The sequence below is a fragment of the Cibotium barometz genome, chromosome 48 (genome assembly GCF_041138505.1).
Source record: "Cibotium barometz isolate CiBa-2024 chromosome 48, ASM4113850v1, whole genome shotgun sequence".
In the NCBI taxonomy this organism is placed as follows: Eukaryota; Viridiplantae; Streptophyta; class Polypodiopsida; order Cyatheales; family Cibotiaceae; genus Cibotium; species Cibotium barometz.
In genome coordinates, this window is record NC_141093.1 from 33,930,279 (window position 1) to 34,002,367 (window position 72,089).

The 72,089-nt window shown below is 43.0% G+C and overlaps 1 protein-coding gene across 1 annotated transcript; it reads right to left on the reverse strand.

The window, feature by feature from the left end:
* Positions 1-7,257: 7,257 nt before the first annotated feature.
* LOC147611104 (putative sucrose-phosphate synthase 2) lies at positions 7,258-35,496 on the reverse strand. Its single transcript, XM_086785766.1, has 13 exons — positions 35,053-35,496; positions 34,812-34,901; positions 33,941-34,176; positions 33,658-33,721; positions 32,866-33,558; positions 32,336-32,461; positions 32,071-32,202; positions 31,515-31,691; positions 29,878-29,931; positions 29,727-29,789; positions 28,465-29,394; positions 8,057-8,184; positions 7,258-7,815 (listed from the first exon to the last, which is right to left on the reverse strand). The coding sequence occupies exons 1-13, from the start codon at positions 35,242-35,244 to the stop codon at positions 7,545-7,547; spliced, it is 3,156 nt and encodes a 1,051-aa protein (XP_086641892.1). The 5' UTR covers positions 35,245-35,496; the 3' UTR covers positions 7,258-7,544.
* Positions 35,497-72,089: the final 36,593 nt, after the last annotated feature.

A 72,089-nucleotide genomic window follows, 5' to 3' on the forward strand; every position in this document is an offset into this window, starting at 1 on the left:
ATCTATTCTTGTATATGCACTATGAGGAGTTTCTAATACTTTTTGAGTAGTTGATTCATGGATTACTTCATCTTAGGGATTATATAAGCTGTTTATATATACTAGTTAAGTAAACAAAAATTATTTGACATCTCTTGTTAAGGGAGGTGATGCTATGTTAAGGTTCTTCTCAAAGGTACAAGTAAGAGGTAAATGCAATCCCAAAATAGTGAAACATTTTTAGATCTAATGTATGCTTGATCTCATGAGGCATACCTAGGAAGGTAAAGAGGTCAAAAATGAATGATGTAGTGATCTTCAGTTGCCAGTGATTATGCTAAGGTTTTCTTTAAGTACCAATGATAAGATAATGAAAATTTACAAATTTAAATTCCTTATGATTCACTTTTGAATGCTTAGGGTTAATCTACATAAGAGTTGGACACAATTTAATCATCTTAAATGCTTAGGGTTAACCTAAGTTAGAGTTGGACACGATTTAAATGGTCCAATTAGTTATAGGTTAAATCTTGGTTAAATCTTGGGTGAAGCTCTATAAGCATATGCCTTTTCCCATAAGGTATGTCATGTGAAAGTCGACAACAAGAGACCAATCATGCTTAAGGATTGAATAGTTGGAAGTGTAAGTTGATTAACTCCTCAAATGGTAAGAATAAGGGCATAATAAAGCTTAAGAATAATTATCTTTGGGTATTCTATTGACATTAGAAAAATGTTTTTTTAACTAAATGCGATCAGTAAGCTTGTGTCTAAGTGAGATTAAGGCATGTATAATAATTTATGCAGAACTAAAGTTAATACCTTCAAGTGGTAAGATCCCACTTCCAAGATAGTAATTTTTCTTTAACCATATGTTGGTTTAATTTTATGGTCTTACTTATTTATTTGGATAAAGATGTCTTAAACCAAATGAATGCTTCAAATGGATAAACATGGTAACCCTGAATTTCTTCCATGATTAAGATTTGGAGATGTCATCTTTACTTCATCTCTCTTTGCATTTCAAGAATCTTGCTTTTAATGTTTAAAAACATGAACCATAAGTCATTAATAATTATTTGGGTGCTCAACTGAGTGTTGATCAATGAAATGCTTTCTTCTTGTCATTTTCCCTTGTGGTCAACAAGGTAAAGATAAATTTTATCTTACTAAACTAAGTTGAATGTTGAGATGTTGTTGCCTTATAGTATCATGTCTAAAGAAGGTGTAGTACATGAAATGAAATCTCAAAGAGGAAAAATAGATGATTGAGATGTCCCAATGAATGGTTTCAATCATGTCCCAATGAATGGTTTCAATCACATAATTGTTATTCTTTAACAAAGCTAGTTGAGACCCAAATGGAGTGTGATGTTATCTAGAAGTTCTCAAATGATAAATTAATGCTAAATTTGGTAGGTTGTTTCTCAAGTGTGATGAGTCGGTCTCAAGTGTGCCAACTTAATCAACCACTTGTACAAATGCCTCTAAGGTCTCTTTGGAATATGGAAATCTTGTAAATTTAAACCATGAGCTAGCTAGTTCCTAGGTAACAATATAATATGAGTGTAGAGTATCAATATCCATCACTCCCCCTCACCACCGAATGTGAGAACTACCTTTGTGACAACCCAATGCTGAGATGATGAATATGCCACTCCATGTGGTCCCTATTAAGAGCCTTTGTGAAGTCTAAACAATTCTCTATTCTCAAAAACCATCTCAATCTCTTGTTGAACATGCATACAATGTGATAAGGTATCTCATTGTGTTTTGTGTGAGCATGAACAAACATGAAACTATGGCTGTCACATTGCAACATTGTAGGCTACTTCTACACCACTCCCATATCCTATGGAATCCTCCTCAGCCATAATGCCACACATGATGTAAAGCATATAACTTTCTACTTAGCCTCTATTGATGAGAGTGCAGGTACTAATCCAAGAAATGCATCCCAAACCAAGATAAAAACAATACCCTATTATGTAACTGCCTGTGTGTCAAAGTCCATTTCCCACAACTTGAGTCACAAAAGCCACCACTGAGGGCATAGGTGATTCCGTACTCTAATGAGTGCCTTCGATGGATCGCAACACCTGCATACCTAGTTTTCAATCATTCTCTTTAGGCTTGTTGGATAACTTTCTCAAAACACCAACAACAAATCTGATGTTTGGTCTAATACCCAAGCACAAAGGAAAAGAGTCAATGGTAGCAAAGCTAGTTTAAAGATCTTGCTACAACCTTTATGATGACCCAACAATGGAGGGTTAGTGTGGGAAGAGATAACACTACCAACAACATATGTACCCTAGACATGAGTTGGTTTGGTGTCCGATTCTCTAGATCACACCAACATAGAATGTCCAAATATGAGACTATGGTAAGGAGTCTCTAATGTTCACATTACATGAGAGTCAATTTCCTTGATACAACTTATTGCTATAAGAATTAGCAAAGTGAGATGCCTTTCCTACTCATGTAGGATAACCCCTTTGCCACCACTAATGGCAAGGTCCATGATCACAAATGCACCTAAAAAACAAGCAATCCTAAGAGTACCAAACATGACCGTTAACACCATGATTACTACAACAAAAAAAGTACGACAAATGAGAAAACCTAAGGGACCTTACCCCACCACCAATACTACCCCCCTCAACCACCTCTTCCAAAGGTCACACCAATTGATGTTGATAGATATTCCCAAAGGAGAGGAGAAGGGTGAAATGCAAGAAATTAAGAGCCCTTGATAAAAGCTCACCACCCATTCAAGTCTTGAGCCATTACATCACCGATAGTGATAACATTTACAAATTTGTAGGACCTAGAGGACCTACAAATCGAAGGAGACCCTACGTACATTGCTCAAGATTGGCTCCTATCTTAAATACCAACTTCACAATATTGAAGAGAAGAACTAGAAGAAGAATTAGTTCTCTGTGTGTGGTCAGGGAAGATCTACAGAGGAAGTTACATATTTTGACACGATCGTATCTCAAAGTTCCTGGGTGTGATGACCTGAGAGTTCTACTCTCAAAAGAGCTTTTGAACACTCCGTACACTATTTTAGGTTTAAACAAGATCACACATGCTCCTAGAGACATAGAGACATAGAAGGTATACCCCAACATATGGAAGGAGTTGAAAGGATTCAATGGATATGAAGGTAAGAGTAGGCATGGAGGAACAACCACCACTATGGACTCCTCATGTGAGTATAAGGCTATTGAACCTACTCAAAGTTCTTGGGTGTGACAACCTGCAAGTTCTACTCTCAAAAGTGCATATGCACACTCCATACACTATATTAGGTCTAAACAAGAGCACACATGCTCCTAGAAACATAGAAACATAGAAGGTCTAGCCCAACATATGGAAGGACTTGAAAGGATTCAATGGATGGGAAGGTAAGAGTAGTCATGGAGGAACAACCACCACTATGGACTCCTCATGTGAGTCTAAGGCTATTGAGCCTACTCAAGAAGTCAATAAATGAAAGACTATCTTTAAAGTACCTATGAACAAAACCAAAAAGTTAAATTGAACAAACTAGGTCACTACTAAGGATCTTCAAAATCCAAGTAATTGAGGGGACCAAGCAATGCCCTTGACGACTGAGCGTACATGGACCAAGTGGGTCTATTATTTCTTGAATGATAAACAAGTTGCAAAATAATACTTTAGGTTGACATCTTGAAGTTTTCTTCTCTCCAAAAGAAACATGTCCACACCACACAATACTCCAAATTTAGTACACATGTCAAACGTACACACACACACATACATGCATATAAACTTATATATATTCAAAACTATACTCACTAAATATGTAATCATGTATTCAACACATATAACACATGTATTGAGAATTAAGTAGAATATAACACACGTATATAATATATGTGTATAGAGAATTAAGTAAAATATAACACATGTATATAATATATGTGTATTGAGAATTAAGTCAAATATAACTATGCATGTACATATTTAAATATATTTAATATGTGTATTAAGAATTAAGTCAAATATAACTATCCATATACATATTTAAACATCTTTAATCAATAAAATTTATAGTGTATTGAGAATTAAGTCAAATATAACTATCTATGTACATATTTTAATATATTTTATGAATAAAATTTCTAGTGTTACATATATGTATCATTCAAATATATGCAAATATGTCTAGATATGCATTTATAGAACGTAATTGTACATGTATTAGAGTGTGAATACAATACATGAATGCATTCTTAAAATTAAAACCAGAGAGAGTACTATGATCCCATGGATTGACCCCAATTCCTTAAAGATTTGAGAGAGTACTGTGATTTCATGTTAGAGAAGTTGCATTTCAAGCAAGCACAAGAGTCAGTCCAACAAAGGGCCTAACAAAGGATCTAAGGTAAAAACTAGGACTAGTACTAAAACAAATGGTCAAGTATAAAGCTTGAGCAAACCTTTAAACCTATTTTTAAACGAGTTAAGGAACCTCAAGTAAAACCCCAATCCCAACCTAATCTAGTAACCCCTTAAAAAGAAACCATAACAGAAGAGATGCTTCATGTGGAAAAGACCTATGAGCTCATCAATTGTGATAGATGTCAAAAGAATTAGGAGGCGGATAAGATGTGTTTCCATGGGGGAAGCATAGCTTTTTTTTTAGGAATAGGAAAGAACCTATGAGCTTATTTTTTTAAGGGATAGGAAAGACCATAGCCACCATGAAAATTTTCAAATCCTTATGTAGGATTATGTAAGCTTTATATATGCTACTTAAGTAAACAAAATTTATTTGACATATCTTGTTAAGGGAGGTGATGCTATGTTAAGGTTCTTCTCAAAGGTACAAGTAAGAGGTGAATGCAATCCCAAAATAGTTAAACAATTTTAGATCTAATGCATACTTGATCTTATGAGACATACCTAGGAAGGTAAAGAGGTCAAAAATGAATGATGTAGTGATCTTTAGCTGCCTGCTCTCAATCCAGACTTCGTCCTGCCTGCAAGAAGTCAAAGCGATAGGGACCCCTCTTCAGAAGAATCTTGAGAAGATGATACCAAGTAAACACACTTGGTTTAGTACAAAAACATGCCCAAGGTGGGAGTTTTAGATAAGTGGACATATTCTATTTAAACAAATCCACAAAGACCCTGGAAACATATGGGTTTCAATATAGATTGATGTTGGGTCGGAAAGGATGGTCCTGGTGTCAGTGTATGCTTCAAGTCTCGGTTGTTCCACACCGAGCTTATGGGTTTTCTTTATTCAATTTGATGACCCTCCTATGGTATTGCCGGGTGAGTTCAACATGGTGGGAGTCTCCCATGGATAGATAGATAAGATAAATTTGTCAGAGGCCGAGAAAAGAAACAGTAGCTCAACTACAAAGGCCTCCACTCGCTTCAAGACATGGCCTTCGACCCCGAGTTTACCTTGGGAACAATAGGGCGGGGGAGCCTCATCACAGAAGCAAGATTAGACAGATGCTACATGTCCTCAGCCCTTAGTAATTTGCCATGATGGACATGGACAGGCACATCATGTTGGATCTGGACAGGCAGCATCCGACCAGCAGCTTTGGTTTATAGGCCCCTCCCCTTCCTGTTTCTATCATCAAGTATTCTACAAGGTCTTCTCCTCTTCAAGTAATCTTCAAGGCTATTGGAAATGTGGGGAGAATATTTGCAACCAGCATTTGCACAGGACCGACCCAGTTACTGCAACTCGAGTTGAGACTAGCAAAGATTGATCAACCATTTGTACTACATAAGAATTAGTAGTTGTACATATTTTTTGCATTGATAAAAGTTATCAATGGATTACTTGTGAATGATTGTGTGTGTTGGCAAGTCTCCCCTTGTTCATCTATCTCTATTCTCACGTTTATTGCACTAGTAGTCTTAAATTGCTGATGTGTAAAGATCTGGTCTAACCATGACGATACAGTAAAGCTCTAGCTTTTCTTAGCCTTTTCTTTTGTCAAAGATGTCAAAGATACTCATTTAACTTCCAGCCTCTCCTCCATGATCCAGACGAATGTTGAGCACAGTAAGGGGTTGCTTTGTCACAACAAACATGTCCGTGCTCTGAGAGGAGCGCTGAGAGGTATCGTATGAGGTGGATACAACACAACAGATAGCCCTTAATGGTGGCCTTGCTCTTCAAGACAATGTCTTCCAATCCCTTGGTGTTTGGCTCCACAAGCATCTCCATTTTGTGCAACCAAGAACAGGTCTTGTTGCCAACCCTAACAATCCACCCTCTCAGCTCTTGCTTTTGGGCCTCATCGCTATCCTTGATGCTCGGGCACTGGAAATCGCTAAGCCTGCTGGCCAATATCATCTCCACCACCCTTTAGGGTATCCCAAAAACAGAGCTATTAGCTTTTTAATCAAGCAGGCCCCCAAAAGAGTGTATGACAAATAGCTAACATTAAAGAGTGTATTACATGGTTTCTGCCTCCTCTACTGTAATAACAACAGAAGGTTGTGAAGGGTTTTCAAGATCCTTGAGAACAGAGTGGGTGGACCTCCATCTACGTTGACTGCTTTATCTTGTAAGCTAGTTTCACCTTCCCCCAATTCATGCTGACCAGTTCCTAGAGAGGAAAGTGGTGATTTTAAGAAGTTGCTCCATCCTTACAGTAAATCAATCCAAAGCTTTAGCTGAACAGGCAATAGTGGCATCTTACCCCCACAGCAAATCCCTGGAATTTATAAGTAAAACAGTGTACCTTGGGAGCTTCTCTAAGGATGTGCCTAAAAAGATTCTCTAAGCTTACAATATCTCTCACAAGTACAAGCACACCTTGTCTTCATGTTTGATGAGTGTGCACGCAGAATGAAAACTTTCAATAACACCGATGGCCTTAAATCTATGTGGTCTAAATTGCAGAGAGAAAAGTATGATTCTATCTCCAGATCCGAGAACTGATGCGCATGAGGAGCTCCTCTAAAAGCTTACAAGAGCACTTCGCGCTTCTGTCTTAATACTTCATGATTGTGCATGCAGAACGAAATCTTTCATTGGAATCAATGCTCTTCTCATTTCATAGTGGACAAAATTGTCTAGTAAAACATGTTCCTTAATCTCCACATCCACCTCTCAACAGGCAGGAGAGAGAGAGAGAGAGAGAGAGAGAGAAGATTGATGTTTACTATGTACACAATATCTGTAAATGGATAGAAGACAAACAGAAAAAAAAAAAGCCTCTAGCGTAAAAGAGTTGTTGCTTGAACAACGTTCACCAGAACCAGGAGAAGTTTGGAGACAAAAGAGCTTTAGTTCGACTATTATTTGTATAAAAAAAGGCAGATTCTGCAATCATTTGAGAGTATGTGCACAAACCCAAGGTACTTTGTTACATTCAAAAAGCCAAGGACAAAAAGGCGCAAATCTAATATCCAAAGCTCATAATTTACATTGCACGGCTTGCCGCCCAGGAGATAGCTTTACAAAACCTGATTCACGGCTGGTTCACAGCTTTTACCATCTCTGTACAGTACACTCCAGCTTGAAAAGAGTGGACACCCTTGCATACAGTGAGAAGCTAGTTTATCTGCTTCAATACTTTCACTATCTCTTCTGAGGTGTACGTGCTCTCTGTGCACACAATACGGGGACTATCTGATGGCACCACATCCTCTCTCTGATAACTGCCACTGCTTCGAAGAACATTCTCAGAACCACCTTTGACACTTCCCTTCAATATCACAGTTTTGTGTGTACCAGAGAGCAACCCTTCATAATCCGTATCACCACTTTCTCCAACAAAGACCAGCATGTTTGCAACATCAATTCCCCATCGTACGAACAAATACCTATAGAATTGAGCCAGAGAAGGGTTTCAAAATAAAGACCTGCAGGCATTGTGCTAAAAACCACCTTCAATAACCTCAACGAACATTGAATACAGAACACTCTATGGGCAGGATTTGGCCATCCCACACAGACGGACTGGATGGTCCCTGGCTGACCAGGAGCCGACAAGCAGGGGATGGACCCCTGCATTGTTCTGTTTCCAACCAAGTTTTGCACTAACACAGGTGAAACTGTACTCACCTTAGAGCTTGTGATCGAGACGCCAATAGAGGAATTATGTGTAGTTTTGATGATTTTTGGCAATAAATAACATGGCATCTCAGACCTTGAATTCTAAACCGCTTGCGGAACTCATCCACCTTTAAACACTGAAAACATACACAAAAGCAATAACCTTGGCTCAGTCACTCAGCAGAAAAGAACTCAAAGCAAACACTCACTAGACCTCTTTTTTTCCTCTTAGTGTGTGTGTGTGTGTGTGTGTGTGTGTGACGAACCAGAATGCTGGAAATAGGACTGAGCCCTACATCTTCGGAAAAGAAGCCCAATAGATAAACCACTACACCAGATATCCACACATATGCACACACATGCAAACACCACCACCCCCATTCCCCCTACACACGGAGATGAGCCTTTTAATGACATAGCCAAGCCAGCCAACCAAGTGTGACATTTTCATGATGTTGCCCCATGATCAATCATCAACCTGCATCCGTAGCAATCACACAAGCATACCTGTTTGACCTTTCCAAAAGATGCCTTACACAACCAGGTGAGACTATAGTTGAGATAAGAATCTTAACAACACCAGTCAAAACTTACCTGTGCAACCGTCCCTTGAATTTATTTGGTCCAACCAATACATGCAGAGTACAAAGTCAAACTTTCACTTACCCCGAATAAGTATCTTCTTTAAACTATCAACTGTCCAACCATCCCTTGCACTTCTTTGGTCCAACCAATACATGCAAAGTATTAGTCAAACTTTAACTTAAGCTGAATAAGCATCTTGTTTAAACTATCATTGACTCATCAACGAGTCACTAATGTCACATGAGTGATGCAGCAAAAAGTCTTAAACATATGATTAACGCTAAGAACATGAGATTAATGCTAATCAAAACCGAGCAAAACACAATAGAGAAAAAAAGATAAGACGTAATCTATTATATATTGCAAAACATGAATATGTACAAAGATGAATTTGGATCTTGACTTAGATCCATCTTATGCATACCTATATACTGATGCATACAAAGATGACTTACTGATTCACAGCTTCTATGGTGAGCTCCAAATTCTCGGGTTTGGGAGTTGAGGATTACCTTCTAGCCAGTTGTGTCAACACGTATGTGCAAGAATGAGATGCCTATTAATGACCCTTGACCTGCCTTTATATAGGGTATATAGGGAATTGAAAGCAAGTCGTATTCAAGTCAGCTAGGACTTTTATGACCCCAAAAAGTTAGCAAAAAGGCCCATTATTGTGTCCAACTTGTGTCCCAACTATTGGGACATGTCTTGGGCACCTCTGTGCACCTATTGGGCTGCCAAAACAGGCCATACTCTACCACGTACTTTGCCTAGAAGACGGCTGCAAGTAGGAAGCATGTCCACATGGCTACAGCAACTTTCATGTGTCTAATGAGTAACATATACCATGAATATCTTGATGATTTCATTCTAGATTTCTCAAATGACATGTTTGTATAATCTTAAATCCAGGAATGAACAAGAGCATGAAATCCATCTTCGGGAGACTCCAAAGAAGCTTTATGCAAAGATCTCCAAGTGCTTCTTTGCCGAGGGCCAAAATCATTTGCCATGGTACGTGTGATACACCAAAGATGGAATGCACATGGATCTTGACAAGGTCAAAGCTATTCTTGAATGACCAATCCCTAGATGTGTGTCAAAGACTCAGATGTAAGAAGCTTTCTTGGCTTAGCCCAATATGAGAGAAGACTTCTCTAAGCTAGCTCCTCTTACAGACTCCAGATTGGAAAAGTTTTAAAAGGCATCTGAGTTCATCAAAGAGAAGACAACGGAGAACTATATTTCTAAAGATTTTGACAATGGCTAAGCCATTTATGGTCACTTCGGTGTGCTTCACCCCCCTGTATGAGGTAGTTCCCTCCGAGAGCGGCCGGCCATGGAGGGGACTACCCTCCTCAGTGTTTTCCCTCTTTTAGAGGTTTTGCGCATGTATTTCAGCCTGTTGGCTGGTTTTTAATATAACTAATAGAAGGATCTTTTCTCAGGGGAAAAAAGCCTCGTATGCCTTACCTTCTGCTTGTTGTTCCTGTTGTTGTGTAGCTCTAATACCAACTGTCAGAGATTCTCGTGAAAAAATCCTTCCAAGATCACCTAAACACACAACAAGCACAAGATTAACAAGCAAGCTCACCACCAACCATGAATCCCATACAACACAGGATCTTCCCTGGCATAGAAGCTAAGGCTCTGTCCATGCAAACCACACCAGTCAACCTTGGCAATCCATACCACCAAGGCTTGCCCTAAGGGATCATCGGTAAACCATCTACATCGAGAACGGACAATCAAGAGTGGATTGCATCCATGGTCCAACTTGTCATAGCAGCTATAAAACGCGTTTTTTATAAAAAAATACTCGACGGGACGTTTTTTTGGATAAAAAACGTCTTTTTGAAAAAAAACGTGAGGTTTTTTTCTTAAATTAAAAAATTTGCCAGGCTAACGTTTAACGTTATGCCTGGGCCTTTTTGGGATCTGCGTGCGCTTTGTTGCTTCCCGAACCTGCACACCCAAGTTCCAACCTCACACGGTACGGTACTCTCTCTCTCTCTCTCTCTCTCTCTCTCTCTCTCTCTCACATCTCTGCTCGTTCGCCCCTGCTCGCCGCTCCCCCTCTCCCCCTTCGTTCGCTTCCTCGCTGTGCTGGTCGCCCCCCCTTTCCCCCTCTCTCCCTTTGTTCGCCTCCTCGCTGTGCTGGTCGGCCGCCTTTCCCCACCCACCCTTGCTCAGGCCCCCAAGGAAGCAACATAACTCTCTCTCTCTCTCTCTCTCTCTCTCTCTCTCTCTCTCTCTCTCGACCAAATGTAAACTAGTGTTTTTTATTTTTAAAAAAACGGCGTTTTTTATTTTGGCCCCGCGAAAAAGACGTATAATACGCGTATTATACTTTGCCGTATTATACGTCCCGTCCCGTACCTGGCTGCTATGCAACTTGTCACATGACAATACAATACAACAACCCACTCATCACAAAGCCTTGACTTATATAGCTTTTTTCAATTAAAGCTATAATATGGGATTATAAACTTATAAGCCTTAGACCTTATAAGTAGCCCACTTTTCTTAGTCCTTGGACGACTCCCTAGCTCCCAAATTCGGTCAACTTACCCAACAATTAGCATTAGGTACATAAGAGATGGATCGCATATTCAGAAACTATGGGAAAGTTCACAAGTACTTTCTTTGATGGTATTTTGGTGTTCTCCAAGGATGATGAAGCACACAAGAAATACTTATCCATGATCTACGTGACTACGTCAATGGCAAGAAGAGTGAATTCTTTTTGCCAAATTTTCACTATTTGGCGCGTATCATATCCGAGGATGATGTGTACATGATTGTCATGTGCACAGTGTGTATCTACCGTGTGCTACACGCACACAAGACTAGCTTCGAGGTTTGGGGAAGCTTGGAGCTAGGCAGGCAGATTGGCGAGCTGAGTTAGGGATAGACTAACGGGCGGGCACCCAAGTATGGACGGGCGGGTGCCCAAGTGTGGACGCCCGATGACCGGCCAAGAACCTATAAAAGGGTGGCCAAGGTAATCATTAGTCATATAGAGTCTCGCGAGACTTGTGAGAGCTCTATGGTCTTGGAGACTAGATCTAGTGCAGACGTGCACCTGCTTTACGCAGTCGAGGCCGGCAGCAATCTCAAGGCCCGCGAGGGTAGCTTCGTGGCGGTATGGGACGTCGCGAGGAGGAGATTGGTCGGTACGTCAACCTAGTTAGCTCAGCTCGTGGCTTGGTGGGGACAGCCAAGACTGTGGGCTTGCCCGCGGCTGTCATGGTTGGGAGGTGAGTCAGGCCTGCACCCCCTTCTTGTTTGTTTGTTTGCAGGTTTCGAGTCTCGTACCAGGAACGATCACGAGGAGATCAGGTGGGGATTTGACAATGATACCGCAACTTTTCAGCATTTATTGTTCAAAGGACCCGGCCGACCAGTAGTCAGCCAGGTCACTTCGTGTTCTAATGTAATGTGCGGAAGCTTCGGAGAAGGATCGGTACTTCAAAACTCAGAAAACAGCACTCTTTTCGCGACGGAATTAACGCACAACTGAAAGACGATGTGCAGAAAAATAGAGAGAGAAGGGGGAGATGGAGAAGGACACAGTATTGGGTCCCAATTACCCTCTGTAGGGCCCCCACCACGGATGGTGTATTTGCTTTATTAGAATGATGTAAATCTGAAACAAATACAAAGTACTTGACCTTTTCTTGGCTGGAAAACCTGCCCTTGACCTTCAGTCCTTCACCCCTTAGCTTTAGCAATGTTCTTGGCTGTCCTGGCCCTTGGTTGCTTGGAGCTCTTGGTGAATTGTGAGATGAGATAATGGGATTATGGGCTGGGCTTTTATACCCTTCATAGCATCCAGTCGGCTGGTTTTATGAAGTCCCACGACTGAGATATAATAAATAAATGAGTTCACACTTTAATAAAGTGTTTCTCACTGGTTTAGCCCCTGTCCAGCCTGCGCATGACCTTGGGACAGCCTCCTGGCTGCTGGGCAGGCTGCGCATAGGTGTGGGGACTGCCCCTACACCTGGCTGTCAACTGTCTAAGGCTTTTACCCTCTGTCGGCTGCCTGTCCAGAGGCTCTGGAGCTGGCCGACTGCCCCTCCAGCCCTTGCCTTGGCTGGTGGGCAAAGTCTTGGGCCCTCCTGGCCCCTTGGGGGTGGTTCTACACCTCCCCCATGCCCATGCTAAGTATGCACATGCAAATACCTACACTGGGGTAGCCCTATGGGCTGACCCCATCTCTACATGCAAACTACATGCCTACAGATGTCTGGCATCCAGTTGCAAACCAGATACACAGCACATCCGACATCATTCCAGAGGGAGACTCACAGCGCGGACTGGCACTGCTTCATGTGCAGGACAATGCACACCTGACCTTGGACTCATGTGCAGGACAATGCACACCTGACCTTGGACGACTGAGATGGATCCCTGGCTGACTCGTCCCGGACAGGGCTCACATGGGACCAGTTCACCATCCCAGGTCCTGCACCTTCTGTACAGAATGTCTACGTGGCATCCAAGTGCGGGATGCACGTGACATCCCCTTCTGCTTAACTTGACGGAAGCTGCATAGCCTCCAAATAATCCGTCAATAAAGCCGGATAGTCTTCGAAAAATTCTTTGTCGAGCCATACCGCTTCATGAGTTCCTCGGTCCTGAAACTTCGTGAGGAACTGTCGTAGTCTTCGGCCTGAGCCATGCTTGAAACGGTGCAGAAGGATCTGTTCTGGAACCATTACCTCTGCTTCATCAATAATGTCTGGTTCCGCTTCGTCTTTGACCTCTGAAGGGGGTGGACCTGCATATGGCTTTAACCAACTGACATGAAATACATCGTGCATAGTCCAACTCGGAGGTAGCTTTAACTGCATAGACACCTCATTAATCTTTTTCCGGATGGGGAATGGTCCGAAGCTCCTGAAAGACAACTTTGGGCATCGCTTGCCCACCTGCTTTAATCTTTGCTTCATAATCCGAAGATATACCCAATCTCCTTCCGAAAACTTCATGTCCCTTCAGTCTTTATTGGCCTGTCGAGTGTAGGCCTCTTGCGCTTTAGCCAATCTGTCTTTGACGGACTCTAGGATCTCCTGGTAAGACTCCGTCACTCTGTTCGCCTCCGGTACTGAAGACGACGTCCTGGTTAACAACGACTGGAAAGGCCTTCCAAACGCTACCTCATATGGAGTCCTGCCAATAGCTGAAGAAAAAGAGTCATTCAGAACAGCTTGAACTAAAGGCAAAAACGATTCCCACTTACCTTGCTGATCGTGGACATAACACTTCAGCACATCAAAGGCCAACTGGTTGTATATCTCTGTCTGGCCATCTGTCTGTGGGTGGAATGCACTGGAAAAATTCAACTTAGTACCAAAATTATCAAACAATGCCCTCCAAAAATGACTGGTAAACTTGGCATCTCGGTCTGACAGTATGGTCCTAGGAATCCCACCAATCGGGTACCAATGCCGAATGAATAGCTGGGCAACATCCTCAGCGGTCACATTGGCCCTGCAAGGAATAAGCATCACAAATTTGCTGAACCTGTCAACAATAGTCAAACACTGTGTATTACGCTTACTCGGACTGGGAGGCAGATTTGTGACAAAGTCCATCGAAATGTCTTGGAAAGGACCCTCAGGAATTGGCAAAGGCTGTAACAACCCTATCTTCTTTCCACGAGGAGCTTTCACCTTTTGACAAATGTCACAGCGTTGTACATAAGTAAACACATCACGCCTCATCTTTGGCCAATAGTATTGCCGTTCTAACTTCTCCAGAGTCGAATTCATGCCCCTATGACCACCTGTAATGGCATCATGGGCATCATGGAGAAGAGCTGCCCGGAATGATTTCATGACACACAGTCGGCCTTTGTAGTAAAGCCAACCATCGCGTATCAGAAAATGGCATGGTCCTGTGGCATCCAATGCCTGTTCCCACTGTGTACCGAATTCCTCGGAATCCGCGTACGTGTGCTTCATGTCTTCTAGTCCTGTACCAACAAGGTCCAGTCTAGTGGTCTGAATCGCAGATACTTGTCCCTTCCTGCTCAAAGCATCGGCCACTGGATTGGCCTTTCCTGGAAGGTACTCAATCATGCCACCAAACTGCTGGAATATTTGACTCCAGCGGTGCTGTCGATCACTCCACTGTGCACTGGGCATCGTCTGAATCCAGCGCAACGCCTGATGGTCAGTGCGAACCTCGAAGTCACGGCCATACAAGAAATGTTTCCAATGTTTCAAGGCCTGAATGACTGCTAGGAGTTCACGATCGTAGACTGAGTAATTCTTTTCGGCGGGCAGTAACTTACGAGACATGTAAGCTACTGGATGACCATTCTGTTGCAATACACCTCCAATTGCGATGTTACTCGCATCGGTGATCACCTGAAATGGTTCGTCCCATGAGGCAAGGGCTAGACAAGGCGCTTCTGACAAAGCCACCTTGAGGTTCTGGAATGCCTCCAACGCTCGTGGAGTCATTCGAATCTTTTGCCTCCTTGTTTTCACTCCCTTTAGCAGATCGGTGAGGTCTGCCGAGAGATCGGAAAACTTGTCAATGTGGGTGGAATATGCCTGGCATATACCCACGAATGATCTAATGTCATAAGCAGTCTGAGGTACTTCCCAGTTAACAATCTCGGCCACTTTAGCCGGATCAAGTCGGATGCCTTTGGCACTGATTATATATCCCAAGTAATGTACCTGGAACAGATAAAATTCTGACTTCTTTTCATTGACATAGAGCTCGTTGCTTTCCAGCAACCTAAGGACTTTCTCCACATCAATGTCATGCTGCTCAACTGTAGCTGAAAATATGAGTATGTCGTCCAGAAATATGAACACACACACTCCAATCAACTCCCGGAAAATACGCATCATCATGCGGTTAAATGTAGCTGGGGCGTTCGTCAAACCAAATGGCATGACCACAAATTCATAGTGGGCCCGTTCTGTACGGAAAGCTGTCTTGGGGATGTCCCCCTCAACAATCCGAACCTGGTGGTACCCACTCTTTAAATCCAATTTAGAGAACACCTTAGCTCCATTCAGCCTCTCGAGAATATAGTCAATTCGAGGCATCGGGAATCTGCTCTTGATAGTCAGCTTGTTGAGTGCACGATAATCGACACACAACCGAGAAGACCCATCTTTCTTCTTGACAAATAAGATCGGTGCTGCAAACGGCGACACGCTGGGGCGAATGAAGCCAGCTTGCAACAATTCTTGGAGTTGGCGGTCCAACTCCGATTCCATTGCCTTAGAAAGGCGATACGGAAACTTGCTCGGGGGTTCCGAGCCTGGGAGGAGATCAATCTTGTGATCCTCCGGTCTGGACGGGGGAAGCTGGGGAGGGAGACTGTCCCGAAGAAAAATCTTCTGGAACTTTTCATGGAGAACCGAGTACTTCTCGGAAGCACTGGCCACCGTCTGGGCTGTCTGGACGTAAATCATCGCACACTGTGCGCCTTTCCTGACTGCTCGCTTAGCCTGCAAGTGGCTTATGAGCGGAAAGTTTGGAATACCTGGCTCACACTTAATGGTCACAGGGGTGTTTGACACATTCCGATCAATCTGGAACGTGTGCTTGTCCCACTTGACATCAGGAAGGAACTTGTGAAACCACTGGATACCCAAAATTATGTCTGCTCCTACAAGAGGGGCAACCATAAAGTCACGCACAAACTCTATGCCCTGAATGACTAATTTAGCACCTAGAGCTTCATACTTGACGCTCGTAGTCATACCTGTGCTAAAACCCTCAACTTGTTTGTCCACCGGAGTGAGCTCGAAGCGGGCACGCCTAGCGGCCTCTTCCGTGATCACATCCTCCGTACTGCCGCTGTCAAACAAGACAACGACTCTCTGGCCACCTATGTAGCCAAAGGACTTGAGCAATTCGTTGCGCTCATACTCCTGGTCATGGGCGCCCTTCTGCTTATCTTCGAGCTCCCGGCTAATAATTGCTCCAACTGAAGCACCGGGGGTTGAAGAACTAGGGGTAGCCACTGGGGTCTGTGTGGGAGCTGTGCTCACCACGGAAGCTGTGGAGGCGGCGGCGGGCTTTGGAGGCTTCTTCGGACAATCCCGAGAAGTATGTCCTTTTGTGTGACAAAAGTAACATCTACCCTCCTTCCTGTACTGAGCAAGCTCCTCAGCACTCAACTTGCCACCTGTCTTGCCTGCCTCCGCTTTCTGGTCTGGAGTAAGCTTAGACGCATTGTTCGAGTTCTTGGAGCCAGAGGCTCCCGGGCTCTGTCCTGGGGAAGACCCCGTCTGGTTCTGGCTTTTGCCCCCCGAGGTGTTAGCCTTGGGAGAAGCCGGCTGGGAAGTCTTGGGCTTGCCACCATTGTGTTTCATTTCTGCACTCTGCGCAAGCGAGAGTGCGTCCTCAAAGGTGGCTGGTCTAAACATACGCACCTCCCATTGGATGTGCGTGTCCAGGCCATACAAAAACTGCCCTTTCTTGTCCGCATCAGATAAGCCTAATTGTAGACACAAGGTCGAAATTCTATTGGCAAACTGAAGGACTGGTTGCGCATTCTGACGCGCACCCCTGAACTCGTCTTCGAGTCGCTCAAGGTAGTGGGGCGGTAAAAACCGCTGCTTAAGGTCACGGACGAACTCGTCCCACCCATAAGCTGCCATACCTGCTCTGGTGTGGGCATGAGCCCACTGAGTCCACCAAGGAATGGCCTCACCTTCCAAATACCAACTGGCTAAGATCACTTTGTCAATATCTGATTTCCTAACTGCGGCAAAGTAAGCTTCAAATTGATGTAACCATGAATACAGAGTAGTGGGATCGAGTTTACCATTATACTTACTGAAGTTCATTTTCTCGGGAAAATGATTCGAGGGCGCCGCCGGTGTCAATCTGGCGTCCAAAGCTCGGAGGTAACGCTCGTGTTCCACTCGTCGCATGGCTTCGTCTTCTCGTTGTCGAATCTCCAATGCCCGTATCTGCATCTCAAGCAAGGAGCTTGACTGCGGCTGTGACCCCTCGAGAGGGTCCCTGTGACGAGGATCTGGTATCTGGGGTACGGAAGGAGAGGGAGGAGGAGATGGAAAACGCGACGCTGGAGAGCGAGAACGCTCCTCCAGAGCCAAAATCCGCGCCTTCTGCTCGTCCAACTTGGTTGTCTGGTCTGCGATTGCTCGCATCATCTGCTGGAACATGTCTTGTACACTCAAGCCGGGTGCCCGAGCTGGGCTGCCTGGTGCACTCTGGTCCCATGGTTCTGGTTCTCTCTCGTCGCCAAAGCTCGCCATAGCGGGAATATGCAGTTCCTTTCCGGAACGCAATCTGACCATCCACTATCTGTGTGGGAGACTTCCGGAGGCTTCCGGAGGCTAAAAACCAACCGTCCTTCGAGGGACAGGAGTCACTCCGAAAGGGGTAGTCCACCGGCGTCTAAAAACCAACCACACGAGCGAAAAAATTTTCTGGTTTTCTTTGCTGAATCTTCGTCCTTGAAGTAGGCTCTGATACCACTGTAATGTGCGGAAGCTTCGGAGAAGGATCGGTACTTCAAAACTCAGAAAACAGCACTCTTTTCGCGACGGAATTAACGCACAACTGAAAGACGATGTGCAGAAAAATAGAGAGAGAAGGGGGAGATGGAGAAGGACACAGTATTGGGTCCCAATTACCCTCTGTAGGGCCCCCACCACGGATGGTGTATTTGCTTTATTAGAATGATGTAAATCTGAAACAAATACAAAGTACTTGACCTTTTCTTGGCTGGAAAACCTGCCCTTGACCTTCAGTCCTTCACCCCTTAGCTTTAGCAATGTTCTTGGCTGTCCTGGCCCTTGGTTGCTTGGAGCTCTTGGTGAATTGTGAGATGAGATAATGGGATTATGGGCTGGGCTTTTATACCCTTCATAGCATCCAGTCGGCTGGTTTTATGAAGTCCCACGACTGAGATATAATAAATAAATGAGTTCACACTTTAATAAAGTGTTTCTCACTGGTTTAGCCCCTGTCCAGCCTGCGCATGACCTTGGGACAGCCTCCTGGCTGCTGGGCAGGCTGCGCATAGGTGTGGGGACTGCCCCTACACCTGGCTGTCAACTGTCTAAGGCTTTTACCCTCTGTCGGCTGCCTGTCCAGAGGCTCTGGAGCTGGCCGACTGCCCCTCCAGCCCTTGCCTTGGCTGGTGGGCAAAGTCTTGGGCCCTCCTGGCCCCTTGGGGGTGGTTCTACACCTCCCCCATGCCCATGCTAAGTATGCACATGCAAATACCTACACTGGGGTAGCCCTATGGGCTGACCCCATCTCTACATGCAAACTACATGCCTACAGATGTCTGGCATCCAGTTGCAAACCAGATACACAGCACATCCGACATCATTCCAGAGGGAGACTCACAGCGCGGACTGGCACTGCTTCATGTGCAGGACAATGCACACCTGACCTTGGACTCATGTGCAGGACAATGCACACCTGACCTTGGACGACTGAGATGGATCCCTGGCTGACTCGTCCCGGACAGGGCTCACATGGGACCAGTTCACCATCCCAGGTCCTGCACCTTCTGTACAGAATGTCTACGTGGCATCCAAGTGCGGGATGCACGTGACATCTAAGGCCCATAAAAAGGCAAGCCTAAGATCAATCCATTTCTCTCTCTCCTCAAGGGTTAGGTCATAGCTTTAGGTATTATGTTTCTTTTTTGGGAAGGCCAAAGGCCACAAAATGATGTACCTTTCTTGCACCATATGAATATACTGAATATATAGTCATCTCTCTCTCTCTCTCTCTCTCTCTCTCTCTCTCTCTCTCTCTCTCTCTCTCTCTATATATATATATATATATATATATATATATATATATATGTTGATTGTTCTTGCATGAAGAGGTACTGCTTAGGGATAAAAGAAGACTACCAGAGCTTCTGCATGTCACACATACCACCTGTGCCTGCCCACATGGACCCTCGACAAGACTCCTCGTGATCTGCCACGTCTATGGGACAGGGATAAGCCTCTTGGTCTAGGTCTAGACCACCATGAATCAATAACGATCCTAGGCTCAATTATGTGGTGCTTATTGTTGCTATAAATAGCAATCCAGCCATAAATATCCAATAAACTTGGATTTATTAGATTTGAACCCTAGCCACCTGAATCCGCTTGCTTTCCCTAATCCCAGGGCTCCCCTAACTCTCCTGCCCACTTAAGACATTTCCACTCTTGGAAATACCATGAGTTGCTCAATGCTGTACATAAGTACACGCCACTGAGGTGGGCATCGCAAGATGAAAGGACTCCACATCCCCCTCTAAAAAAAGATATCATCAGACTGGTACAAGCCCAACCTAATTCTGATCCAAATCCAAAAAACTCTGGAATTACCACTGTGCCCCAAGCACGGTTAGCAACCATAGATCCAAAGCAACCCACTGGGTCCAACAAACCATCCTCCAAAAGAACAAACCTGCAAAACTGGCAAGGGGAGGGGCATCCTCAGAAGCATCACAAAGAGATGCAGAGATAGACTCCTCACAACGAGGAAGGGAAGCAAGAATAAAAACTGCAGTGGTAACAAAGTCCGAAAAAGCATCACAGATAGCAGAAGACTGTTCCAGAAGTAGAATCAAATCCCAAGAATCAGCAATAAATAAATGATCCATGTGAAAGGATCACACCTCAAAGGGCAAAACACCCTCCTTGTTCTGCAAACACTGCAAAGAACACAGGCTCGGACAAAATAAACTCTGCTCAGGATCTCTGAAAAGATCACTGCTCTCCTCCAAAATCTGTAAACTCCTGTCACAGAAGAAAGTCTCCACAGATACAAAACAGCTCCCGATACTGATCCTCAAGTGAAGTAGCTGCAGATAGGCTCCCTCTGAGTGTAGAAAACTCCTTTGGGAAGCAAAACGCAACCAAAACAATGCTATCCAGCAAAAAATAGCACTCCACCGCCAACAGAAGGCAAGGAACATGTAGAAACAGGGAAACCATGTAGACCAAGAACAAAACACAGGTATAGATGCTCCAAAATCAGCAAAACGCTGACTGAAATCTGAAATTCAAAATCCTCCAAAGCCACAATCCAAACAAGAAACCCCCTCTGCAAGTGATCTGTGTCCACTAGAGAAGAAAACGCAACCAAACAGGGGCTACAAACTTGAAAATTCAAGTCAACCAGTGTCCACACCTCCTATGAGGAAAAACGCTGAAGAGAAGGTACCTTCGAGTCCAATAGATGAAGCCCTGAAGGTAGAGCTACCAGCAAGATCGGTTTAGAAAAACGCAGCAACCATGGCTGCAAATCTGAAAAAGCAGAGGTAAAAGGGGCTATAGAACAGGCTGAATATGTTGACGCTGAAGCCTCAGATCAAGAACTACTGCAGAGAACCAAGTACAATCAGGGGGGCAATGGCACATGATAACCAAAAAGGGAAAGGCGCTGTCCAGAAAACGCTGGTCTAGGGCCTAGTAGAAGGCCCTTTGAAGAGGCCAAAAGGGGAGCCCAAATAGCTCTAATAACAGGGCAAGGGAAGGCAAGCCCAAACAGGCCAAAAACGCAACCTGTTGGGACATAGTGTTGCTGCCCAGTCCCTGAAAAACAGCCGCCTGAGAACCCTAGAAGGTGCTGCCTGAAGAGCAGGTCTGCTGCCCTGGAAAAAACACCCGTCAGTCCACCTAGAGGCTGCCAACCGACATCCTGATGAAGAGGGACTGCAGCCCACTGAATTGGGGATGAGTCAGCCCTTGATTGACCTGAAATGCAAGCTTCATCGCGTGAAAAAAACGCAGATCTATCCACAGGCAGAAAAAACGCAGAAATCAAGAGGTAGAGGAGGGAGCATCCAACGCTAACGATCACCGGCACTCTGATACCATGATAGAATGTGCAGCGGAAGAAGGGAAAGTGGAAACACAGGAGAGAGTGAGAGAGAGAGAGAGAGAGAGATGGAGAGGAAACACAGGTGAGAACCTGCTCTCAATATCATCACCAAAAGGAATACATGTCCCGAGCAAGAGGGGAGAAAACCTCGTATGTGAGGGACTGCAACAAACAATGCTAAGCAAGCAGTGAGGAATGAGGGAGGCAAGCCAGCTATATATATGCCCATGAGTAGGCAGCCGACTGGTGATAAAAAACCTCCACGACTGGGAAAATACCCAAGACTCCATAATATGGGGAATAATGAGGGAAAATATATGTGAGGGGTGACCAACCCCTCTGACTAACATGGTCAGCCCTAGAGGCTAAAATAGGACACCAAACAGGAAGCCAGCAAGAAGGGGATGATGTCTAACAGGATTGCGGATCTTGCAGTTTCTACAGCGTCTGAAGGATCTTGGACTCTGCTATGATACGAGAGGGGGAACGACGGATGGAGTCAAACTCCACGATTGGAGTGACTCAAATTGGGGAGGAGATCCAGACACGAGGAGATTTACATCAGGCTATTGTTTTACCCTCGGCTCAAGAGCTACTTCATGGAGCAGAAGAGGCAGCCAACTATTGCCTTGTCGTCTACAGAGGTAAAGTATCGGGCTACTTGTGGTGCTGCGGTTGCAGAGGTTACTTAGTGAGATTGGGTTTCCACAAGAGGAACTCACGGTCATCCAAAGTCACTTTGTTCGTGAGAAGTTTTTTGTTGATACATCTTGCTAGAGTTTTGTTTGACAAAGGACAATGCGGCGGACCTCTTCACGAAGTCTCTACCTTAGGCTATGCTCCATTAGCACTCCAGCTCACTGGGGTTGGTTCTACACCCAAGAGCTGAGAGGGGGTGTTAGCAGTCATCTCCTGTCTATACATTATCTCACAGAGGGCCTTTGGTGTGGGTGTGCCCGCCCTGTACCTTTTCTCATTTTTCCCCATCACCCCGTATTTTTTCCCTGTTTTCTGTGGTCGTGGGATAGTAGATGCTGGCCGACTATGCTCAATTATGGCCGACAGGGATTTTATCTGGCCGACTCCCATTTATCTTGTCATGAGCAGTTGGGACTGTTGTCGGCCTGGGCTGGCCGACCAGCAGTCTTGGACCACATATGTATAGTGGGTTGCCCCCCACTCCATCGCATTGGGTATTGTGTACCGGATCTTGTATATAGTGCAGAGTTCACACAGCTTCACTCTCTCTTCTGCGTTTTCTCTTCCACACACAGTTCAACGTTTTCCAAGTTGGTGGATCTCTTGCGTTTGCTCATCTTCATGTTGGTGTCTTGCTACATTGTGCTCTCAGCAGTTTGTCTCATATCCGCTGCATATTCCAATACAAGCAAGAGATGGTGTAAGAGGAGATGCGTGGCTAGAAGCCCACTCTATGGGCATTTTATAAGGCCTCGAAAAGCTTTTTTTTTCCTTTTTGAGTTGCTTTTGTGTTTTTTGTTTTTTTTTCAAAAAAAAAACATGCTAGATGGCTTTTGCAAAAGCCACACATAAGGCTTGGAAAAGCCACACTAAAAAAAAACACATAAGGCACACACATAAAAACTTAATCGTTTTTTTTTTACCCACACTATTTTTTTTGTTTTTTTTCAATGAATATGCTATGCTACGTTTTTTTTTTTTAACGTAAGGTTTTCGTTACCCAAAAAAATGAAAGCATCGGGGTCCCAAAACACTAAAACCGGCTGCCCGCTGCCCGCTGCCTGTCGACTGCAGGAAATCGTTCGCCGCCATCTGCATGCAGCAGCAGATCAAAAAAAAACGCTGGCCCGACTGCTTCCTACCCTACGCCAACACTCCCGGCTGCCTGCTTCACACACACAGCCGACATCTCTTTCTCTCTTGCTGATTCACACAGCCAAAAAACTCTCTGTGCACAAACTGTCCAAGTTGACCCTTTTCATGTACACCACCCGACTCCGGGTCTAGCGATGCAAATAAAAATCATACACTGAATTCTGAAAAAACAAACAGCAATATACATGAAAAACAGCAGTCATCTCGAACTCGTACCTCTTTCTTCTCTCCCTACCAACATGCACACTCTTCGAGGTAAGCTCTGATACCAATGTCAAGTCCCCACGGATCTCCTTGTAGAGCTCTCCTGAAACATGACTCAAAACCTGCAAAACAAAGCCAAACAACATGAAGGGGGTGCAGGCTTGACTCACCACCCAACCATGACAACCGTGGGCAAACCACATAAGTCTTGGCTATCCCCACCGAGCCACGAGCTGAGTTAACTAGCAACATGCACCGACCAATCTCTACTCCATGACGTCCCATACCGCCATGGACCTACCCTCGCGGGCCTCGAGACTTCTGCACTAGATCCAGGCTCCTAACCATAGAGCTCTCGCAAAGACTCGCGAGACTCTATGACCAAACTGACTAACCTTGGCCACCCTTTTATAGGCTCTTGGCCAGTCACCGGGCATCCACACTTGGGCGCCCGCCCATCCACACTTTGGGTGCCTGCTCGTCAGTCTCCCTAGCCCAGTTTGCCAATCAACCTGCCTAGCTCCAAGCTTCCCCAAGTCTCGAAGCTAGTTTTGTGTGCGTGTTGCACACGGTAGATACACTCTGTGCACATGACATTACAGTCCACTGTTGGGAGATATGGGCACGGTGTGTCCAGCAGCTCATCATCTTATTCTTGGAGTTCACTGCACACTGGTGTGGAAATTTGGAGCTAAGCAAATTTCTTTGTTGTTCGTCGTGGCATTGTGTCTCTAGGAAACAGGTTAGCAGGTGCTCTCTCCAAGGTGATTATGGTATCTACATTACTGGAGGGTCCATGGTTGCATCTTCATCAGACTCTTGCATACTATGAGCTGCAGAGGAGGTGTTAGAATATTGTGCATCTCAATGTATTGGGGCCATGCCTATTTATTAGGTTTTATCCATTTCTCCTTTTAGTAGGTTCTGGAGCAATCCGCCAGCTCCTTGCATCACTAGATAAAGGGGCCTCCTCTATTCACTTCCATCATCCAATCCTAGCACAATTGCAACACTCTCTTTCTGGCTATTGCCATTGTAAAAGCCTCATGCTATAATAAAGGTAATCTTGTCAACAAGTGCTCTCTCTCTCTCTTTCCTTGTCTATGCTTCCGCCTGTGCATACTCCAACAGTGACTAAGCTGAATTTTTCCTCTACTTATCATCCACAGACGGACAAAGTGAAGCTGCAAATTCAGTTGTGCTTGATTTGCTAAAGAGTTACATGGCATATCAAAAGACTTTGATCTGGTCCCAATGTAGTGTCAAATTTATCATGCCATGTATGTTATTTTATTGTGCTATGAGAATGGTATTTTTCATGCTTATGTTATTTATTCAATTTGACAGCTAAATAGTTCACAATTATTCCGAGCTAGTTTCAGTCTCCAAGATCTATGGGCTCACACATAGACGGTAGACCCTTTGGGTCTTTTGAAGACGTTAATAAATCTTTTGAAGATGGTAGACCCTTTGGGTCTTTTGAAGACGGTGTGGAATTGCAACGGAGCCCTTAGAACACATGCAGGATACTTTGAGGATACTTTCAAACACAGTGATATTGCTATGTATACGGAGACCCATCAGTGCACAAACAAGAGGCTTCCTGACGTACGGGGTTATAGATGGGAATCAGTTTTCCGACCTCAGCCACGCACAATGGGAGGTACCAGAGGATCTAGAGGAGTGGCAATACTTTACAGGGAGGAGCTTCGTGACAAAATACATGTGGTACATAAGAGATGCAGATGCGAGGTACATGTGGGTCCGAATATGCACAGAGGGGCTCCGCGAGCTATATGTGGCGGTATGCTACTTTCCCCCAACCCACTCCAGGTTTGCACCATTAGGAGAGAGTCGCCCTATATACCACTATACAATGATATCATAAGGTTTGCCAGCATGGGAGACATATTACTATTGGGAGACTTTAATGCACGTACAGGCACAAAGCAGACAGAGCTGTATGATACTCAAGAGGCTATGTACCACGTACAGGCACAGAGCAGACAGAGCTGTATGATACTCAGAGGCTATGTACCGGGAGATAGAGCAGACAGAGCTGTATGATACTCAAGAGGCTATGTACCGGGAGATCACGACAGAGCTGCACCTGAGGCATGGCATACTTATGCTAGAGAGCTATATGATGCACCACGACAGCCCCCCACCCCCCCCTCCACTGGGAGCTAGACCGGCTAGCAGCACCTTTTTTACTATTCGGATGGTGCTAGATGCGATAGACAGGTTACAGAATGGAAAGGCACAGGATCATGATGGGCTAGTTGGAGAGCACTTCTCATATGCACGAGACACTTTGGCTCCACTCATCGTACATGTGTTTAATCGTGCCATTTGTGAGGGTTTCCAGACAAGCTGGACAGAGCATATCATTGTACCACTCTTTAAGAGTGGGGACCCCATGGTACCACGCAACTACAAGACGATCATGATTGGTCATTACTTGGCCAAACTATATGGCTCTATATTGGAGTCGGAGCTGAGCCGATGGGCAGAGAGGCATGGTCATCGAGCACATGGACAGGCTGGCTTCAGGAGAGGATTTACTACCTTGGATCACATATTGACACTTCGGGCACTTATTGAAGAGGGTAGCGCACAGAAGAGAAGGATATAATGCTGCTTTGTGGACTTCCGCAAAGCCTTCGATACCGTACCACGTGCCAAGCTTATGCACAGATTGCATGACATTGAGGTACCCGAGGATATGCACTGGGGGATATATGCTTTGTATGAGTCTGTGACAGGCAAAGTCCTAGCTCAAGGCGGCGGACTATATGATAGGGTGACCAGCACGACAGGGGTGAATCAGGGATGCCCGCTATCGCCCACCCTATTTGGAATGTACATTGATGCGGTCTCTGATTATGTAGACAGATTGGGAGGCCCAGGGGCATGCTTGGCAAGGGTGTTGATACCCCATCTTGTTATATGCTGATGATATTGTTCTAATCTCAAACTCTCCAGAGGGATTACAGAGACACCTGGATGCATTACAGGCTTTCTATGCGGATAGAGATTTGACAGTGAACCTTGGGAAAACCAAGGTTAAGGTGTTTAACACCACACAGGCATGGGTGACAAGATCAGAGCCTCAGTTCACTTTCCAAGGGGAGCCGGTAGAGTACATCAAGTCATATGTCTACTTGGGAGTTACTTTCACAGGACCGCGTTTCTCCCTGAAGGAGGCAGCAACAACTAGATTAGCTCGAGGGCATGCAGCCTTGGGGACACTTGAGAGGCAGTGTGCACACATACAGTTTTAGGAGCCACGCACCAAATTGTGGCTATTTGATACGCTTGTCACACCGACCCTCCTGTACGGAGCTCCAATTTGGGGGCCCAGTATACATCACAGATCTCAGATAGAGCGGGGTGCCCCACCAATAGTAATCGAGGCCCTATTCCAGGCAGTTACCTTTTACAGTGGCTATGGGAGCTCCCTCAGCAGAGGTACTCTCGATTGGCATTGACCTCATCCATACAGTTGGCAGAGGATGGAGATACTCGTTGCTGGTACGCTCAGATGAGATCATGGTTTGACCTACATGGTTTGCGGATAGAGGCACTACCACCCTTTTAGTACAGTCTAGATTGTCCATTTTTGGATCTCACCCGCTTAGAGCAAAACCGCGTGATCAGGATGGATATCATCAGAGTGGACACAGAGAGGACATGGACTAGCCCCATTGAGCCTTTGGCACGAAAATGGCTCATTACAAGAGTCATTTTCTACACCTCTCACCAGATGATTTTATCACCCGTCCGGCATACATGGATGTACACCTATCACATGGGATACGTTGTGCCATTGGACAGATCCGAACCTCATCACACCAGCTGTGGATTGAGACAAGGCGATATGTGCATCAGATCTTGGATGACCGCATTTGTCAGCTATGCTACCAAGAGGTAGAGATAGAGGAACACTACATTTGCCAATGTACAGTCTATTATGAGATCCGAGGGAGAGATCACTGCCTCTTCCGAGAGGGTTTTGGGCCGTTACGCAGGGTCATGGAGTTTGAGGATCAGAGATGCCTGGGATTGCTTCTACTTGAGCTCAGGAGGAGAGACCCTCTTGGCAGACAGGAGGCCGAGCCATGATGTACCTAGACAGAGGACCCTGACAAATTTCTTCGGCACCGGCACCGGCACCGGCACCGGCAACCCAGCCCGCACACCTCCGGATACCTCCTCTATTGGGCCATCAGGGCACCGACCACGCTCCCAAGGAGTCACCACTGATAGAGCAGTTATCTTATGTCGTGCTCGTCGGCCACGCCCGCCAGGATCCCGACCACGGCATTCTCACCATCGCCAGATCAGAGCCATTATTGCTCGGCATCGGAGGCGCCTACCTCGCTTCTACGACCTCTCCATTCTAGACAGCCCCATGGCGGAGATACTTGATCTAAGGAGAGGGCAACACTTTAACTGATCAGCATACATGGATCTAGCTGATATACATTTTTCAGTATTTTCCAGTATTTTCTACTCAGTATCATCTCGGAGTCTTACAGTTCTGTTCTTATAACTGTAGGACAATCAGTTTATTGTACTTTTTAGTTTCATTTAGTTGTTCTCTTTGATGAGACACCAACTTCAGATGTACTCTCAGTTTTGGTCTCATAGGCCATTATGCCACACAACACCATGCGCTCATACCACAAGCATTGACATCAGTTGCTTTTTTTATTTTCAGTTCTTTTCTTGCCATGGCAGTATTGTATCACCTTTTGGTCTCATAGAACTTTTGGGTCTTTCATAGGCATTAATATACTCTCTCTCTCTCTCTCTCTCTCTCTCTCTCTCTCTCTCTCTCTCACACACACACACACATTGGTGCTCACACACATTGGCAAATATTTAAATAAAATATGACAACAAGAAATACCAACCATGTTTGCATCCTTGACTTTATAGGCAAGACAGTGGTGATTGCATGGCTTCTCATCTTCAACAAGAGCCTGGGCAAGCTGTTGATTGTTTGCCACCGTCCATCGCGCTATGGTCCTCCTTAAACTCTCCCTGTCCCAGCGATAAGCAATGTGGGCTTCATAATCTGCATCTACACACAGCTGCAACTCACCAGAGTTGCCAGTATCTTCTGCACTTGAAAGGCCTGGATAGAACAGCTCACTGCCACTGCTGCAGACCAAGGCATCAAATTCGTATGCAGAGATCCCACCAGAATCAAGGATTGAGAGGAGTTCGGACAGCTTCAATGAAGAAGACAGTATATAACCAGCACTGCGGAAAGCCAACACACAACGTGTGGCTTCAAAAACATGCTTTATTACTGATACCAAATCCACACCCTGGCCTTGTGTTGAATCATCGCAATCAACAGCTATGGCGATAAGGTGCTTCCTCCTCCTCACAGCCGGAGCTCGGAGAGAGGTATTGCTCAGGAACACTTTCTGATAGGATATCGACCTGTTAGACTCAGAAGAACCCACTGGAAATTTCTCTGTGGCTCCATTCGCCTCCACGGCACGCAGGTCATCTATGTCAATGGAGTCATCAAGAGAAACCCTATCACCATCAAATGAGATTTTGAGGTCACTGACATCTCTCAACGAGTCTTCTTGAGAGTCTGAATCGACATCTGAGTAGTCATCATTCCGCCACTTGGGATGCCTCATCCTACATAAAGCAATCCTTGACAGATAGGTCTTGCAATGCTCGGGCCATGAGAAGAGATAAATGTTTTTCAAGCCATTTCGCCGGCATTCTGTCCAAAAATGTTTGTCAGCCATAAGTTTGAGCAAGGCATCTGCAATAGCCCCTTGATCGTGCGGGTCTACAAGCAACCCATTGTTAAGGACCTACAACCCATAACAAAAACCACTTGAGAAAAGGTATACATATGCCCAGACGGACACACTAAGAAACAAAGGTATTTAATATTTCAACAATTGTACATGACCATGGCAGGGGGGGGGGGGGGGGGAGGGGGGGGGGCAGAGAGAGAGAGAGAGAGAGAGAGAGAACACAGAAACTCTGAAAGATTGTGTTGAATAAGGCAAGCCAAGAATGCAGAGAACTTTACGGTGCAAATCAGTCAATGCAGTTAATGTTAACTAAGGTTAAATCACATCTTATGCTAAGGCCCTATAGTAAGGCTACATTTTTGAATTCCAAGGTTGGTTTGATATACCCGATGGATGTCAACAGGGCCCCCATTTCTTGTTGCGACCATTGGTAACCCATTTGCTGCTGCCTGTAGCACTCAACAAAGATGTTACATCATCTCTTTCATGTGCTAGTGGCATGCAATATAAGAGTAAATAAAATAGATGTCTTAATACCTCGATTAAAGTTAGCCCAAAAGGTTCCACCAAAGCAGGGTTGATGAATACACCCTGAAATGCCAGTAAGAATGAATTTTTGAATCCACCAAAAATACTCAACGAGAAGACATCTTTAAGTAAATGAGATTGAGCATTGAAAGATTAAAGCCCATCCATTAGAGCACCTCAGATTGAGCAGAATTTTGGAGTTTATATTTGCAATCTAAAGTCATGTTGTGTTCAAGTTGACGTACAGACATGGCCAAATCTGATTTTGAAGATGAGTTTCTCATCATGAGAAGGGACACACCCAGAACGAGATTTGGCAAGAAATGCACAAATCTCAACACTGGATCTGGAATGGAGTCAGAGACATGGCAAGGTTTTCAATGCAAAGGTTGCCAAGAAGGAAGGATGACAAATTTCGAAGTCCAGGAGGAGACAAAGGGATGATGACAATCATCCAAGGTCAAAGGTTGGAATCCCGTCATCAAGAGCAGGAGGGGATGTCATGCACACACATGGACATGGCTGTTTTCCAAGCTAAATCCTGATAGGCCAGCAGATAAAGGTTTAGGGCAGTAACCAAGCCCTGACAGGCACCGGAAGGTATTCTTTGGGATAGGGACCATGTCGGCCAAGCTTATGAGGGGTCAGGTCGGCAACAGTGATATATTTATTTGTCCCATGGAACTGGCCAACCAGTGGTCGGCCAGTTGGGAAAGGCTTCCAAAAGCCTATAAAAGGTTTGGCATTGTAAACCATCTGACCCCCACAGTTGGGACAGGTCAAGAATCTAGTTAGGTGTCTTTAGATTATTCTTTTTGGAAGGCCATACAGTTTTGTGTACTATATAATATACTGAAAATACAGCTATCTCTGTCTTTGTTGGTGATTTCCATCAAGGTTCTTATTCAGTAGCTTAAAGCTGAAAGAAGACACTTAGAGCTTCTCTGCATGTGACAAAAGACAAGGCTGCAACCAGTATTTGGCACTCCAAAAGACCCGGCTCAAGCAGGAAAAAACCAAGCTAGAGGAATAATAAAACTTGAGCGCCAGCTGCAGTTGGGACCAAGAAAGAACTGTGGCTTCAGAAAGAAACTAACGAAGACAGTCATGGAGAGAGGAATGACATCTAGAGGAAGACAAGAACCAGGAGGTTGCAAATCAGGTCTTTATTGACAGTCTAACTTCTCTGGCAGCCAGTGCCTTTGGAACCTTTCGGTAAGGTGGCTTTGCATACATTTTCAAGTAGAGCCTCACCTCTAGAGTTATTTCCTTGGGTCAACCACCTTTGAGTAGTATTTCAAGGTGGTCAAGACCGAAGAGAAAGATACTTCAGGTGTCCAACTGTTTGGATGGAGTAGTTGTCACTGAGTGGGCCATGTGGGGGTGACCTACACCTGGCAGGGATTGGTAATTAGACTCCAAGCACCAACGAGAAGGTGACCTACACCTGGCAGGGGCTGGAAAACAGTCTCCAACAGCATTTTTTTCCAACCTTTGTGCATGGCAAAGTTGAAAACAGAGTTCAAAGGATTGAGTAGCAGGAGTCAGAGACAATGGGAAGATGTAAAACCCTATCAATTATGGCAGCACCAACAGCACACTTCAAGATTCAAAAAAGATTCCTAGGGAAAGAGATGAATACACACCTTTGTTTTTGCAGCAAGCCGATAAATGTCAGAAACTTCCACCTGCTTGTGATGCTTTGGATATGCCACAAGGCCATAAAGATCATACTTATCTATTAGCTTCAAAACAGTTGTCAGCACTGCAGCATTACCAGCGGACATTTCATCGATGTCATCACGATTGCCCATTATAAGAGTCTGCAAATCAAACATTTGGCACTTCAGTTCCTCAACTATTATAAACTCGCATCATTTACCCAGTAATTAGAGACTCATATGCGAACACACATGTATGTACACCCACATGTGCAAGTGCACGCACCTCTCACACACACAGCTTGTGGCCGCCTGTGCATTTTATCCACATGCATCTCTTTGTACTACTGCTCACATCTTGCTCACATTCTCTCTCTCTCACACACACACACACACTCCCTAAATCTTTTAAGAAAAAGACACAACAAATCAAAAAAATCATTTAAAAATGCCGAAGATGATTTGTTTTTGGCTTTGGCACTTCATGCATAGCACTTTTGTGTTCTTTTTTTAATTCTGACACGTGCACAGGCACACATACCAGATTCGCCAGCTCCCGAAGAGGTCGGCATTCTCCAAACGCTTTTACCAGCGTGGTAATATTCTTTTTCGGATCTGGCCGTGCCAATGCAAGAATCATTGGCTTCCTTGGGTTTGTGAAAAAGCGCATTATCTGGCCAAATCAAGAATCTTGCTTAGAATACTGAATTCTGTATACATTTCTAGTTTTTGGCTTTGTTGATCAAGTCTCCAATTGTTAATGAAAGTGAAAGAATGCACAGCAGGCGATTGGAAGGCAATGTCACCTCAGTCCATATCAGAGGGTCCTCTCTTGGAGACACAACATCCCCAACTGCATCTACATCGCTGTCAGTTGTATCCCCGGTGTCAAATTCAATATATTGATTGAATTCCATTCCAGGGGGAATGACCTGTGGAAAGAAGGTTTAGCTTCGCACATCTTTCATATTCGACGTATCTGTGTGCATGTGTGTGTGTGTGTGTGTGTGTGTGTGTGTGTGCGCGCGCGCGCGCGCGCGCGTGTGTGTGTGTGTGTGTGTGAGACAGAGAGAGAGGGTTAACATCTACAAAAAACCGAAGGGTCTAGAAGATCAGAAGTATCACAATGCGCGCGTGTGTGTGTGTGTGTGAGACAGAGAGAGAGGGTTAACATCTACAAAAAACCGAAGGGTCTAGAAGATCAGAAGTATCACAATGCATCCATGAAGTAACTGTATCATGGAAAAAGATAAACCATCTAGCTGAAGAAACAAAAAACAGCCATGTGGATGACAATGTTACAAAGTAGCCCTGTAAACAGTGAACCAGGACTTACCACCATGCGGGGGAAGTAGTGGCCATTACAGCTGACACCACGCTTAGCTTTTGCCCTAAGATACCGCTCAAGCTTCACATCAAAACCATCATAAAGCCCCCACTGCTCATCAATTTCTTGCCTGGTGCTGGTTATCACGAGTTCGGATGCATCAAGAGACAGTTCCTCTGCCTCTATACGACGCATTATTTTGTAAGTGGAATTGATATCCTCTTTAGACCCTTGTTTGAGAAGTTGCTCCAGTTTATTCCTCCCCAAGGAGTGTCCAGTTGTGACCATGGGAACATTTAGGGCACCAGAGAGAAGGGATGCGGCGTAGCCAGCATCCGCATAGTGCCCATGAACCACATGGGGCCAGACAAGTTCCCCCCCAGCAACCTGCTCACCCAAAACCTTTGACATGTTACACACATGAGCCAGTGCACCGTCCACAAACTCCTGAATGTATGGCCATAGGAGTTCTTTGCGAATATAACAATCTCTTGGACCAAAAGGGATCCTGACTATGTATGCTCCACTGCTCTCACCAAGCTCTTGCCCTTGATCATTATAGTTTCTTGAGGTAAGCATCTCTGTGGGCTCCCCGTAAGTCCAATCAACATCTGGTGAACATATTTGTCGGGTCAGAAGGTCTACCCTGTACACTTGGGGCATAAAAGCCAGTGCCCTGGCCAACTCCACCACATATTTCACCTGTTTATCCAAACGTCAGTGTGTCAGTTTAAATTTAAATCAAAATATGCTCAGCTCTTGAAACTACACTTGTTCATAGAAACATGGTTTGATGCACACCTGGCCACCTGTGTCAGAGTCCCGACCAAGCTCCATGTTTTCACCCCGTACAAGTCCATGCAAGCTGCAACCCATTAAAGAAACATAAGAGAACGATTGCATGAAGAAATAAAGAGCAAAGCCACTGTAAAATGGATCTTGAATTAAAAGTCATGTATATGATGTGCTCCCTCCAACTAGTTAAAATTCCCCTATGAGCCTCTATCTTCCCTTCCGTAAGCTGAAAAGGCATATCCAAGGTAGCATTAATTGCCAACTATTGATAGGAAAGCATGTACCATACCTTATCAGAACAACATACAATTTTTTCTCTTTGGACTGTTCTGCCCATACCGCTGCAAAGTCAACAGAACCCACTCTCGGCATTTTGCTGCTGCTAGACATGGCATTTTCCCCAGAAGTGAAAGCATCCGGCTTCTCTCCCTCTGAAAAATCAGACATGTCTTCTGTGGCATATTTGTGGGCTTGCTCACGCTCGATACGCCGCTTTGCAAGCCGTTGTGCATGGTCCCACTCGATCTATGGGAAACAAAAAAGTCAGTAAGTCTACAGCCCGATTCAAGTTGCTTGCTCAGAGCCATAGATGCAGAATCGCTAGCCTACACTTCCCACAAAGGGGAATTTGCCTCAAAACAAAAGCTTTGTTCAAGACAGAAAACTGAAAAACTCCCATTTCAGGCCATCCTTAAGACATCTTTGAGCATCCATATCCATTTTCAAAGTCACAGATCCAAATCCTTCAACACCACTGCCATATCACATGCTTTGGGCATCATCAACCTCAAACTATATGCCTCTGAATCCTCCATGCTTCATTGGTGTAGCACCTCAACATGACCACATCAGCCATGTAATGAGATGCTGGGCTTTCCTTGTCCATGATCTATGTCCTCGGAGAGATTGCCCGACATTGTAGACAAAACTCAAAATAATAAATGCTCAAAAGGGCAATCGTACCCCTTTGTGGTAACCTTAGTATAGAAAACCTTGACCAAAGAAGGCAAATTGGGACTTAGGGTTGATGGCTGATGCTACTTCAGGGGACCAGGAGTCTGGTAAACAACCAACAGAAGGTACCTCAAGGAGAGTGGTCACCTTTCGTCATGGATTAGTGTGTTGAGGTCTCAAAACAAAAAGAATAGAAAAGCACGTACCTGTCTCTTTTTCCGAGCAAGGTGCCATATTCTCCAGCACATATTCTCCAACCGGATGTTCCGTTCGTGGACATTCTTTGTTGCTGTTGCCTACACTTCCATCAAAAAGGGGAAAAAAAAACAAAGAAATCTTTCTCTCTCCCTCTCTCTCTCTCTCTCTCTCACACACACGCGCGCGCGCGCATATAAGGCCTTCTTTGTAAAACCTTTAAGGATAATTTGAAGAGAAATATACACTGACCTTGAGCCAAGAGCGATGGATATCGCTCTCATCAAAACTACCCACAACTTCTTCTACGAAATATTTGGTGGGGTTGAAAATATCGCTTTCTGCTATGGGAGCCGGAATCGGAGAGCGATGGTGGGGCTCGGCAGCTGATCCAGCGTCCAGGATTGCTTCTAGGTACCCATTGATCCACTCGTTTCCAGCCATCGCAAGAAAAACAGGCGAGAATAGCACTAATGAGACTAATCGGCAATGGCAATCGCACAGACAAAGAAAAAGTTATGGTGAAATGATGGAAAGCAAGAGAAAGCAGAGCAAAAGGAGAAAAAAAGAGCAAGGGTAGCCGTGAGAGATGAAGAAGAAAAAGAAAGAGAAGAATGTACAGTCAAAAAGCTAGGAAGATATGCAGAAAGGAAGAAGAAGCGAAGAAAAAGGCGAAAAGATACACTAACTAATCATTGTTATGTTTTTTCACCAAGAAAGTAAAAAAGAGACTTAAAAGCCTTCCATCCAGAAGGTCCCTGGGACTCTCGAGGGACTAAAAAGCCACGCTTTTGGACAGGTCCACAATCCAAGTCCAAAGTCACTTGGCACACTGTAGGCGCCCCCAACTGGTGTGGATGAGATCTATCTAGACGAAGTGCGGCCTCTGTCGGCTACCCCACGACCACCAAATATGACAGGCTAGAGCTACTAGAGCAATGGTAGTAGAAGTGAGTAGAAGTGCAAGATACTTGCCATCTTTCCCATAGAGGAGCATTGGCCCTGTATTCGTGGCCCATGCAATGGTGGTTTCCAAAATGACCACATGAAAGGTCCTCAATCCGAAGTGAACAGACGTAGGATCCACCACCAAACCTAATGTGCCTTCAAACGGTCCCAAAGGCAACGATGCTACTAAGACAACTCCTCAAGAGCATTGCACCAGAGGCAAGGTGGCTAGCGATGGCAAGCCACCTCTAATAGGAAGGGAGATCTTCCTCGAATTGAAAAGATGTCGTGAGCTTGCAAATGTTGTGGGCAGCTCTGCTACTCTCCAGAAGTGTCATTGAACCCATACAACTAGATCTACTATCGTTACTTGAAGAACATGAATGTTCCACGACGAAGGTAGAAGGGTCCCTTCAATGCTCCTCACGTGGGTACCATTGAAGCCAAAGTCAAGGAGGCAGTTCTCCCAAAGCCATCAATGCCAAGAGCGGTCGGCTATGATATGCCATCTACACTAGAGGATGCCAATTGTTTGCACTTGTTGTTTGGGGGTCCAACAATCCTCCTTAGATGGGGTGTGTTGTTAATGGTCATGACTGCTAATCTCAAAAGCCAGTGGGAGCTTCTCAAATGCCAAAAATCACAAAGTGGATCGTCATACCTAGAGAAGATCGCCACCCATAATTATAGGGGGTATATGATGCTAGAGGTTTGCTACTCCAGGGCTAGGATAAGTCGATGTTGAAGATGAGGTTCCTCCCACTTGTGCAAGACACTTTGCTTGGGTAGGAGGAGGAAGTTGCACGGGTGGCCTCAAGTGCCATAATGCGGCCTCCTTACAAAGCCGGGTTGGGCATCATTAATCAAATAGCTAGTCTCTTTTGAGCTAAACCCATTCTTCAAGTGGCCCTTTTTCAATCACCCCCCACCGTTAATGAGGAGGGCCTTCAACAACCCCTAATCTGCCTCCCCTCCTACGAGCCACTTAAGAGCCTACTCTCATGCTCCTTGGAGCCACGCGTGTTGCTCCAACCTTACGTAGTTTGCAGGATCCTGTTTCCACTTTGGTTCATATTACTCAATTTTTCCTCCACTTTGGGTCGTACTACTCAATTTTCTCCTCCACCCAAAAGAAGTTAAAACTAAATGGTTGGACCTAGCCAATGTATGATCTAGAGAAGGCCTAGCAAGAGATCATGTACCACCTCTTGTTATGTTAGTTTTATTGGCTTGTTATATTTATTTCATCTTGGATCTTATTTTATGATTTCCTATTATAGTTAATGCTAAGTTTCATATTTTTATAGTTATTTTATATCATATTTATAAATATTTATATTATAATATTTTTAGCAATTAATTGATAATTTTAAATCTACTTTATAAGTCTTCAATAAAATAAAGATTCGATTAGTACCTAAGTTTGTATGAAATTGAAATCTTTACTTGAATAAAGAAATAACTATGGAAACTTTTTCACTTGTTAATATTTTTTTAGGCCAACCTTTTTCTAAAATTAGAGATTCTTTGGAAAATGGAACTAGATTTTTTTTAAATGGCACGTCTTTTAAAAAAAATTGCAAGCCAATCCTTGAAGTGTTAAGATGTGAAATTAATTCTTGAGCTCTTCTAAAATAATTATTTTTCATAGATTCCATGGTGTTTTTTTAAAGGTGCAAATGTTCTTCGTAATTATATCGATGTTACAAAACTCTGAGTTTTCACATAAAAAGTGCAAAACCAAACTTAAATTTTAGTTAACCATTTTATTTATTTCACCAAGGGTGGGCAAAACCCATCTTATTTATGTTAAATCATGCTCGAATGGTTGGCAAAAATGCATGAGCGAGTGGAATATGATGATGTTTTATACCATTGTATTTCTATTATATTGACAATCTATGAAACTATGAATCCATGGAAACAATAGTTTAAAACAAAAGCCTACACTTTTGCTTAACAAGAACCTACCCAAAGAGACATGAAAAAAGTGACTAATTCTAGAATATTCTTCAATCCATTTGAAGAATACTCATCTCACCATTTGAAAAAAGTACCTCCACCAAATGCCCTTCTTTTTATGGAAGAACTTCTCTACAAGAGCATTAGATAGTCATGGTCTTTTACTACCTTCTTTTTCCCTCACTTTACACTCTCAATGCAATACCTTTACCCCCAAACCAACTTACAAAAGATAACATATATTCCTTTTCTACATATTATAACTTTCTCACCACTTACATGTGTGCATGCACACAACTCACATTAGTGGTGTGAGCATATACTCGTCATATTCAACGAGGTAACAAGTACCATATTTTCAACAAGCTTGATCTTCATCAATATGGTTCATCATATTTCATAGAACCACATCCTCAAAAAAGTGGGATAACCATTGGTAACTTCCCCCACACATGATTACAAGTATTACATACTCAAAAAGTGGAATCACAAATACCACATCCTCAAAAAAGTGGGATAACCATTGGTAACTTCCCCCACACATGATTACAAGTATTACATACTCAAAAAGTGGAATCATCACATCAGTATATTATTTATTTAGCATATTGCCCTATATTTTTCTTAATTGATTCTAGAGACTAGTTTCTCTCTATGATGGTACTTGCTATATACTTATTAATGTCATGTTTATGCAAGTAAAAATGGTACTTGTGCTTTACACATGCACACACAAGAAGAATGCATCTCTTTTTAGTGATTTTGCCACCACTATACAAACTTTTGGGCCACCAACTTATTTTAGCAACAATGATTGAATGGATATTTCTTAGCTCTTCTTAAACTCTACATTAAGAATGGTATATATACATCATCCTTTGAAAATTTTAGTTGTTTTGTGGATCTTGAAAAGTGATTGCTTTTACAATATACAAATTTCCAACACTAAAAATATACTTTTAAAAGAGAAGCCTCTCCCCCCATGTATGCTCCTGTAAGATCCTTCTTACTAGTAGAAAAATTAAATTGATTATGGAAAAATATTTGTGTTCATTAATTTTGTGGAAAAATGTGTAAATAAAAATATTAAAGCCCTTTTTAGATAAATCTTAAGGGAAAATGTGCAAAAATAAATGGAAGACCCTTGGGTGTACATATACACATTAGTGCACACACCTGCAAATCAATTTAGATAAAAAAGAAAAATGATAAAAATTGATCAAGAAAATGAAACATTAAACAAGTGCCAATGATTAATTAAATTGAAGAGTTCCCCCATGGATAAATTGAAATAATATGCATATCCATGTGTATGCACATTAGTTTAATGAAATGGACCAAGGGTACTTTTTCTAAGGTTTAGAAAAACGATGGTTTAGGAAAAACCAAGGTGGATTTGGTTGGTCGATGGTGGTTTATCTACCCCTAGTAATTGTTGGTGGTTCATGCAAAACTAGAGTAGTGTACCTTCTATTAGTTCAATTTAGATAGAGTGCATGCATGTAAGTCTAAGGTTTAGTTTAGTCCCCAATTTCTATGGTGTGCATGAGTTGCATGGTACGTATAACATGGCATTAACTCTAGAGAATTAACAGCACGTGGAGGCTCCCAACCATCAATTTCTAGTATAAATACCCCCTTCCCTCAAGAGAAATCCATGAGTTTTTTCTTGGTGCTTGTGAGTCTATTTATTGTCGTGCCAATTCTCGTCGTAAACTGGTACAACCCCCTTTCTAGCCATTAAACCTCTTCAAAAGTACCAAAACCTTGTCATTTTGAGTATTGCAAATACCTATGGAGAAGCCCAAAAAAAAAAAGACTTCCCCGATATTGTGCACGTCTCCTTCATTAAATTTTGCATCTACATCAAGTCAAATTCAAGCCCAAAAAGATACAGGTCATATTTATCATTCAAATTTGACCTTTTCTGGCATTTTCTTGCTTTTAAGAAATTGATGCTCTAGAATTTATGAGGTTGAACCTTAGGTAGGATAGAATAGATGGTTTGATCTTTAGAATTTAATTAGGGTTGTGTTAGTGAAGTACATTAAAATATGTGCATAAATGTGGGTGCACACAGAATGTGTATATGGTACATATAAATGTGTACAAATGACCCCCTTTCAAATGTGAAATGACCACCTTTCAAAGGAAACTTGGCTAAAAGGATTTAATCAAGCGAGAATTTAGATATTTGAATAAAATTATATTAGAAGAAACCCTAAGTCTAGAGAGATAAAATTTGGGTTAGGATTTTAGAGAGAGAAAATGGTTTTCAATGGATAAAGAAGACATTAGATCAATTAAAACTTTTTAATGAAATGTTAGAATTCTTTTTAAAAAGTAATGAAAAGAAGAATTTTAGAGAGAGAATAAGGAAATTGAAAATAAAAAGTGAAATGTCCCATTGAGCATATGAATAAATTATTATCCTAGGATTATATGAAGGTAATCTAATTGGCCTTGAAAATGATTAGATTAAGTTTGACTCTTTCAGGAAAAAGAAGATTTATAGAGAGAGAAAGTCATAGTCAACCCTTAACTCAACGGTTTTGAGAGCCCTCTAATCAAGAAAAGGGTGTATCCCAAAAGCAAAGTCTTAGTCAACCCTCTAACTCAAAGGTTTTGAGAGCCCTCTAACCAAGAAAAGGGTATATCCCAAAAGCAAAGTGTAGGATGCCTTGAAAAAGACTAGATTGAGAGACTTTTAATGAAAAATAAGGACCTAGACAAGTAAAAATTGTTGTGCCAAATTTAAGAAGAGCCATTCTTTAAGAAGCATGACAAGGAACTCTCAAGGAAATGTAGCCTTTAAGACCCTTAAGAGAGACTAAGGATATTTTGATATGTGATAAGGCTTAATTTCTAGAGTTAGAAATGACCATCCTTGTACTAGGAAGACCTTAGGCAAAAATTGATAAGCTTTAATTTTTGATATATGATAAGGCTTAATTTTTTATATGTGGTAAGGCTTAATTCATAGAGTTAGAAATGACCATCCTTATACTAGGAAGACCTTAGGCAAAAATTGATTAAGAAATTGAAAAATCCATGAGAACGGCCCTCAGAACTAGACAGCATCATAATCTCTCGCCTCAATCGGCGAACCTTATTCTCCCAATGGTATGAGGGATACCTTGGGCCATTCTCGGGCTTTGCTAACGACGCCGCCCAGCTACACAAGCACGGAACGGAGTTAGCATCGAAGCCAGGAAAAACTTACACTCTTTAAAGATAACAATTTCAATACAATTCATTGAATACAGCATCATGCAATTCGTAACTTCATACAATTTTTATGTCATTATTTTAAAAGGAAAAGATACACATTCATTAACACTAATATTTATAAAAAAACTCTTCTTTAAAAGATAGCCAAGCTGCCCTGGCCATCATTTCCTTGAGGAGCTTGTAAAGGGAGGGTTGGAGCCGCATCGGGAGCATCTTCTCTAATATCGTTATTGCGCGCTCCTCCCGAGGCAATATTCTAACGTTTTCGAGAAGGGGCCATCTTGGACGTCATCTTGTAGGGCTCGCTGTCGCGGTCGAAACGCTCCAGTCATATCTCAATTCTGAGATCGTTTGCTCACCGTATGAGCAAAAGACCACAGCGCATGAACCCTCTTTTAAGACTAAAACCTCTTACTAAAGTCCACGCAAATGGGGGGGGGATTGTGAGATGTCCTTAACACAAAAACGTTTTGCTGAAGGGGAGAAGGGCTGTTGTAAGTCTCTTCAGAGGGGGGGGGAGAAGAGTTAAGGGACACTGCCTCCTAGATAGCAAGAGGGGGATAGAGGAAAATTGCCTTATCTGAAAAGTGGCAAATGAGGGGGTGTGGAGAGGGGTGGTTGCAAGGGCTGGCTATACTACAGCAAGTACACTGCACAGGGACAGACGATAGTACAGACGGCGGCACAGCAGAGCATAAGCTACGCAAAAATACGTGTTGCCCATGGAGCACCCCGGGGGTTTATATAACTGTGGGGTACGGGAGTGGGCTTTGCGCAAAGCAAGGACGATAGGACGGTGTACCAGCAAAGGCTGTGGATCAGTGGCCTGCATGGCTCTCAGGGGGAAAGGTACGGTGTCCGTTTAACAGGGAAAGGAGTGGTACGCATGTACCTTTTCTGGTCAGGGGCAGCATGGGTGTTCACGTAGCGGTACGTGTGGACGACACAGCGGGCGACCGTCCTTTGGTTCTTGTGCGGCCATCGTATGGGCACCCTGGTAAGTGTGTACGGTCTAAATTTTTGGGGTGGGATCTCCAAATTTGGGGCACCGGTCTCGATTTGCGTGCCGGACCGCCGCTCGGGGGGGGGGATTTTTTTTTGTTGTCCGGGATGTTCTCCTGGTCATTGGGATGCAGACCGTTCATCAATCGGATGCCCGCTCATGCATTTATTAAGGTTTAAAGGTCGTTGCTTTTTAACTAAAAATGACTGAAATTTGCGTATAAGCTTGATCCAGTGTCCGTTTTGGATGCTATAAAATCCTATATTAGGGTAGAATCACACGCAAATTTCAAATTTGGGCTCGAAATTTGAAGATTCTAAGTAAAAATTACTCATTTAATAAAATCATTGATTTTTTGTTGCGGCAGTGATGTGTGTGAACACACTTAGGACCGCCAGGGTACTTTTTCCCTCTTTAGGAGGTTTTTTCCCCCGGCTTGTATATACGCCCATCATTCTAGGGCTAACTTATCTTTTGTACATTGACACAATCTAAAACATTGTGTGTTGTGTGCATTCTTGCTTCTTCTTCTCCAAGCTTTGTGTGCTTTCCTGCAACCCTAATTCCAACAATTGGTATCAGAGCAGGCATCGGCTCCCGGGGCTACGCCGCCAGCACCCTCCGACTCACGTTCTCCGATTGAGGTGAGCTTTCACGAGCGCTTGTAGGTCCATATACTCTACATCTGAGGTCGTTTCGGGCTCCGTTTTTGCATTTCAAGTTCTGCACAGGTGTTTTCGTCATTTTCTGCAGAAATTTTGACAGTGCAATTTTCTGCACTGCAGGCATACGTATTCTATTGTGGACCGTGCTACATAGCACGAGTTGCTTTCTGTTCAATCTTTGCTTCATTACAGGTAGCTTTTGCATCAGTTTCAGTCAGTGGACATGGCTGATAATAGCAATGATGTATTTCGCATGTTATCTGCTAATGACAAATTGGATGGAGACAGCAACTACCCACTTTGGGCATACATGATGCAGCATGTTTTGGTTGCAAAAGGGGTGTGGAACATTGTGCAGGGTATGGATGTACGTCCAGGTTCTGTGGATGTAGGATCTGTTGAGGATGTTGCAGGTTCTAGCAGCTCTACTGTTGCTGCTGTTTTACCCACTGCTGAACAAGCTCGTTGGGATGGTAAAGATGCGCAGGCTCATGCCTTGATTGCACTTTCTGTCAAACGTAACATCACCCCACATATTCGTTCAGCTAAAACAACAAAACAGGCTTGGGATATTCTAGCTGGTTTGTATGCAGGTCGTAAACGAGGCAAAAATCTCTTACCTGCGTAAAGAGCTAGAATTGAAGATTATGCAGGAAGATGATGACATGAATGTTTTTCTTGCTGAGATTAAAGATCTCAAAGAACAGTTGTTTGCAGGTGAGATTATTCCTGATCATTCTCTTGTGTAGACTGTTCTTGATGCTTTACCTGAGACATATCAGACTTTTGCTTCCACGTGGAGACTTCTTACTGAGGACATACGTGATGCTGTCAAGTATGATACTTTAGTCAACAAGCTCTTGCAAGAAGCGCAGTCCAGGCAAAACAGGGCTAGGCAACGTGCAGTTGATCAGGCATTTATTGCTGCCCAGCAGAAAAGAAGTGGTAAGGCAGCCCCTTCCACTGTTTCTTCTCCTATTAATAGGTCTGCAACTTCTTCTCCTTCCACAGGTAGCAACAATAAGTCTGAGAAGGCTCTTGATAAAGGTAAGAAAAAGATCAGGTGTAACTATTGTAAGGCAAATGATCATATCATTAAGAATTGCCCTAAGCTAAAGGCTAAAGAGACAAAGAAGAAAGAGTCAAATGCAGCCATAATAGCTGATGCTTCTACAAATGCAGATTCTGCAAATGTTGTGCAGGATACAGAATGGGCGTTTAGCGTGTATTGCCAGTATGACCCATCTGTACATGATGCATGTTTGGCAGTTTCTGTTGACTCTCATGTATGGTATTTTGACAGTGGTGCTACAAAGCACATTACCTCGCATCGTGATATGTTCACTTCTCTTGAGGCTGTCCCTAATGGGAATACTGTCACATGTGCCAATAATGCTTCTTACCCAGTGAAGGGCATTGGTAAAATTATGCTTACTGCTACAAATGGCAGTGCTTTCACACTTTCAGATGCTTTGTATGTGCCAGGGATAAAGAAGAATCTATTGTCTATCTCTGCACTTGCTAGACTTGGACTTGTAGTCAAATTTGTGGATGACAGATGTACTGTTCATGATCTGATTTGACTTCTGGTGATACGATTATTGTATTTGGCACCTTGTTTCGTGGGCTGTATAGGCTCAATTCTTATGACAAGTGTGTGGAAGATTCAGCAAATGCAGTTTCTGATGAAAAGGCAATTTCAGATGCAAAACTATGGCATGCTCGTTTTGGTCATCTGAACTTTGCTAGTTTGTTGCGTTTGTTGCAGAAATTTGATATGGTTGCTTCATCGCCCCCTCTTGAGGCACCATTGAAACATGTTTGTGAAGGCTGTATTTTGGGCAAAATGCAGCGTTCTGTGTTTCCAAAGAATGGTTCTGTGCAGGCCACTCGCAAATTGCAGCTTGTACATAGTGATGTATGTGGGCCTATACAAACTCCGTCATTTGGTAAACACTTGTACTTCGTGACTTTCATTGATGATTACTCAAGACATGCATGGGTATATCCACTGAAGGCAAAGTCCGAAGTGTTTTTGTGCTTCAAACAGTTTATGCTTATGGTTGAAAATGTATCCAATTGTACTGTGGGCACCCCCCGCGTTCTGATCGAGGGGGGGAGTACATGTCTAAAGAGTTTGATGCATTTCTGGCTAGTCGTGGGATAAAATACCAATGTACAGTGCTGTATACCCCTCAGCAATTGCTGAGAGGAAGAACATGTCACTTATGGAGATGGCACGATGTATGGTTAAGAGCCAAGCTTTGCCACATGCGTTTTGGCTTGAGGTTGTCATGTGTGCTGCATATGTACTCAACAGGTGTCCCACTAAGGCCTTGCAGTCTATTACTCCATACGAAGCTTGGCATGGCAGGAAGCCTTCTATTGGTCACTTGCGTGTCTTTGGTTGCTTGGCCTATGCTTTAGTGCCTGTGCAACAACGCAGAAAATTGGATGATAAGGCTGTCAAATGCATTTTTGTTGGTTACAGTGCTGAGAGCAAGGGTTACAGATTGTATCATCCACAGTCAAAGCGTATCTTGATTAGTCGAGATGTTGTTTTTGTGGAAGATGCTGTGCAACCTTTGTTATCATGTACCAAAGAGACAGGTGTGAGCTCACGGGATGTATTTGATACGTTGTTGCCGCTATTTATAGGTGGGAATTCAAATGTAAGTCCTAATGAGGCAAATATTCAGCCTATGCAGATTTCAAACGACATCATAGATCAGCCTATTTCTGATGCAGATTTACAGGATGTAATTTATGAAGATAGGGCTGAAAATGAGCAGGCTAGAGGTATGCCTAAATGGCTGGTGCAAACCTTGCGTGATAGTAAAATTGATGCACCTATGTCTAGTCATACTCGTTCAGGTTTTCAGCATGCCTCTTATGCATCAGATTGTTATGCTTTGGCTGTGTCTAGTATGTGTGAAGAGGAAGAACCTCTTTCATTTGATGAGGCACAAAAATCAAAAAATTGGTTGGCTGCAATGCAAAGTGAATATGATGCTATAATGAAGAATGGTACATGGTCTTTGTGTGATTTGCCTATTGGTAAAAAGGCCATTGGATGTAAGTGGGTTTTTAAGTTGAAACGAAAGCCAGATGGCAGTGTTGATCGCTATAAGGCTAGACTTGTTGCAAAGGGTTATGATCAAGAAAAGGGCATTGATTTTGATGAGACCTTTGCTCCCACTTGTCGTATGACTACCATTCGTAGCATTTGTGCATTGGCAGCTCATAATGGTTGGAATGTACATCAGTTGGACATAAAGACTGCGTTCTTGAATGGAGATTTGCATGAGGAGGTGTATGTATCGCAGCCTCGTGGTTTTGTTCAAAGAGGGCAGGAAAACAAAGTGCGCAGGTTGAAAAAGGCTTTATATGGTTTAAAGCAAGCTCCACGAGCTTGGTATGAAAAGATACATGCATATTTGACTGCACATGGTTTTCAGAATAGTCCAACAGAAAGCACTTTGTATGCTAAACGTGTGGATGATGTACATCTAATCATTGCTCTATGTCGATGACATGCTGCTCACAGGACCAAATGAGAGTCATATTGCTGATTTTAAGGCTGATTTGAATGCCTCTTTTGAGATGTCAGATTTGGGGCATTTGTATCATTATTTGGGGATACAATTTAAGCAGTGTGATGGAGGTATTGCTTTGTGTCAGACAAAGTATATTGAGACATTGTTGCGGAGATTTAGCCTTGAAGACTGCAAGCCTATTGCTACTCCAATGGAGACAGGTTTGAAGTTGAGTCTTCATGATTGTGGAGATCACTTTGATGTCACACTCTATCAGACAACTGTTGGTTGCCTCATTTATGTATGCATTACGAGGCCAGACATTCAGTTTGCAGTCTCACAGGTGAGCAGGTTTATGCATAGCCCAGGGTCTCAGCATTGGAAGGCAGTTAAACGCATCTTTCGCTACTTGAGTGGCACCATACATCTTGGGTTGTTTTATCCCAAGGGGGGATCGTTGCCGCCAGATTTACATGCTTTTTCGGACTCAGATTGGGCTGGTTGCTATGACACAAGAGTGTCCACAAGTGGTTTTTGTTTCATGCTCGGTAGCTCATGCATATCTTGGTTGAGCAAGAAGCAACCTACTGTAGCCACTTCTAGTTGTGAAGCTGAGTACAGGGCAGCTTTCACAGCTACGGTTGAGTGTGTGTGGCTCAGACGGCTTATGGCTGACTTGGGTGTTGGACAGACGTCTGTCACCTCTATCTTCACTGACAGTCAGAGCGCATTGGCGGTTGCGAGAAACCCAGTTTTTCATGCTCGCACAAAGCACATTGAGGTGCATTATCACTATGTCAGGGAGAGATTCTCAGCAGGAGAGATCAGCTTGGCCTATGTGCCAACACAGGACAACCTCGCCGATCTTTTCACAAAGGTGCTTTCTCGTGAGAAGTTCGAAGCTTTCCGCAAAGCTTTGGGCTTGCTCCCCTTTGTGGATTGATCTACTTCGGGCATGGCACTCCCCTATACATGAGTGCCAGCTCTCGTTCACACCATCACTCCCAGGGGGATTTGTTGCCATATATAGGTAGTGATGTGTGTGAACACACTTAGGACCACCGAGGCACTTTTTCCCTCTTTAGGAGGTTTTTTTTCCCGGCTTGTGTATACGCCCATCATTCTAGGGCTAACTTATCTTTTGTACATTGACACAATCTAAAACATTGTGTGTTGTGTGCATTCTTGCTTCTTCTTCTCCAAGCTTTGTGTGCTTTCCTGCAACCCTAATTCCAACATTTTTATACCATAAAAACTCATAAATTTATCTATTACATGGACATTTCTTTATTAGTGAAGATGGGAATGTTACATCCTTCCCCCGTTAAAGAAATCGAGATGTCCTCATCTCGTCATGAATTGGGGATAATCCTTTAAGAGTATAGCTTCATCTTTATTAGTGAAGATGGGAATGTTACATCCTTCCCCCGTTAAAGAAATCGAGATGTCCTCATCTCGTCATGAATTGGGGATAATCCTTTAAGAGTGTAGCTTCATCTTCCCAAGTTGCATCCTTTTTAGGGTAATCTTTCCACTATACTAGATGTTCTACAAGAGTTCTATTTTGGAGTTGCCTTTCCCTAGAATCTATGATGCTACTAGGCTATAATTCAAGGACTCCTTGAGTAGGGATTACAACTTGTTATCATCAAGAATATGATCGAGACTGGGTACATAAGGTTTTAACAAACTTACATGAAATACATTGTGGACTTTGATATGGACTGGGAGTTAGAGTTTATAGGTACATAAGGTATTAACAAACTTACCTGGAATACATTATGGACTTTGATATGGGCTGGAAGTTGGAGTTTATAGGCACTTTTACCTAGACTGGGTACACAAGGTTTTAACAAACTTACATGAAATACATTGTGGACTTTGATATGGGCTGGGAGTTGGAGTTGATAGGCACTTTTACCTAGACACTTGATAACTGTATAGCAATCACAATACTTCCCAAGTGATAGAGAACTTCGTTTGGGTCGCACTCGTAGAAGAACTTTGTCTCCTTCCTTGAAGATCCTTTCAGACCTCTTGGTGTTAGCATAATGCTTTTGTCGATCTTGGGTAGCTTTAATATCCTTTTGGATTACCTTGGTTTGTTCCTCCAGCTCTTCGAGCATTTTCTTGGATGCCTCAACTCTTATGGTTGGATCAGAGAAATTTAGAGGAGACAAGCATTCTTGCCCATAGAGTGCTTTGAATGGTGACATTCCTATGCTCTGATGATAAGATGCATTGTAGGCAAATTCTACCAGAGGAAGGTATTGAATCCACTTTCTTGGTTCCCGTCCACAATATGCTCTGAGAATGTCTTCAATTACTTGATTGACTCTCTCAGTCTGGCCATCGATCTCTGGATGATAAGCTGTGCTAAAGCAAAGTTGAGTTCCCAGGGCTTGAAATAAGGACTGTCAGCAGAACTTTGAAGTGAAGTCAGAATCCCGGTCACTTACTATCCTTTTTGGGAGACCATGAAGTTTGAGAACTTCCTTGATGAATATTTGAGCAACATCAAAAGCTTTGAAGGTCTTCTTCGCTGGTATAAGGTGAGCTACTTTGGTAAGTAAGTCCACTACTACCAGAATGGAGTCATATCCTCCTTGAACAGTGGGGAGACTTGTGACAAAATCCATACTAATGCACTCCCACTTCATTTGGGGAATATCCAAGGGTTGAAGTTTCCCCGGCATCTTGACCCTTTTAGCTTTGATCCTTTGGCATGAGAGACATTGCTTCAAGTACCGAAGGACATCATTTTTCAAGCCTGCCCAATGAAAGCTCCTTCTTATGGCATTTAATGTTTTTGCATAGCCTGGGTGTCTTGCAGCAGGACTATCATGAGCTTCATGGAGGATTAGTTTCTTTAAAGCAGGATCCTTAGGGATACATAGCCTGTGATTGAAGTAGAGGCTTCCTTCATGAGTGGAGTATCCCTTGATTAGATTCTTCTCTTTCTCTGAATTTTTCCCTTCTTCTACTAACTTCATCATCCTCTGATAATTTGGATCATGAGGTGAGACTTCTTCCACCTTGACCAGTATGGGATTATTTGGCATTGAAATTGCACTTAAGAAAGATTTGAGGCTAAGTGCATCTGCTACCACATTATCTTTCCCAGGGCGGAATTTGATGTCAAAGTCATATTCTTATAGAATTTCAATCCACCTCCTTTGCCGCATGTTGAGGTTAGGCTGGGTGAAGATCCACTTCAGACTTTTGTGGTCAGTTATTATTACAAGCTGGAATTTGCCCCCCAAGAGATAATGTCTCCATAATTTGAGGCAATGAACAACTGCTAAGAGCTCCAAATCATGGGTGGCATAATTTGCTTCATATTGCTTCAGCTTGTGGGAAGTATAAGCGATTGGTCTTCCTTCTTGGCCTAAGACACCACCAAGTGCTAGACTACTGGCATCAGTAAAACCACTTCAAATTCCTTGGTGAAATCAGGAAGTTTCAGGACTGGGACAGAAGTAATAATGACCTTGAGCTGATCAAAACTGTTTTGATGGATTGGCAACCACACTATTTTGCAATCCTTCTTAAGAAGATCCATCAAAGGTGCAGCTACCAAGGCATAATCTTTGATAAAAATCCTATACCATCCCGTGATTCCCAAAAACCCACGAACTTCACGAACTGATTTAGGGAGTGGCCACTCCAGAATATCTTTGACCTTGGCGGGGTCTACTGAAATGCCATCTTTGGAGACGATGAACCCAAGATACTCAATTTGATGAGTAAAGAAGGTACATTTGCTCTTCTTGGCATAGAGTTTGTGTCTCCGCAACAATTGCAGAACTCTACGCACATGCTCCTCATGCTCTTCCATTGATTTGGAGTAGATTAAGATGTCATTAAAAAAAACAATCACAAATTCATCCAAGTAAGGACGGAATATATCTTGCATTAGGCGGTTGAAGGTTACATGTGCATTGGTTAACCCGAATGACATTACAGTAAACTCATAGTGGCCATAACGGGTATTGAAGGCTGTCTTGGGTATATCTGCTTCCTTGACTTTGATCTGATAGTAACTTGACCTCAAATCTATTTTTAAGAAGACTTTGGCCCCATGAAGCCTGTCAAGAAGTTCGTCGATGCGAGGGATAGGATACTTATTCTTGACAGTGACTTGATTTAGCCCTCGATAATCTATGCAGAGGTGGAGAGTTTTGTCCTTCTTTTTTGGGAAAAGAATAGGTGCCCCCCAAGGAGAGCTACTGGGGCGTACGAATCCTTGCTCAATGAGTTGGGAAAGTTGCTCCTTAAGTTCAATGGCTTCAGGAAGGGACATTTTATAGGGTGTTTTTGAGACGGGTTGAGCTCCAGGGATCACCTCGATTTCATGATCGACTTCTCGAGGAGGCGGTAGCCCTATAAGCTCGTCAGGGAAGATGTCAGAGAATTCTTGGAGCCAAGAGGGTTCTGTCTCCTTACTAGGTTCAATGGCTTTGTTGAGCTTGACTAAGAAAACTTGCTGACCCTTACGTGTTCCCTTGAGAAGATGTTTTGCCTTGACTATCCTAGATTTAGGTTTTCTTGTTATCCCTTGAACGGATATTACTTGGCCATGCTCATTTTCAAAAGTGATACTCCCCTAGTTACAATGAATGCTAGCTTTGTTTGCAATTAACCAATCCATCCCAAGGATTCCATCATAAATTCCTAATGGCAAGACTCTAAAGTGGCCCATGAGTTCGCTCATTACCCAGCTCAAAATCAAGGTTTCCTATAGAGTGGCGAGATACTACTTCTTTCCCACTGGCTAACTCTACAGTCATTCTTCTAGCTGTTTTTTGACCCAAGTTAATTTTTGCAAATACGTAGGAGAAAGAAATGAATGGGTACTGCCACAATCAATCAAAAGCTGAAATGGCTTACCGTGATGAGTGGCTGGGGTTTGGATTACACCAAATTGTTTATTCGGACCTTGGTGTTCTACTGCCGCATGGATGGTGGCGCGCTCTTCTTCAGGCATTTCCAAGGTCGGTTCTTCACTTATAATACAGGTGGTCCTAGAAATTGCTCCTCTACGGCCTCTGCCACGCCCACTGCCTCTTGCACCTTGGTGGATAGGGGTTCCACGGCCTTGATTTCCTCTGCCACCTTGGGGAGATGATGTTGCCATCTTGGGACAGTTGGCCCTAAAGTGTCTCGGCTCATTGCACTCAAAACACAGAGGGCCTTCTCTGGAAGAAGCAGCATACGAGTAGGGGACAAAAGAGTTGCTTTGTCGCCCTCTGTTGTAGTACGAAAAATTCTGTTGGGGTTTCTTGTAGGGTTGATCTTTAGGATTTGCCTCAGGGTAAGATCTCTTTTGAGGCTTAGGTTTGTCAGTCCTCATTTCTTTCACAAGGGGCTTTGCTCATATGAGAGCATCCTGTAATGAGCTTGGCCTCATAACTTCAAGGTAGGAATCTAAGGGTTCATTTAACCCTTGGCAGAAATGAGCCACTTGCTGTGAAGTAGTCGTAGCTGGGGCATACTTCCGAAGAGTGATAAATTTGGAATAGTAGTCCTCAAGAGTTAAGCTGCACTGCCTAAGACTAAAAAACTCATCTTTATGGATTGATGGTAATGGTGGTAGACTCTAGATTGGGGTAGGTCCCAACACAGCTACTCTATCAGCAGGTAAGATCTACATCACTTGGTCATACACCCAGCGATCCTGAGGTATGCGAATCCCATCTATAGTCACAGAGGTGTCGGCCCTGGTACCGACGAACCAAAATAAATAGATCATCTTCAACTTTTCAATCCAACGAATCCGCTTTAGGTCGGTGGTAAGGTTCCCAATTCGATTTGCTCAGATGAAGAAATATCTCGGCCCACGACTCTAGAAATCTCTACCCCATCCTCTTTCAATATACGAGAGAAATGAGAGAGGGACATCTTCTCTAGTATCTGCACCATGGTGTCACGGAAATCGAAATTTAAGGAGTGATTATAGCAGTCTTGAAGATGCATTGGAAAACTAGCAACTTCGAGTAGACATCTTCCTCTTCCTACAATCATTCAAACATCAATTCAACTTGTTTTTTTAGTAGGATGTTTTTATTAATTAACATTATGTTAGGTAAAATATACATTGCAAAACAGTCCTTAAATGGCAAATCCTAGGAGCTAAGATCGGCTCTAATACCAAATGTAAGGTTCCCCCCTTCTAAAATAGGAGAAACACTTAAGATAGTCCACTAAGTCTTAACTTGGAGAAAATTTTCTATTCATCGACACCTTGACTATGTAGAGATTCAAGGATACGATTCATAGGTAAGACCTAGTCCTATCCCGCAACAACAGGGGGAGCATGATCTTCTAAAAATCAAATCACCCCCACCATAGGGTAATTGATCATAAATTGGGCAACTACTAGACTTGATTTTTAGAGGCAATGCTTTTTTCCTCATCCATGCAAGGCACAGCTGGCCTAGTCTTCTAGAATAGAGTTGCCCAAGAACCTAATTATCTAGCGTAGGGCTTTCACTTAATCTGTTGGAAAGCTACCCGACTAATTGGGTCCACCCATCCGTAGGATGGTGCCGTCAAGGCATTCCATCCTCCCACTTTCCACCCTACTCACGCGTCAATTTGTTTTCTAATTAATCCTACCACACTGTTTGACATAAATAAACATGTTTCTTAATTAAGGCCCTTTTCACAAGGTTTGTTAAAATAGTCTTTTTCCACAATACAATAATGCCAAAGACAAGATTTATAAAAAAAGTTTATACATGAATCAATTCCATACAAGCCACTGGCTCTCTTATTCTTTTCTTTTATACTGCCGATGATCTAGAATTCGGCCTTCCAGCCTCTACATGCTCGGAAAAACCCTACGGGACCATATACCTCATTGTCGGCCCCGCTGGCGAGGACTCAAGCCGGGGCCTGTCGCCCTCTAAGGCTCCATCGCTCGATCCTCCCGCCCCTCAGAGGGATGTCTGCACACTAGGGTGGGTTTATTCACTGCACTAGCCTGGGCCCTCAGAACTAGACAGCATTATAATCTCTCGCCTCAATCGGCGAACCTTATTCTCCCAATGGTATGAGGGATACCTTGGGCCATTCTCGGGCTTTGCTAAACGACGCCGCACTCGGCTACACAAGCACGGAATGGAGTTAGCGTCGAAGCCAGGAAAAACTTGCACTCTTTAAAGATAATAATTTCAATACAATTCATTGAATACAGCATCATGCAATTTGTAACTTCATACAATTTTTATGTCATTATTTTAAAAGGAAAAGATACACATTTATTAACACTAATATATATGTATATAATTTATTAACACTAATATATATATATATATATAATCTTCTTTAAAAGATAACCAAGCTGCCATGGCCATCATTTCCTTGAGGAACTTGTAAAGGGAGGGTTGGAGCCGCATCGGGAGCATCTTCTCTAATCTCGTTGTTGCACGTTCCTCCCGAGGTAATATTTTGATGTTTCCAAGAAGGGGCCATCTTGGACGTCATCTTGTAGGGCTCGTTGTCGCGGTCGAAACGCTCCAGTCATATCTCAATTCTGAGATCGTTTGCTCACCGTATGAGCAAAAGACCACAACGCATAAACCCTCTCTTAAGACTAAAACCTCTTACTAAAGTCCACACAAATGGGGGGGATTGTGAGATGTCCTTAACACAAAAATGTTTTGCTGAAGGGGAGAAGGGCTACTATAAGTCTCTTCACAGGGGGGGGGAGAAGAGTTAAGGACACTGCCTCCTAGATAGCAAGAGGGGGATAGAGGAAAATTGCCTTATCTGAAAAGTGGCAATTGAGGGGGTGTGGAGAGGGGTGACTGCAAGGGGCGGCTGTACTACAGCAAGTACACTGCACACGGACAGACGACGATATGGACGGCGGCACAACAGAGCATAAGCTACGCAAAAATGCATGTTGCCCATGGAGCACCCCGGGGGTTTATATAACTGTGGGGTACGAGAGTGGGCGCTGCGCAAAGCAAGGACGAAAGGATGGTGTACCAGCAAAGGTTGTGGATCAGTGGCCTACATGGCTCAGGGGGAAAGGTACGGTGTTGGCGGTTAACAGGGAAAGGAGTGGTACGCATGTACCTTTTCTGGTCAGGGCAGCATGGGTGTCGACGTAGGCGGTACGTGTGGACCACACAGTGGGCGACCGTCCTTTGGTTCTTGTGCGGCCATCGTATGGGCACCCTAGTAAGTGTGTACAGTCCAAATTTTTGGGACGGGGTCTCCAAATTTGGGGCGTCGGTCTCAATTTGCGTGTCGGACCGTCGCCCGGGGGGCGATTTTTTTTTTGGGTCCGGGATGTTCTCTTGGTTGTTGGGGTGCAGACTGTTCGTCAATCAGACGCCCGATCGTGCATTTATTAAGGTTTAAATGTCATCGCTTTTTAACTAAAAATGACTGAAATCTGAGTATAAGCTTGATCCGGTGTCCGTTTTGGATGCGGTAAAATCCTATATTAGGGTAAAATCACACGCAGATTCCAAATTTGGGCTCATAATTTGAAGATTCTAAGTAGAAATGACCCATTTAATAAAATCATTGATTTTCATACTATAAAAACTCATAAATTTATCTATTACATGGACATTTCTTTATTAGTGAAGATGGGTATGTTACAGTTGAAGGTATCTTCATAAGATAACATGATGCCCCCCTTAAATGGTATAAATTGGATACCCAAATAGAATTGCAAATAGCCCCATGTCAAAAACATCAAATGCATTCTCTAAGTTAGCTATGAAAGTTGAAATGTGCCCCTCATTAGGGCTAGTACAAGCAAAGTTACAGAGCCGATGCATTTTTCAATGGGAGCCAACTCTGAACGCATGACTGTAATCCTCCAATGCATCAAAATGAGAAAGTGTCTCCTCATTTAAAGCGAAAGCAATAAGGCTGTATTAGCAAAATGAGATGCATGTCGAGAGCGCGTGTCCGACATAACATAAGTGTAGTCACCTTGCCATTAGTAGTAGGGAATCACAAATGGCTGCATCCTCTTTAATTAATGCATCACCCATGGCAAGTGTGGCAGATCTAGAGCAATATGGGAAAGTTGGGCTACTGAATTGGCCGATTGTCAGCAACAGCAACAGCGGAAGACTGATTTAGAGCCAAAGGAGGCTTAATGGATTCAACACCGGTACCAAATAATGGCATGAAGATGTAAGCACTATGGACAATGTGCTATGGCACAATTTTCAATAGTAATGCATAAGCTGTCAAGGACATCACCAATAGCAAAAGGTCCACTGAATGCCAATACATCAACAAAGAAACCTTAGTCAATGGTCAAGTTGACAAGGTGGTAATCGACAATCGAGATGGGTTGACAAGGTGGTAATCGACAATCGAGATGGGTTGATATAACAAATTTTTAGCATTGTAAGTGGGCTGAAAATGTTGCAAGTATCTGTCAAGTGGGGGTAACAAAGCATACATCCAGCCATTACTATGAGAGTATAAGGCAACCTCTCGGTATGGCAAAATAAAAGAGATGTGTAATCCCACACATATTGATGTAAAGAAACCTTGAATTATGCATAGTGACAAGGCAACCACTAAAGACAATGTAACATTTTGACACCATTAGCATCCATGTAAATGAGATGCAAAGGGGGAGGCAACTCAAACAAGAAGCTAGGAAAGACAATAATATATCTTAGCAAGTAAACATCACTGCACACAAAGGTATGTCTCCAAAACATAGCACAATCGAGAGGTCAAATGCATAAGTGCCACGGAGATCACCAATAGCAATACATAACATATGTCCCCCCCAAATGCAACAACCATAGAGAAAACTGAGTCCAGAGGTGAAGAGTGGTAGCAAATCCTTGATAGGATTCAAGCAAGCCATTGAGAAATGTAGACACAAGAGAACTGTCAGGAATCACATCATCAATATTGATCAACTGCTCTCTCAAATCCTTAACACGGGTTATAAATGCATCCATAGATTCACCTCACCCTCAGTCAGATTCTTGAAGTCAAGATTTTTTCGTAGATAAGCAATTCAAGCTTCATTGCAGATTTGATATAGAGAGGCAAGTATATCCCATGCACTTTTAGAAGAAGTACATGAACGGATATGAGGTATGACTTGCCATTTTTTGAAAGAGAGAATAATTGAGGCATGCGCATGTACACACATCTTTAGCATCCCAATAGAGTTGTTCTTGGATAGAAGGAATAGCAGGTGTAGGTGGTGCACTTCCACTTGCTTTTAAGCACCTATCCAGTGATAGAGTGAGTGGTGATGGCTACGGATTGGTATCTCGATTAATGAGAATTTTATTTCACGTAGCCTTCTCAGTCTCTTTATTTATGTGGCATCATGACTCCATTATAGGCCTATTTGGGTAAGAAACCTTCACTTGCACACTTGAAAGTTTTTGGGTCTGAATGTTACGTACATGCTCTAGATTATTAGAGAACCAAACTGGATTCCAAAATCTAAAAATGCATCTTTAAGGAGTTAAAGGATATCGGCTATATGAAGAAGATCATAGTGAGATGTGATGTGGTATTCCAAGAACAACCACGTCCGATGGAGGAGGAGCTTCCTTCTTCTTCATCATCATATAACAAGAAAATCACCAAAGCAACATAACCTCCACATGTACCGCGTGCTTCCTTGCATTCTCATGGAGAGCAACCTGCCCATTTCCCCATTTTGAAGATGAAGAATAAGAGCATGATGTGTCACAAAAACATAAGCCAACAGGTCATTTTTGGATGGAGCAGAACCTCTAGTCACCATCGAGTATGCACCTCAAGTTGTTCATAGATCTAGAAGGTTAGAGAAGAAAAATATGGCTCAAGAGAATCTTGTAAACTTTTATCTTATGATAGAAGTACTCAAGATTTAGGAGCTGACCACCTTTGTCGAAGCACAATGGGATCCAAAGTGGATGGTAGCCATGCAAGTAGACTACGAGTTTATCCTAAAAACCACATATTGAGGACCTTGTAGATTGTCCTTGAAGGTGTAAAGTAATTGGCACTAAGTGGGTTTATAAAGCAAAATACACATCTTATAAAAGCACAAGGCACGATTGGTCGTCTCGCCAAAGATTTTGTAGAAGTTGAAGGTTTTGACTTTCAAGAAACTTTTTCTCCTACAACTAGGTTAACCACAATCTACACCGCTCTTGCATTGGCAGTGCAAAGGGCGATGGTTTGTTCTCCAAATGGATGTAAAATCTACTTCCTCAATGGGAACCTTGATGAGGAGGAGATAAACACTGAACAACCAGTTGGTTCCTCAAACGAGAACCTTGAGGCAGTATACATGGTACGCTAGCTAGGTTCATGGTTCTCGATTCCAAAAACAAAGTTTGTAAGTTATGAAAGGCACTCTATGGGCTTAAACATGTCCCATGAGCACGATACTATAGAATTTGCACCCAACACATACACAATAACACTTAAGGTCTCTCTCATCACTCACATGTATAGAGATTCCATAGTGTGACAATGTCATAGGGGTTGCCATAAACGGAACCTCCTGTGGTGGGCAACCTCACTATCACACAATCACATGTTGTGTTGTATTGACACCTTTAATATTAAAGGTCCGCTTTTTCTCTTTCACCATCCACAACCTATCAAAAAGACGTACTAGCTCCTCTAGACACTCCTTGTTCTGAATTGCATGGCATATCTTTAAAGGATCCCCAACAAATGCCGTTAACTTTGGAGAATCATGTCTTGCTACACCATGTTAAGAAGAGTTACATATTAATTGTCATTATAGGATATAAAGATACACATTTACAATCCTTACACATGTGTTCACAATTGATTATTACACCTGTCAGCATCGAGGCTTATATAATAGTAGAGGAACTAGCACTTTGATGTTCGATCGGAACATCGAGGACTACTATCGAGGGCGTACAATGAGATACTCCTACAAAGCATACATTTTGTAAGTGCATGCACTACACATATACATTACATTATCATTACTAATGAGCAAAATCATACTTGGAAAATTCATTTGGATTGGGGTCAGAACACCTAGGCTAGGTGGATTATTATGTCGCAATGGTGTATTTGGCGCTTCACCTCTTGCAAGCTTATTTGATCCATAACTTATTCATCTACGTTAGTATTCCAAACCTATAATAATTAAACTCATCACCTCTTTCCAAGCTTATCTGGATGTATAACTAAATCATGTACATTAGTATCCAAATTATTTAACAATAAAACTAACGAATCACGAGTAAAAGAGTGCCCTGCCTATGTTGCTGCATGACCCACTTCATCAACTTTTGGGGTTGCCATGATCTTGTAAGAGTGCTATCCTCAGAATCTCTTTCATTATACTCTGATGCGGAGACATTAGAGTCATCTTCTTCTTCTCATGTCTTTGCTTTTTTTCTTTTCCTTCGTTGCATCCTTCTTTGGCACTTTTGCCCCTTCATTATCATCATTTTCTTCATAATCATCTCCATGTGATTCATCACATAGACTTCTAGTCTTCACAATAGAAATCACGATTCGAAAAGATAAGAAACAATATTAAAAAAGAACTAAAATATCTAATTGTATAGCACATACCATCGTTGATTGCTTTGATTTACAAGCCCGAATATACATCTCCTTCTCGATCTTGGGAAATATCTCATTTGGAAAGTCAAGGAATAATGGGAATCTCTTGTATATCCCTGCATCCCAAAGGTCTCAAAGTTGCTGCTATGTATACATAGTGCTCTCATGTCATGGATTGCGCCAGTCATTTATGATGGCAGGCACAACCACAATATATTTCTTGGTATGACACTTTTACGAATCCATCTACATATAATTGTTTTCATTCAGTTTATGAATATAAGAGCACAATAAAGTAGTAAGTACGCTTTCTAAAATGTTACGCACCTGAACGCAGCACGCTTCGTAGCTTTGATGACAACAGGGTTTGAAGCTACCACGCCTTGTTTTTTTAGGGATCCCACCATTTCCTCAAACAGCTTTCCAAAATAGAGTCTCTTGAGATCGAGAAGGTCCTCTTGCCGTTCTTATGAAGGCTTAATACATTCACGAGTGTGTCTTGCAAGTGCCACAGTGTTAGATCTACAAAATACTTTTGTGTGCCCTGGAGAGGATATTCTATGTGGTCATTCTCGCAACCTTGACAAAGGGTCTTGGAGGATGTTTATGTGGTTATTGTCACAACCTCCTTGACATAAGGGCCTTGGATGGGGAATAGACAAGAGGACACTCTAAATAGAGGTGTTCAATCCCATAACCTTTACATTAGGGTCCTACAGGGTTAGCTACAACTGACAAAGTAGGAATGTTCTCGAGCAAACACTCTAGATAGAGGTGTTCACTCCCATAATCTTTACATAGGGGGTTCACACGATTAGCAATTGATAGAGTTGGAGTGTTCTTAAGTAGAAACTTGGCAATGCAGTGGACACTTTGGTAATAAAAACATGGCGAGTGAGGTCTTTTGTATGGACTCCCATGGGGTGAGCATAGACGAGGCACTGTGGATTGTGGAAGAGGGACTTAAAGTTAACCCTATGGTTGAGAGATTTATAGTAGGGCATGGTAAGAGGACGTGGGACCCTGCTAAACATAAGTCCCTAAACCCCCAGAACTATGACATTGGGCAAAAGGATTCAAGAATGAAGGAGGGTATTCAAGATTGAGGATCCATTTGATGTATGGATACCATCAATCCATTCTCAAAGAAGAGATATGTTAGGCGTGAAAACACAACACTTGGTTTTGTGTGCTCATCATCACCTTGAAAAACTTTTATCGACTCATTGTTTTATAAGATATAATAAAGAAGTAGTCCAACACATGCTCGAGGGAGCGAGGTTGAGAGGGCACCAATGTTAGGTTTGATCTAGCACACATTTCCCTTCCTAGCACATATTCCCCTTCTTAGAGGTTACAACATCCTTGGTGTAGCCTCTAAGAAGGGGAATGTGTGTAGCTCAGTTTTTTGTAAGATAAAATAAAGACTTAGTACACCTTATGCCCAAGGGAGCAAGGTTGAGGGGGCACCAATGTTGGGTTTGATCTAGCACACATTCCCCTTCCTAGGGGTTACACCATCCTTGGTGTGTCTACTCAAGGGACAAGTGGTGTGTCTACTCATTGTTCAAGGGACAAGTGGTGTGTTGGTGATAAGTTTAGACTAAAAATTTGGACTTTAGGAGATCTCTCCCTCTTGATAATCTATAGATGTCAAGGGGATGAGTGTGGTTTGGACTATTGAGGCAACCTTGATTAAAGGGAAAGGACATATGTGCATAAGGAGTGTGAACACCAAGTTTTGAAGATTATTTCAAGGTTCTTGTTTGGCTAGGCATGTTGGGTTGCACTTTTCATGTGCCATAGTTGGGATCAGAAGCATTGGCAATGATTGCCTATCTCTTGTGTCTACTACTAATAACGATTAGGCATGAAATGCACAAGGAGAGGCATAATTTGTGTTGTCCTTTGGGATCGGAAGTTCTGGCAACGATTACCTATCTCTTGTGTCTACTAATAGCGATTAGGCATGAAACGCACAAGGAGAGGCATAATTTGTGTTGTCCTTAGGGCCATGTCCTTTGGGACACAACCTCATGGGACAACCTCATTGCTTATGGAGGCATTCTCCACTAATTGAGAACATTTTTCATAATGTGTGTATGCAAGGCCTTATATAAGTTAAGGCTCAATAAAAGGTAAAATCAAGCTAAAAATTTCTTGGTGGAGGCTTCAAAGAATTAGATTAAGTTCTTATGGCTATTAATAGACTCTTTAATTTAATTTCTGGTAGGGATCAAATTTTTTGCAAAAACTTTAAATTAACCACAAGGCTCAAGGTTTGTGAATACTTTCAATGTTAGATTCCTTTGTTCTTATGGGTTTTTGCAATTAGAAATAGGATAGAAGCAAGGATTGAGTTGCAGTAAATCCATGATCATAAGTGCCCATATATGTTGGTGACCTAAGGCCATAATTTTAAATGCTTTCTTGTTTGTGTTTAAATGATGTGATCATTTAGGCAAGGTCTAACTTTTTCCTCTCTCTGTATCCTTATCTTTCTATTTCTTTTTATCCTTGTCTTTCTATTTCTGTCTTCCTTTTCCACTTCTCTCCCCTTTTCTTCTCTTTCTTTTCCCTTTCTCTCTCCTTTTCTTTCCTTCCTTTTCCACTTCTCTCTTTCTTCTATCCTTATTTTTTATATTTATTTTTCTTTATGTTTTCTTTCTATGCCTTCTTTAGATTTGAAAGACTCCAAGGGTCCCATATATTTATGTGTGTGTGTGTGTGTGTGTGGGAAAGGAACCAAAGGTTATGGTGTGGGGAGGATAAGGAATATGGGCCACACACACACACACACACACACTTACTCCATTTGTGCTTATATGACACATGTAATGGCATAAATTGCATGATAGCCTACTTTACTAGGGTTCTTTACTTCTACAACTCTTTCACATTGGACCTATGGGTTGTTGCGACTCTGCCATGCACCCTTGTTATGCCTCTATACACGAATGTTCATCTCATAACCCTACAAGGGATGGTGGTTGGGCGCAGTTACATTTTGTGGCACTGGGTTGCTGTGCCTCTGTACATTATTGTTCATCATAATCTTACAAGGGATGGTGATTGGCAGTAACGTTCTTGTGGCACTTGCTGCTATGATGAAGATGGAAGACTCCTTGGCTCTGCCTTTATCACGACCCATATATTAGAATGGAGGTGGGTTCTTTTACTCACTTAGCATGTATGTCTTCTTATTGAGCATTACATGATGTCTCTCACCCTTGCCTCTATAGGGGTCCTTCTGCCCAGGTACACAAGTACTTAAGAAAAACACTATTTTTTCAAACCTGAATAAGCTGGGATTTTACAAATAATTAAAATAATCTACGGAACTATATTCATGGGCATCATTATGTGTTTCAACTCTGAATATTGCTGGATCAAATCTTTGTTTTAATTGTTCTGCATGGTAAGTATTTAAGAAAAATGAAAGAGTGTTGCTTTAAACTATGAATACACATGGTTATGAAAATGAAAGAGTGTTTCTTTAAACTATGAATACACATGGTTATGAAAATGGGATCATTCTGGCCATGATCATCACTCTGTTTAGACTACATCTGCTTGTTTTAGTTCCCAGAATAGGGCACACAACAGATTTACAACTATCCTCTGAATCTCTACTGATATAGTCTGACACCTTACCCTCCTTAACTTGAATCAACTGATCTTCTAAAATGTCTTCTTAGGTCAAATATGACTCTTAAATAACCCTGATCTTCAACCCTATCTCCTCAGATGACCTTCTCTAACAACCTGCTAACCTAAACTGACCCCATGTGACTCTCAGCTAACCACTACTTGACTGTAATCTGATTCAGGTAACTGTGCTGACCTCTGTCAGATTCTTTACCTCTAGACCCTCAAATTTTCCTCCAAAACCATCAATCTTCAATCCTCAAATCTCTAGCTCTAGGACCCTACTGAATATGTCAGTTGTCCTCTACTGACTCTTATTTGACTCACGTCTGACTAAACTGATTCAGTTATTCAGATCTCCTTCCTTTGTGTCCTTTGACACTAAAAGACCTTCAAACACTTCAGATCCTACAAAGATTGAAAACTATAGTCTCTTACCTCACTTTAGCTAACCTTTAGCTATCATCTGAATCTCTGCTGATACAGTTCAACATCTTACCCTTTTCAACTTGAATCAAATGATCCTCTAAAATGTCTTCTTAGGTCATATATGACTCTGAACAACCCTGATCTCCTCAGCTGACCTTCTCTAACAAACTGTTGACCTAGACTAACACTAGGTGACTCTCAACTCACCACTACCTGATTGTAATCTGATTCAGTTAATTGCTATGCTGACCTCTATCAGATTCTTGTCCTCCAAACCCTCATATTTTCCTCCAGAACCAGCAATCTTCAATCCTCAAATCTCTAGCTCTAGGACCCTACTGAATATGTAAATTGTTCTCTACTGACTCTTATTTGACTCAGGTCTAACTAAACTAATTCAACCGATTCAGACCTCTGTGTCCTTTGACATTTAGAGACCTTCAAACACTTCAAGTCCTATAAAGATTGAACACTACAGTCTCTTACCTCACTTTAGGTGACCTTTAGCTATGATGATTGCCTGAGTCCTATCTGGTTCAGCTGATTGATCTGACTCAGATCTTTCCACTTATGTATCCTCCTCTAAGGCTTAAAAACCTTCCAAAACATTAAATCTCACAAAGATTCAGCCTTATAACCCCTAAATTGACATCAAATATCTTCCAGCTGAATTTCTTAGATATCCTTCAACCCACAAGTTGTTTGACTGACTTAGATTGACTTCTCTCCCCTTTTCTTCTCTTCCTTTTCCCTTTCTCTTTCCTTTTCTTCCCTTCCTTTTCCACTTCTCTCTTCTTCTCTTGTCTTTACTCTCTTTCTTCTATCCTTATTTCTATATTTGTTTTTCTTTATGTTTTCTTTCTATGCCTTCTTTAGATGTGAATGACTCCAAGGGTCCTATATATGTATGTGTGTGTGTACGTGTGTGTGTGTGTGTGTGTGTGTGTGAATTGGGTATGTCTCACCTACTATCACATCCACTCTCTCTTTGTCACAACATACCCAAAAAAAAAGATCCTTCCTATAAAAGAAAGGTAAGCCAAAATTCACACCCATGTGCTCTCAACTCTGAAGCATTAGCTTAGCAACATACCAAGACTTTAAAGGTTTACTTGCCCTTCCAAGAGAGGATTTAATTCCTTTGGAAGAAGAGTATAATAAAATATAATCTCAACTTGAATACTTATGTACATACTTTAGGAAATTACGTCTATCTCAACGTGACATAGAGGATGAAGACTACATCGGTCATCAATGTGAAAGATAAAACATAAATCACAAGGTTCTTGAATGTAGATGTCAACATCAATTTGACATGGGTGGATTGTGGTAGGAGATTACGTTAATCATTAGTGACATCCTCCCTTCTGGTAGATTAGACTACAAGAACATCGATTGGGTCTGTCTCGCGACGATGAGGCATACACGTGGACTCTTCTCGGGGAGCGGATAGGACTGGTTCCTTAAAGTAGATAATTATACTTGTTCTTTCCAGTGTGGGGGACATCGTTGTATAACATAAATACCACCTCAGGAGCAAGTGCATCAGGATTGGTGTAGCCTGTGTGTGTTTATGTATAGCCTATGTGGGAAGGGAACCAAAGGTTATGGTGTGGGGAGGATAAGGAATATGGCCACACCCACACACACACACACACTGTTGAGATATCGAGCTCGTCTAGTGAGGCGGCGGTGGACACTGATGACCCGCCTGGGGGATAGGCCCCACACTTACACCCACTGGCATGGTTGGTGAGATCATGGGTGATATGTAGCCAGTGGGATGACAGGCTGTGTGACAGCCATTCTAGAGACTGGCATAGTTATAGCGCCAGCTCATTTAGTCGGGTTCACACTATAGAGAACCCGTGTATGTATTGGTTGAGTACCTTTCATATTGTGTGTACTCTTATCTTGTATATGGTGTGTTGAGTGTTGAGTGAAGAAGGAGAAGATTATCAGCCTCTCACCTTGTGTGTTCTCTATTAGGGTTTTGTGAGTGTGTGTGTGCTTGAAAGAGCTCAAGCTCTCTTCCCCCCTGCATCTTTTCATGGTATCAGAGCCTGGTTCGTACTAAGGGCTGAGCTGCAGGCAAGAGAACCACAGGAAGCGGTACGAGGGTAAGAGCTGCAACTACTCTTCCCTATTTGTGTTGGTGACTACACCCTTGTCGGGAGCTCTACGGGAGGCACCGGCAACGATCTCTGATTGAGGAGCTTTCTTCGCGGGAGTAAAGCTATAGGGCAACTATAATGTCCTATCGGATAAAATTTTCTGGGCCGAAAACGTGTTTCAGGCGCGTCTGGACCTCCGTTTTTCAGAAAGCAGGCGATTTCGAGCATTGCGGGTAAGTCACTGATTCTCTGCAGAACTCTGTTTTAAGAACTGCAGGAAGACAGATTGACTGTGCAGACACTGTGGGTGCTGCAGAGGTCAACAGTTGCCATTGGGTGTATGTATGCACATTGAAGTCACTAGTTGTGACATTTGAGAGTACTACAGTACCGCTGCAGAAAATACAGCAGTTTGTGCAGGGCAAACCAGAGTGCTGTTTCTGGTAAAATTGTGTGTTTGGCAAAATGTCATGATGGGATAACCCAGATTGTGGCTGAGAAGCTTGATAAGAATAACTTCCATGCTTGGAGGTTCAGGTTGACGAATTTCCTGATGGGAAAGGGCTATTGGGACTACATAGAAGGTGAGCATGAAGAGGCACCGGAGATACCGCGGACATAAATCCGACTGCTGCAGATGTGAAAGAGTTTAAAGACTGGAACCAAGGAGCCAGGAAAGTAATGTATTGGCTCTCCATTAGTATACAGGACACCATGATTGGGCATATTCAGGATGCCAAGTCCCCCAAGGAGGCGTGGGACACCTTGGTTAAACTCTATGAAACAAATACCAAGGCACGCAAGATACAGTTGAAGAATGAGCTTCATACTGTGGAGAAAAAGAGCATGTCTGTGAATGACTATGCATTGAAGATAAAGGGTATTGTGGAATCCCTTGCATCTATTGGTGTGTTAGTAGATGATGATGATAAGGTGGAAGTCTGTCTACGTGGTCTCGGGCCACAATACAAGGCATTCAAGACGTCTATTCAGACTCGGGAAAACATTCCCAACTAACCATATACCTCCGTGTGGGTACTGATTCTTTCCCAAAAACCACGGGTCTTCATGCAATAGAGCTGGTTTTGGTGTCTATGCTGATTATCGAAGAGAAGAGCTTGGGTGAAGACCAATAGTCTTCACAAAGCAAAAATAGTTCAGAGCAACAAGCCTTCTACACGAGTTCAGGAAGAGGACGAGGTAGAGGAGGCCGTGGACGCGGTCAAGGAGGTGGCCGAACAGGTAATCAGAATTATGGCCAGCAGCAGCAACAACAACAACAGCCCCAGAATCAACAACAACAACAACAACACGCAGGTGGAAGAGGCAAATTTAGAGGCAGGGGGAGTCAAAGAGGACGTGGAAATTGGCAAAGGCAGTACAATGATGCACGTGAATGTTATTATTGTGGTAAGCCTGGACATGTGCAGGCAAAATGTTATAAGAAGTAGGCTGACATGCAAAATGGGAAAGTGTAGCAAAACAACTATGCATCCTCAAGCAGAAATAATGAGGATAATGAAAGGTTGTTTGTTATGCAGCATGTCATGAATGCCATGTCTGAAAATGTTGATGCAGCACAAAAAGATAATGTATGGTATGTGGATTCAGGTGCTTCGAACCACATGACAAGTCATGGGGAGTGGTTCAAGGAGATGAAAAACCCGAAAAGACCAGGTTTTGTGGAAACAGGGGATCCAATTGCCCATGTTGGAGATGTGCCATTGTCTATGCAAGATGGCAAAGTGAAGTACCTTGCAGATGTACTTCATGTACCGAACATAACAAAGAATCTGGTTTCAGTTGGACAGATGATTGAGCAGGGTTTGCAGGTTCGGTTTAACCTTGATGGTTGTTATGTTGAAGATTTTAAAGACAAGTGCAGGTTGGTTACAAAAGGCAACAGAGTGGGCAGAATGTTTACGTTGAATGTAGACATGCTTGAAGTGAGTGCTGCGATGTTTGCAATGGTTCAAGAATTGTTGCAGACACAGACATTTGGCATAAAAGGATTGGACATGTGAATGTGCAGAGATTGAAGTCTATGCAGACTAAAGGAATTGTGACAGGGCTGCCAAAATTTAAAGTGGAAGGTATGCAGAAAATATGTGAAGCATGCCAATTTGGGAAGCAAACAAAGCATGTGTTTCCACGTAACAGATATGTGAGCAGAAATGCACTAGATGTTGTGCATTCAGATGTATGGGGCCCTACGAAGACCATATCTATGGGAGGCTGTAGGTATTATGTGACTTTCATTGATGACCACACAAGGAAAGTGTGGGTATATTTTATGAAGGAGAAGAGTGAGGTGTTCACTCACTTTCAGAATTTCAGAGTTTTGGCTGAAAAGCAAACAGGGAAATATGTAAAGTGCCTAAGGTCAGATGGAGGGGGAGAGTACTTCTCCAATGAGTTCTCTGAATTTTTGAAGAAGAATGGTATTCGGAGACAGTTTACATGCAGATACACTCCGCAGCAAAATGGAGTTGCTGAGCGAAAAAATAGGCACATTGCTGAGATTGCGCGAGCATTGATGGAAGAGAAGAATATGCCGCATAGTTATTGGGCTGAGGCTGTTTCTACAGCAGTATACATCATGAACAGGACTCCAACTGCAGCCATACATGATGTAACTCCAGAGGAGAGGTTTACTGGCAGAAAACCAGATTTGTCTCATTTGAAAGTCTTTGGATGCATTGCATATGTGCTAATTCCCCACATCACTCCAGTGTTGTTATTTCTCACTTTACTAACATAGATACCATCACCAAAAAGAAAAGAGGAAAAAAAGAAAGTAAATAAAAACACGAGGGAGTCACACAAATGGCCTACCTAAAATAGTAGAAAATCACAAGAAACTCCCATCAATCTTCAATAGCCAATACATTTTGGTTAACTTATGGCTAACTATTTTTTCGGCTAAGTTAATGTGGTAGCTTATCCATGAGTACATATCTATACTCATGCACTGGAGCACATTTGCACCAAAACCTCATCATCGACAACCTTCCAGGTACATCTCTGAATGGGGGAGCCATGGTGGGTTCCAGCCTAGTCAATGGTACAACCCATCACTTGGAATCTTCCTTCAAATTGCAAACCTCTTCAAACGAAGCTACGTCTTCACAACACATTGGTCTCTAATCCTTAGTGAATATTCTATATTAGCCTTGCAAGTCAACGTAATTCTTTCATACCTCACCAGCAGCAAAACAGGTGGCTACTTCAACAAGTAGCAGCTCAATAAGAGTCCATTTGACTCATCTAATGTACTTTATGATTTAAAATACATAAAAGCATAAAAAAGCACATGGGAAGAAGCATGCAGGCATAGGTCCTACTCAACAACATTTGACAAGAATCCTGCCACAAAAAGGGACATCATCGAAGGCCAATTTCTCTAAATAATGAATGTCGCTTCAATGAATTAGATGAGGAATTGAGAATCACAATCTCGTTTCTGATGATTTTGTCTACGTTCCTCCGGATCCTTCCTTCTCTTCTCTCCCATTATTAACATCTCTTAGTTTCTCAACTAACACAAATCATATGTAACTTTGTTTATGATTGCCAAAAACAAAGTGAGCAAAAAATATTCAAAAAAATGCTCACAAAATTATAAAAATGCAATCACTTGTAATAAACCCCCCCAACCCCACCCATTAGGAATTCCCACTAATCACTAATCTTTTCATTTTCTAACTAGCCTTTCTTATTCCTTCCGGAGGAACAATGACTATTGAATGTCATGCTTCATCAAAAGCCATCAACAAAGCTTGTCAATTCTCCCCACACAAAGGTCTTCAACGCGAATGAGGATGCGATCGGCATCAGGAAGGGGGGAATGTTAACCTATTCCTAGGGTTAACAAGAGCTACTACCATTATCTTATATCAAGGATTCAAGGTAGATATATACAAAGGTCATACATTTAAGATATGAAGTAATGGTGTCTAAATTTACAACTTGGACGGGTGCCCGTAATGGTCCGATAGAATACTTATATAGCGATTCCTGCTTCAAGATCATGTGGTAGTAAGTTAGGATGAAGTCCCAAGTGATGTACTTCATAGATATATTATGAGAGTGGTCATTGTAATAGAATTAGGCCTCTTATGAGCCTAAAGTGCCCGGCCAGCCACACAGTTTAAGTGAGTGTGAACACTTATGGCCATGTATATAAGTGAATATCTCTCATAATACAAAAAACTCTCCCATAGTGCAATAGAGTCTTTCTAATCCTCTTGCTAATAGAGTCTTGCTAATCTCTCTCTCTAATGCATGCTAGTGAGTGTGTGTGAGTGAAGTGAGGTGAGAGGAGGGATAAGTACACGTAGTGCAACGTGGTGGTGTGACAACGCTCGTGGGAGGTGTGGTTGAATTTCTTCTCAAGGAGTTGTAGAGCATGGAGACCTCAAGGGTTACGGACTCAGCCATTGGAAAGATCGTCACGACAGTTTGCGGCTCACCAAGTAATCTCTTATTTCAAGGGGGGTTGGGTGAGCCATAACACTATGCTGCAAAGTGTGGCTATGTCTGCTCTGAGGTAATGGTGTCATACTTGAATACAGTCTGCTCAAGCTCTCTTGGTCTTTTTCTTCCACCTTCACTCCACTTCCACCCATATGGTGGTCTGCCTATTGGTTCTGATTTGGAGTGTGTTCTCTCTCTTTCTGCTAGGTAACTCCGTTGTTGCAAGAGGCACTGGCAGTCTTGCTCTGTGCATGGGTTGTTGCCTCCTCACCCAGATCCTCGTATCACAAGATCCTGCCCACTTCCCCCCACTGCTCGGGATCCACATGAGGGGCTTTTTCTTGGTGCTGACTCTGCTACTTGGGAGCTGCTTTGCCCTTGTTTCTCTGCCTAAGACGTGTCCAACTGTTCATGAATTTTGCAATGTCATCCCTATTAGATGGTCATACAGCTCTTGCCTGCTGATGAGCAACCTGAATTAAGCTCCGCATGTGGTCCAGGGCTGTCTCTTTCCAAGCAATTGTGCTCTTTTGTGCCCTCTCTTCCTAGAGTCTTTGCTCCAGGGCTTCTTTTTCCCTTTTCTCCCTTCTTGCCCATCCTTGGAAGTCTTCTATCATCGTGTATTTATTTTGCACTTTTGCAATATGTGCTTTCCTCATGGCCTCCACCTATTCTTGCCTTTTCTTGAGTTTGGCCCTGGATGCCTTTAGCTCCTCTGCATGTGTTTTTCTTGTGGCATCCAACTCATCCTTCTTGTTCTTTAGACTGGTGTGGGCTGTTGTCAGAGTGACATTCATCTCATTAGCCATCATTCTTCCTCCTTTTCCTCTTGTGTTCTTGGCAGGGGTTGTGGATTCTAATTCCTTGAGGGATTTAATTGTCAACCCATCCTACCGTTGTTGTTTCTTGAACTCTTCCAACAGGCCCTCTAGTTCTTCGATTTGGGTCCTAAGTGTAGCCTCATCACTAGTCCTATCTTCCAACTGCTTTGTGGGCCGCCCAAGCATGCTTTCGTAGCTCATCATTGGGGATTATGTCCATTGATGACTCTTTGTATAATACAAGCTCCTTTCCCTTCCCCTTAGACTGCTCGTGGTTTCTTCCCACCATCACCCTTCAGAAGAGTGAACCATTTTTTCCACTTCCATCGCCATTCTCAGCTGCTCGTTTTGCGCTTGCGGCTCCTTTTCTTTGTTGGTGCCTTCCCCGCTGTGTCCTGCCTCCTTGCCCCCTTGGCTATGTTCAGCAGTTCTTAGAGCTCTTGTAGGATTTGATCCTGTCAGTTTTGTTGTCTCAAGATTTTCGGATTCTCCATCCGGATTCCTATCTTGAGTCTGGAAGGGAACCATCTGCCTGTAGGTAGGTGTGGGGGCTTGTGTTGCCGCTGTCAATTTCTTTAGATATTCACCCCACACCTCCTTTAGGTCTTTGACTGCATGTTCCATTTTCTCCGCCTCCAGCTCGTACATCTTTGAAAACTCTTCCGCATCCAAGACTGCTAGTCTGGCTTCCACCTTGACTAGCTCCACCTTTTCCTTATCTTCCCTGGCTTGCACCTCTCTTATAATATTGATGTGTTCTTCTCTGAGTGGGAGGATTTGGTCCTCAGCCCTTGCTTGGATTTCCTTGGCCCTCTCTACTTCTTATTTTAGCTGCTTGTTTGTCTCTTCATTCCTTGCCAGGGCCCCTTTTATCATTATCATCTCCCTTTTTGTTTCTTCATTCTCTTTCTGAAGGCTCAGCATCTATTTTTGCATCTCATCCATCCGGTCTGCTTCCCTCCTTCTTTTGTTCAGCTCTTCCTGCAGCAAGTAGGGGTTCCTACTAGCTTCTCATGGTCTAGATGATGGTATCTTGCTCCATGATCCCACCGCCTACAGCTTGGTTATTTCCTTTAATCTAGCTGTCATGCACCTTTATAAATAATTAAGGCAGCCCTGCACCTAGTCCGTTTCAATGTGAAAGATCCCTGCCCTCTACAGGGCTTCTTGCACAGGGCAGAGCCTCTCACTTGGGGCCTTGCCCCGAGTCCCACGGATATCCTCTTCTCATGGTCTGGATGATGGTATCTTGCTCCATGACCCCACCGCCTACAACTTGGTTATTTCCTTTAATCTAGCTGTCATGCACCTTTATAAATAATTAAGGCATCCCTGCACCTAGTCCGTTTCAATGTGAAAGATCCCTGCTCCCTCCACGCAACGAATTCGGGGGTGCTAGCAGTACTTCTTGCGCAGGGCAGAGCCTCTCACTCGGGGCCTTGCCCACCACGGATATCCGGACAAGAGACTAATCCCTCAGTTCTTTCCAAAACCGAACCCGGAAAAACTTCCCTAACCCATAAAGCACGGGCGATTCCTCTAGGATATTTTTATTCTAACGTAGTCAAGAGCCTTAACTAACCGAACTAATCTAACCAAACCCGTAAGTCACATGGTCAGATCAAGGAAAAGACTTGCACTTGGATCATAGAGACCAACGCTTTTTTCCTCATCGAGAGGCATAGCCGTTGATTCTTTTCCATAGAACAGGAACTATCCGGGATTTACTTCATCTATCGTACCATAACATAATTGAGTCTCATTTTAGGGATCCATCAGTCCAGTCTAACCCTATCCAATCCCATGGGTTAGAACCGCCCAACCACTGTAGTGATAAGATCCATTTAAGAAATTGTTTATGTTTTGTCACGGGTACCAGGCAAAAGAGTTCCCAA

Coding starts and splice junctions, on each gene's coding strand:
- LOC147611104 (XM_086785766.1), bottom strand. CDS start 35,244: ATGGCTGGAAACGAGTGGATCAATGGGTACCTAGAAGCAATCCTGGAC. Junction 33,559..33,657: donor ACTCTGACACAGGTGGCCAG/GTGTGCATCAAA, acceptor TTGGATAAACAG/GTGAAATATGTGGTGGAGTT. Junction 31,692..32,070: donor TTCGGGAGCTGGCGAATCTG/GTATGTGTGCCT, acceptor TTTGATTTGCAG/ACTCTTATAATGGGCAATCG.